This window comes from Papaver somniferum, chromosome 6 (assembly GCF_003573695.1).
Source record: "Papaver somniferum cultivar HN1 chromosome 6, ASM357369v1, whole genome shotgun sequence".
Taxonomy (NCBI): domain Eukaryota; kingdom Viridiplantae; phylum Streptophyta; class Magnoliopsida; order Ranunculales; family Papaveraceae; genus Papaver; species Papaver somniferum.
In genome coordinates this window covers 11,117,867-11,179,597 of record NC_039363.1, presented here as the reverse complement: position 1 = coordinate 11,179,597, position 61,731 = coordinate 11,117,867, and the positions used below count along the sequence as shown (strand labels likewise).

Below are 61,731 nucleotides of genomic sequence, written 5' to 3'. Positions count from 1 at the left end.
TTTTTTTTGTAATTATTATTATTATTTTTTGTATTTCTTTTCATTGGACTGGACTTTGGACAATTTATTTTAATTTTAAACCCTACGGAAGGGTTATATAAAAAAAATTAAATATAAACTGTTTGCAGGGAAGGACGACGATTACAATATCGTCTCGGCCCCTCGGGTTCGCACACTGACACCGGAGTCAGTGGCCCGAGTCGACTACAGCGGTTCTTCGCCCGTCTGGTACGGGAGGTAAACTTCTAAACACCCGCGAATCTCCTGTCAGCGGGTTTACTGTCTGCCTTAAGGTGATTATATGTTGAGGACTGAACCGGCTGCTTTAATTTCCTAGTAAAGGGCAAGAACTGGCCATATAAGATAAGGGTTCGGATTTCATCATCGTTCCCTTCTTGCTCGCCTTAGGAAAACGAAACCTAACGCGAACCCAAGCTTAAAATTTGATTAGAACGAGACCGATAGGGTAACGAGCTTGGTAGGAAAATCTTTCGAAAAATATTGGTTACTCTTTTAAGCATACTTCAAAGTTCTTGATGGTTTCTGTAAGTTGAATGCGTGACTGCGCCGCCTTGTAATACCGGTGAGGCTTTGGGTATCAAAGCTCCACTGAGCTTCCCTCGCCTCGATTCAACTTACATTAGCTCGGATTGATTCCAGAGGGGTGTGCTCAAATTGTAACGAATTCCTTTTCGAAGGAATAGAAGCTGGTCTAGAAAACAATCTAAGTGGAGCCATCATGCTTTTTGTTTTCTAGATTCTATAGGTTTGATTTGGTCGAGTCATCCTTGTTTGTGATTGTGTAGAATTCCCTTGCAATTAAGAATGTCGAACTGGTATGATAGAAGCCAATACAATGAGTATCGACCTGAATTTGAATATGGACATCATCCTTTTTATGACCATAGTGTGAATAGTGGTTGGGAACGCCAAACTTTTGAAAGTTATAGTCCATACCATGGTGAGCCCAATTACTATCCACATGTGCACAGGTCATACGAGCAAAATAATCCTCTTATTTCTTTAGAAGAGTCTCTCAAGAGTTTTAATGAGTCAACACAGAAGTTATTTTTGAAAGGGACTTATAATATTCCGCTTCCAGAAGAGTTCGTAGAGCAGTCAACTAAGATGTCTCTGGAAGAGTCCCTCAAGAAATTTACTGAGAGTACAAATAGGATTGTGGAAAAACTTGCTCAGGATAGTCTTAAATGCCAATATAGTGTATCCAATAATACCCTTGAGAATGAAGATAGTTATTCACATAATCAAGATAACGAGGTTAGAATTGGTAACACTACTTGTTTTGATGAGGTTCGATCTTTTTCATGTTATTACATTGATGATTATGATGAGGATAGTGTTGATGAAGAAATATATAGGCATAGTAATGAGGAATCTGTTACTCCCAATGAGATTTATAATGATAATATTATTTCTAATTCAAATCCAAATAATTTTAATAATTATTCACCTATTCAAAAGGACGAGGATTTAACTAGAGATACCACCGTTTTAGACGAGGATTACGAAGACGATAATGGTTTAGAGGAACGAGTTTATTGTGAGAATATTGTATTAGAGTCTAGCGATTTAGAAACATTAGTCTTAGACGAAGAACATGAACTCGTAGATATTTTAAATATGAGTGAGGATGCATCACCTGAGCATAATTTACAAGTAGCAATTGACCATTTTCAGGATTTTGATGATCTAGAAATTAGGGAAATTGTAGCTAGTCTATCTAGAGACACCCAAAATTCTAAGTTTGGGGGTGGTTATCATCCATGTGCTTTCACTCTTATAAAGGTCCCTCACTTAGGACTTGACATACGTGCCTCAACCATTTTACAAGATTATCTTCATACACGTTTTCCGGAACCTAATGATGTCCAGAAAGAAGCTCAGTTGTTAAAAACCCATCATATGGTTGATGTGGTTAACCTAGGCTATGATACCAAGATTGACTTTGTTTTCCCACCAAAAACTTTTCTTCCAATTGTGGGAACATATGATTTTCAAATGTGTCACTTATTAAGTTATGAGACTAAGCCTAAGTACTTTAGGTTAATAGAATCGACACATTTTCTTAACAATGACAACTAGTCTAATTATGGTCAGTTATGTAAGTCAAATCTTATTGACTTAGAGGATCCTCAGTTATTTAGATTATTATTGTGCGCTTCTAAGATCATATTTGAGTTTTTCAAGACTCTAGGACCTAATGATTCGGATCCCACTTATGAAGAAACGCAGCCTATGAAAATTTTCTATTTAGACCCTTTCATAGAACCTGAACCTGAACCACAATTAGATATAAATTTCTTAATCAGGAAACTAAGTAAGGGCTTGCTAGTCTTGTTCATTTTCTTGGTTCATTGCAGTTTCCTTTGGTCAGCTCTATTTAGTTTTGAAGACCCACAGTTATTTCGACTGTTACTTTATGGTTCGAGTTGACTAATCCTTTCCTAAGTCTGGCTGAAGAATTTAAACTTAGCACTTCTTGGGAGGTATCCCATGCTCATGCAACACGGTAATATCTTTCCTTAACTCTTTTGCTTCAAATGGTAACCGTTTCTCCTTGTTCATTTTTTTAATATTATCTTTAGAACATTGAGGACAATGTTAGATTTAAGTTTGGGGGTATGGGAGAAACTTTTTAGTTGCAATTATTAAACTCCAGAGCCTAGAAATTTATGCATATTAAGGTTTGCACTAACCAATCTAAGTGGATGGGAACATCTTGGTTATAGGAGTTGAGGAACCAATCTGATTAGATGGAAACATCTAAAGAGTCTATTCATAAAAGCACAGAGCTCAGGTGTTAGAATTAAAAAAACATGGTAGTTTCGCCATATCTCGTGATGGAAACATCGAAAGAATCCTGATCACTTCCTTTTCTTTTTACCTTTTTATCATTACTAGGGTGAAGTAGAGTGACTGAGATATATCAAAAAAAAAAAATTGAGACCAGACCATCAGACCAACCGGAATAAATTCAATAAAGTCAACCACTGGAACCCTTGTATATGCCAGTTGTGTTGACCTAGAGTTAGGATTATCGACTACTGGTTCCCTTATATATGCCAGTGTGTTGATATTAGTCCAAGACCAGTATCTCAGTCCATTAGGATAGGTTCACCTTAGTCAACATCATCTATTTTTCTCTTTATCCATCTTCTTAATCTTTCCATGTGATTGGTTGACTCCGGTTATGATGTCCAGAAACTATCTGAGTAGAGGTCTGTCACTTTATATGAATTTTAGTATGCTTGAGTGCAAACTCGTGTACAACAATTGGAATTTCGCATCAGGGTACTTCCTCTTGTAGTCAATGAGAGTATGACAACCAAGGAGATTCTTTAGTGCCTTCCAAGGTTCTGCGTAGATAGATAGGGTCTGGAGTGAAGGTTTTGTGGGTACACGTCTGGTAAACCCTCCCGAGATTAACTCGGCCACTAGGGACACCTATTGAGTTAGGATTTTATTTTCCATATTAGTTTTGCTCGAGGACTAGCAAATAATAAGTTTGGGGGTGTTGATAGACACATTTATGTGTCTAATATGTCTCAATTGTACGTATTGTTAGTGCTCGATTTTGTATTTATTTTGTTATTTTATGTCTTTGTAGGTATTTATAGAGAAATAAGCTCTTGCGGCGAAATTGGCTCGAAAAGTGGTGTTTTACACTCCAAGATAAAGTACTAAAGGCCCCCCAGAAAAGTACTAAAGGCACCCCAGAAAAAGTTGGAAAAACCCCAGAAAATTACTAAAGGCACCCCATGGGAATGTGTTATTCGGACTCCAGCAACGGATAAGGGGTGTCCTTCTTCTAAAATTCAAATTTCATTTTTGGCGGGAAAATTTCCTTCTTCACTGGCAGATTTTTGATCGAAGTTTTGAACGTGTTCTAGGGAGATTCAATGGATGATTTTTGGTAGGAAGTTGTGATATGGCCTAGCAAACACGTTGTGGGCTTTTGGTTCGATCAGATTTAACTAGAATCGGCTAGGAAATCCACGAGTTGCAAACAGGGAAAACACGTACAGGGAGAAGATATCCATGGGTTCTGGAAGAATTTATACGTGTTCTGATGATGTGTAATGACTTGAACAACTTGTTGGAGCGTGACAAAGATAAACAGGGATAGTTTTCACGTAATTGACAGCTGCAGATACGTGATCGAGATAAAAAAAAGGAAAGAAAAATATATCGTTTACTGCTGAGTAATGGGAGAATATTTGGAGTGATTGAGCAAGATTTTATGAGGATGTTGGGTATAAAAAGGATTCTCGAGAGTCAGAGAAGGGGGTCGAGAGTTTGGGGTTGAGAGGAGAGCTCAGGAAGCAGAAATCACGAGTTGCAGAAACTCGGTTTCTGCTGCTGCTGCTGAAGAACGCGAAGAACATGAAAAACGGACGTCCAGGAATAATCGTTCTTCAACAGTGACAACGACAGGTCAGCGTGGGTCATAGGTGTGGGTCTTAGAACCACAACGACAATATCACTTCTCTTTTATCGTTCTTTTGTGACGCTTCCTGTGGGTCGCACATTAGCTGTTTACACCATTTTCTCTTCTTCTCTTCATTGTAAACACCATTTGAGAAATAAATAAATATTTTGAGCGTGTTTTTATCATGATGAGCTGAACCCAACACTGGGACGACGGAGGAGGGTGAATTTCATACACGGGTAAATTTATTTTATTCTTTTTTATGACTTTTGCATTAATTTAAAATTGAAATATGATTTGAATTAATTGGTTGTTATTTAATTTGATGATGTATGCTTAGCTTAGGTGTTTTGATACATCATGCTTAGGACTTACAATCGATGTTTTGAGATTCTATCTTGGTAAAATCAGAGTCCATGTTAATTTTATTGAGTTTTAAATTGTCAAAGAATATATGAATGGACCCTGTATAGTGAATTCGGCCAAATCCTTAGTCCCAGTACCTCTCGCCCATTGTTAATATTTTTGTATATATAATTTTATTAAATCTAAAATTCCATTTCCTTCACAATTCTGAAAAGAATCTTTTTACCACTATCACTACAACAACTTTGAAAATATCAGATACTTCATCAAAGTATACAATTAATACCTAAGGTACATCAGTAGCTGGAAATTTATTTGAGAAAAAAATATATATATCATATTGGGCCTCAGATTGGGGTAGTCTGTGATATCAGTGTAAAACCAAGGATGAACCAGTGGCACGACGAGTGCACTATACCCAACTAGTTTGTAATGGAAAGACTTCAATTGCTTGTATTTATTTAAAACACTATTTGAAATACGTATTATATATTCTTCTCAATCTTCTTTTACTTTTACAATTTATCATTAAATAAGTAATGACGGAAACAAATTTATAAATATGCCTTTTGAACAAGTATCAATTGTTTAATTTACCATGGAGTAATAAACTTACTTCTTTGTTACTATAAGGAGGCTCATTACATATATAACTTGAACTAGTGCCTACAGATAGCCCATGCTCCTCAAATGCGACTTTTAATCGTTTATAGGGTTTCCTACAAGCGTAGTGAAGCGGAAATAAAAATGGAACATTCACCCGCACTTATCACATGGAGATACGTCATTTGAATGAGATGAAGCGTCATCTCAAACTTATGTTGTGTGATAAGAGGAATACTGGTTAAAGCCAAAGTTGCACCATCATGGTACATTACGTAGGTTACTTTGGATAACAACCAATATAGTTTCATTATGGTACATCATGTTAGTGGGTGGCTGGTCGAGAGCAATACTTCACCATCATGGCGCGTCCCTCGAGTTGGCCGTCGGGCTACAACTGAATAATGCACCACCATGGTGCATTATTGAAGGATGCATGGAAACAACCATGAATAGTGAAGCAAGCATGTCAAAGTCCTCCCAAAATTTAAGTTATAAAAATGCTAATAAGACATATATAGGAAGGGGTAGTTGGTTGAAGGTGCATATAACGGAGATGCACTAGTAAGCTTCATAGATGAGCCTATTCGGGAGAGCTTCATGATGCTTAGGAATCATCTTTGCGGCATTGTTAAATTAAGGATGCATACTTTTGTGCACCATTTGCAAAAGATCCATTGGCCTATGCGGACTAGGATACGCTTTTCCCTTGTCCTTGCAACACGAGTTATCTTTAGTTACCTGTCTCGGCGATTGATAAACTACACTTTGTTCTTGATACCTTGAAGGTATGAAGAAGGGTACTATGCATCCGCAATGAGTTGCAACATTAATGGTCCAGCACCTTGTCGCTCATATCATCTAATTGCGAGGTGATTGTAACATTCTGGTACGTAACTGATATATATCATCTGGCTCAGCATTGCGATGCATGAGATGATTATGCCATATTGATGAGGTCATTGCATTCCATGGATGCTCATACTTCCTATCCATCCGTTCGATGTAAGCATGCACCAATTGCGCATTGTGCATAGCCAGGAAAGGAAGCTAATTCTTATGCAAGTTATAGAATCTTGCATAATCCATTTGCATCACAAGGATGATGCAAGGCAAGAATAACATGAGCCTGACTGATGCACCCTTGGCACGAGCAAGATCATTGCATGCATTCAGCTTATTTCAAAGCGGAGGAAGCAGAAATAGCCTTGCAATGATCTATGTAGTCCAGGTCATGCTTTGTGCATGCACAAGAACATGAAGTTAGTAATGCATGAAAAGATGCATCTGCGGTAGCCTTTATGGCCTTGAACCCTTTGTAGAACAAGAGAAAGTTGGAACAGTGAGAAGCTGCATATGGATGTGTTCCCAAGGCACCAAGACTTATTTGCATGCTTACAAAGGCAAATCGATGTGCATTTGCCTGGTGAAAAGTGAATCTTTAATGCCCATCTCTAGCCTCAGAGTGACACATTGGGGGGTAATGGCATGCACGACGGGAGTGTGCTTTCCAGATTCGTTATACTAGTTTTTCGCATTATTATATGGTTTCTATAGATTGTTTATGTACAATAAAATCGACGTGCATTTGCCTGGTGAAAAGTGAAGCTTTAAGGACCGTCTCTAGCCTCAGAGTGACGCATTAGGGAGCCATGGCATCCACGACGGGAGTGTGATTTTCCGATACGTTATACTTGTTTTTCGTATTATTATATGGTTTCTATAGATTGTTTATGGATAATAAAATAATATTAATATATAAGAGAGAACGGATTTTAGGGACATATCTATGAAAGGTCTAAAGGTAAAAATTAGTTGCTATTAAAAAAGTCAGGTCGTGGATTTATAAGGTAACGACAATTGGTATGATTTTCATCCATGTAGATCATGCCGACTTTAAAAGGGTTATATAGTCTTTATAATTTTCTTAGACACCCTTTATCAATAGATTCCAACAGTGAAAGTCCAAATTATCCTCCAAATCAAATGAGCATCTCAAATTACCTCAATTGAGAATTTAAACGAGTAGGGCCCATGATAACCCTAAAATCTCGACCTTTTCATATAAAGGAAATTATTGAAGTTTTTTAGCCTAGTTTAATTGGGGATCCAAAAAATAATTAGGGGCCTCACACTACATGACAAAAAGGGTCATGAAATAGCAATTCGTGGTTATCTCTTATCCCATTTTTTAAATGCATAAACTACCCTTAAATCATTAGTGTTAATTAAGTTAATTAAGTTATCAATTAGTTTAGTTAGATTAAAATCAGATTTAGGGATAAATTTTTGATAAAAGTAAAATCATGTTTTTGTGTTGTGGAGGAGGAGGAGTTGAGTTTTGGGTGGAAAAGTTAGGGTTATTTGAAATGAGTGATTCTAGTGGAGGAAATGATGTTGGTGAAGCTTCAAATAAGAAACATGATTGTGTTTATGGTGAGATTATCTTGAATTCCCATTTGGATTGGATGTATGATGAAGAAATTTTAGTAGAGGAAGCTCACAAATGAAGATCCCATTGCTCAAGATGAAATAACTAACCCTCAAAATGAAGAACCCGAAGCTCAAAACAATCAGCTAAACATTTTATATCCTTCGATTTGTTTGTTTGTTGCTCCAAGTGGTCGAATCATCCACACCATGGAACTAATCATTGTAAGGGTCGTCAGAGTCGGGCGGTGTATACCCAAACAACTCACTGAGGTCGTCAGTTTATTGACACTACCAATAACGACTCAAACCTGCAACTTTTTCATGTTATGAAAAATCATTACGGTAGTGTGCTAAACATTGACGACCCTTTTTAGCTCCCAAAGTTAGAGTCGTTATGTTGTTTTGTTTACACATAGACGACTCTAAAACCAAAACTCTCTGTAAAAAATAACACTTAGGGTCGTCATATATGCAATCATATGAAATGACGATCCTAGCTAGCAATTACTAATTTATTTTAGAGTCGTTAGGTTCAATAGTTATATATAGTAACGACCCTTGCACTGGATTCTCATAATATTTGATTTCATAGAATCATTTCATTGAATCGTAAAAGGCATACATCTTGCATATCGTTGCATTGAAGGAAATGAAATACAATAGATAATAACAGTGCACTTATACACTTAACCATAAATGGCGTAAATATACATAGTGCCTTCCAAGATAAAATAGCAATGTCGAACTCAAACTTTTTCCTACGAAGCACCTCATATCGCGCATACGCCTTCCCCAACTGAAAACACAAAACAAAAACTTAATTAGTATTGTTTAAAGCTTTTGATAAGTTTTAACTCTTGTTTAAATACTTACTCTTATAACATCCAACAAATTGGACATGGATTCCCTTACGACCTTGAATTCTCTTTTGAAAGCATCACATTCCAATTTTATCTCCTCGAACCGTTCCTTGACGAGTTTCAAAGACCTTGAGTTACTATTTCCGTCTAACGCCACAAAAACGATGAATACACGGTTCCACCAAGCATCCGATGTTTGATCAATGTCTTTTCCTTGATCTTCAAAGTGGTTTGTGACTGTCAACCAAGCTATCACAGTGACATAATTCTCCTCGGCAGTGTAGGGAATACTCATGGTGTTTCCTCTTCTTTTTCCTCTTAGATGATAAATAAATGAGAAGAAGAAGATATGGTTGAGAATTATGGTTTGGGTGAGGAATATGTGAGATATGAGTCTCTATTTATAGAATTTAACAACCCAACTGCCAAGTTTTTGAATTTTTTTCCGTTGGGCGACTCAACCATATTTGGTGAATTCAAAATTCACATTAACTGCTAAGAGGGTCCACTACACCAAATTCAGGGAATAACAACCTAGAGCAGCAACATCTCTATCACAATTGCCAAAGTTTAACAACAACTTAGTTCTGTTTCGAAATTAGCAACAACAAAGGAGCAGTTGCGATTAGCAACTACTTGGAGTGTAGGCATGCGAGTCACATGCTTAGCAGGGAACACTTTTAACCCCTTGACTAGTTGACTTCTTGAATGCATAAGGGCGCGATTTATCCCTCAAAAAATCGGGTACAGGACAACTGCTTTCTTTCTATACACATATTTTTCTTTACTCTCTCCTTTATCTTCTCTTTTTCACCGTCTCTCTCCATCATCTTCTTATGGATCTGAAGAAAAATCTGCTGCCATTAATCTCTTCTGATGTTAAACTCGACCAAGTATAGCTGCAAGTTAGGTAATTTATTACTGCAGGGTTTCAATAGTTAGAGTTTATCTTTCAATAGTTAGGGTTTATTATGTTAGATTGACAGTTAGGTTTGGGTATTTTTTTTTAATGACTTTCACTTAAATTGCTGCAAGAGGAAGCACCGTTGTGAAGGAACTTGCTAAGGATAATTAACCTAGGTATGGTTTATCTTTCTATTCTAGTTTTATGTTTTGAGTTTAATTTTTAGTCACTAGCTTGTATCTGAGATTTGGTTGTTAATTTATTTTGATTTTTTATGAGTTAGATGTTTCTTATTTTTTATTTTGAATGGTATTTGAGTTAGATTTGATTTTTATTTGGCTGTAACCTAGAATTTAAACCTAAAAACTCAGATTCTCTGCATAAAGTTTGATTTTCTTGGTTAGTTCTGTCAAAATTACAAATTGTTAGCAGTTTAATGTGAGTTTTAGTTTTGTGAAAACTTATTAAGTTATAACTTAACTAAAAATCAGATTAAACTGCAGATTTAATTTGTAACTTGACAAAATGTTTGTATGGGTAGACATGAAGTAGATTCAGTAATTTTTCATTTGATGTGATCTATATGTACTGATAGATATGATTGCTGAGTTTTATAAAGATGTTGCATATAGATATTATCTAAATTTTAACATAGATGTTGTCTTTAGAAATCACAAAATATCATTGATACCTGATAAGAAGTGGATGAAATGTGACAATAAATCAGAGAAGTACATAGAAGGTGTTAGGTCGTTCATACAGTTTGCTAAGAAAAAAGGTGGTGCAAATGCGTTGTTCTCATGCCCTTGTGGTCGATGTAAGAACAGTAAAGGATTAGTGACGCTTACTGAGACTTCACTTCATTTGCTGAAGTATGGTATTTATCAGTCGTATACAACATGGAGCTTTCATGGGGAAATCTCAGAAGTAGAAACACATGCACATAGGGATAACTCTAGTGAGGAAAATATTGGTGACAATGTAGCTGAGAATGTATCAAACGTAGGAGATAATGTAGGAGTTGTTGCTGAGGATGTTGATCCTGTTGTAGGTGTAGATGAAAATGTTGGGCTAGATAGTAGGTCTCATGTTGATGCTTGAACCAGCAGAAGCAAGAAAAATAAACTTTTATATGACCGTGCTAGAGCACCGTTATACCCTTCATGTCCTAAAGGTAAGACAAATTGTATGCTGCCGTAAAGCTGAATAACATTAAGACTCAGTATGGGTTTTCAGACAATGGTTGTACTGCGCTCTTAGAACTGATTAAGGAGTTGATTCCTGAAGAAAACACACTGCCTTCTAAGTACGCAAATATAAAAAACCTGATCCAAGAGCTAGGAATGGACTATATTACTTATAATGCCTGCGTAAATGATTGCATATTATATTGGAAGGATCATGCATTATTAGTGAAGTGTCATGTTTGTCAAGAACCTAAGTATAAGAAGGTCTTTAATGATGAGAGGAAACTGACCCGGTTGCTCAGAAGATGTTAAGGTATTTTTCTGTGATTAAAAGTCTGCAAAGGTTTTATACCGAACCATGGATAGAGGCAATGACTTGGCATTCTAGATCCAAGTCAGATATAAACATTACGCGTCATCCTGTCGATTCTTCAGCCTGGCTATGTGCAGATAGGTTCTCTCCTGAGTTTGCTAATGAACCGAGGAATGTTACACTTTCCATATCAATTGACGGGTTCAATCCGAATGGATGTTTCAGTGCCGCTCACAGTTGTTGGCCGGTGATTATGCAACCTTTAAATTTTTCTCCTTCCTTGTGTATGAAGCGCGAATTTTCATTACTGGTGTTGTTGATATCAGGACGTAGAGCACCTGGTAAGGACATAGATATTTATTTACAACCTCTTATAGATGAGTTGAAGAAGTTATGGAATGAAGGTGTATTAACATGTGATTCATTCACTAAAACTGAGTTTGTAATGAAAGCAAGATTACTATGGCTATACATGATTTTTATGCGTAGGGGACTTTGTCTGGATGTGTAACCCATGGCTACTATGCATGTCCTACTTGTGGTGAACAAACAGATGCCGATTATTTTCCATTCAGTAAAAAATTTGTTATATGGGATACCGTAGATGGCTGCCGTCAAAGCACAAGTATCAAAATGATAAAAAGAATTTTAATGGAGTGGTGGATCATCGTCCAACACCGTGTCCACTAACAGGTCTGCAAATACAAGAGATTGTTCGTAATATCAGCTGTAATAAGGGTAAGGGGAAACATCCCTCGGCAGCAAGTCTGAAGCGTAAAAGGAAAGCTGAAGGGGAAAATGAAGACGCTGCCAATGTAGAAGATGAGGTCACTGACCACTCATTGTTTTCACGGAAGTCTATTCTTCATGATTTGCCGAATTGGGGTTCAAACGCGATCCGATATATTACTGATGTTATGCATATAAAGACTAACATTACAGAGCATATACTTAACACTTTGATGGGAAATAGCAAGTCTAAAGATGGTACTGCTGCGCGTTAAGATATGGAAGCAATGGGGGTTAAAAAGAAGTTTTGGATGAAAAAGGATGATGTTACTATTAAAACTTCTGTGGAAAATGGTACTTTTTCCCTGACTAAGAAGGAGAAAGTTGATTTATGTACTATTGTGAAGAACTTAAGGGTTCCCTCCAGATTCTCTTCCAATCTTTGCGACTGTGTCAACGTGAATCCTCCCGAGTTAAAGAACTTTAAGTCTCACGATTACCATGTTGTTATGCAACATATGTTACCATTGCTGATTCATACTGCAACTTCACTACCTAAGGAGCTGCGAGTTTCTCTTCTCCGGATCAGTATCTTTTTCAATGTTCTGTATGCGAAGGTTATCAACCGACAACATCTGTTGAAAGATAAAGATAGTATGATTGAAGCAATGCGTGTGTTTGAAAAACATTTTCCTCCTTCGTCCTTCTTTATCAATATTCACCTGATGGTTCATCTAGCAGATGAAGCTTTGATCAGCGGTCCGGTCAGATTCAGGTGGATGTATCCCTTTGAGAGGTAACAACCACAACTGACTCTGTTTTTTTATTTTTTTAATGATTTGAATGTTTTTGTAACTGAGCTTTATCTTTTCTTACTGATATTTGTAGGTTAATGAAAGGTTTCAAGGAACTAGTGCGCAATAAAAGGTACATTGACGGGTGCATTGCAAGAGGATATACACTACGAGAAGCTGACTTGTATTATATGGAGGAGTTGTCCAAAGATGGTGATAGTACTCACAGGCATACTCGACAAGCCTTTTTAGATGATGACGATGAGTTTGCTGATGAGATGCCTTTAAGTAATGCTAAAAATATTATTTAACCCAAGTTCAGTTTGAACAAGCTCGCAAGTGGATGCTCTTTAAGTATGTCGGATTGGATGAGTGGCAAAGGTACAATTTATACTTTCACCTCTGATCTGTTGTTTTTTGGATGAAGTAAATCATAGAACGGAAAACAACAACTTATAATCATGTTTCTTGAATTCAACCAGAGTTTGTATACGCGTAAAAAAATAGTAAGATGAGCATGTATTGCGACTTAATTGCACTGGATTACTTGAATAGTAGGTGGCCACAATCGAGACTAAGAGACCGATTTCTTGAATTATGTTTGATTGTAGGAAGTACGATTCATATGTTGACAGCGCCAGGTCTAATGATCAGACAAATAGTTCGTCAAATGATACCTTAAAGATTTGGATGGCTTGGTTAAGCGACAAGGTAATATACTAGCTTCCATTCTGGTTTATAGTAAAACAAATTGTGGTCTTGGTTAAGTAACTGACTCACACATTACAACTTGCAGTTGTCAAAAGCTAATGATGTGGATTCAGTACTTTGGCGACTAGTGCAGGGACCTCTCTTTAAGTGCAGTCATATAAGAGATACCAAGTCAATGGATTCGATTTATGTTCACAAGACTATGAGGGGAAGGTTATATCACAGAACAGTGGTGTGTCAATGAGAGCTATTACAATGCATAGAGCCAAGTCCACAGACATAAATTTCAAGGAAGCAGAAATAACCTATTATGGAATTGTCAGGCAGATTATAAATTTGAATTATGTGAAATTTGAAGAAATAGTTTTCTATTATGATTGGGTCAGGGTTGAAGATAAGATTAATGGATGAAAAGTTGATCCAAATTCACATGTGATAAAGGTTAACTTGTCGAAGATGAAAAGCATTGGTATAATTGTGGATGAGCCTTTTATTCTTGCATCTGAAGCGACACAAGTGTTCTACTGAAAGGATATTTCTGAAGCTGGCTGGTCTATTGTGTTGCATTCTCGACAAGGATTAACTAGTTGTGTTGATGATATAGAAGTTCCTATTATCTATCAGTCATCTCTCACTGACAATGAGAGTTTAGAAAACCTTATATTTGTCGAGTCTGTAGTTTAGAATAGCATGTATGCCATCATCTCTATGTGTTACTTATTGTGTCTATCTTATAGTCCGTGACTTCCCTTTTTATTATAAATTTTGTTTTATCAGTTGCATAATCTTGACAGATTCTTATTATTTGAGAAATTTGATTGATGTGTTTGTGGAAAGTGACAAAGGGTGTTATCGATTTATTTTGCTTCACATGGATGTTTGTTGCATGTTTTTTATAGGTCATTATGGCAGCAATTGAGGTGGATGAAAATGGACTTCCCATTTCAGACAACAGAACAACATTCTGCTACTTCAAGGGCGCGTTGATTCGTACCCATGTCCCTATTTCATTCAAAACCTGGAAGCATGTGACTCAGACTTTCAAAGAGGATATCTGGACTGAACTACAGGTACAAATACTTGGAAGAATCTGATTTATGTTCACATATCATTTACCATTGCTCAGTTAGTAAGACATTTCTCTGTTTTTTCAGAAATCATATCACTTACCTGAGAGTTGTAAGGTATCTATGATTAAGGGGATGTCTGCTCCATGGAGGAGACGTAAGTATGAGTTACGAAGAGACTATCTTGATAAACATCCTACTCTCGTAAAAGAAGAGGAATGGATTACTTTCTTCAAGAATGAAGAGGAAGTAAAAGCAAAAGATCGTAGAACTGGAAACAAGAGGAAAAGGTCACAGTATGATTACTCTCATACCTATGGTCGTAAACCTCATTCTTTGGTTAGAGCTGAACTGGTAAGTAATTATTTCATATGTTCTCTCAATTCTGAATATCAATATTTATGTACAATATGACTACTCTCATACTTCTGTCGATTGATTAATGTTAAACAAATCGTGGTAATTGAAAACATAGGAGCGCGAGAATCCTGAAGTGGAGGTCACTACCTCTGATGTGTGGATTAAAGTTCATACTCAAGAGGGTGGGAAAATTCTACCTAGTGCACAGCCTTACTTTGTGAGTCAGATTGAATTTCATATATAACATGTCTTTCTGAAATATGTACATGTCATCTTTATATTTTACTCAGCGTTATTCTCGACGTTGCAGGAGGGTCTTCAGAAGGCGCAAGAAGAGATATAGGAGAAACAAGCTCCGGGTATTTCTGTAGCAGAACTAGATGCATTGACTAAATCTTTTAGAAAGGATTCTAGGGGACGGGTTCGTGTTGTTGGTCCTGTTTCTCGTACACAATTTATATATTCTGGTCCCGCACGTGCTAATGTTCAATAAATGAAGTCTAAGGATGGAGGTATTAAGCATCAGGTGGAAGATCTAAGTGGCAAAATAAGGGTTCTGCTCCAAAGCTTTGGAGCGTTATGCCACGTTGTGCAGTACATCCAATCTGCAATGACACCATCATTTGTTGGCTCGAACATCATGGACAATTCATCTTATAGAGATGATTCTGTTGCTAATACAAATTCACTTGGACAACCACCTTCACCTGCTCAGCCCATATCACCATCTCGATCAGCAGCAGGTCCTTACATGCCAAAGTGTTCATTGTTCAACATGGATGGTGAAATCATTGCTGTCGGTAAACTTAAGACCATAAAAGGGGAAATGGATCACGACTCACCTATACCACCTCATCTTGGGAAAGTGTTGTTGGATGACATTGTCATGCCATTTGAGAAGACCATAAAAGCTAACAGGCTTGTTGAAACCTTCAGAGATGTTGGAGTTGGAGGATATGTGGTGCATCCAAGGATGTGCATCAAATTTGATTAGTTGATCGCTCTAATGTTTTGGACATATGTTATCTTAGCCATCATCTATCGCGTTTATAAACGACAAACATATATGGCTTTTACGACAAACATGTATTTGTTTGACTTAATATCTTTACTGCAGTCTTTTGGAGGGATGGATACTCAGCACCATAAGATAACCACCAACTTACAGGATCACCATGTTGAGCTGCAATACGTGCTGATAGTGATGCAAATTGACCTTGCATCATTCGCATTCTTCTTGCCTACAAAGAAAAGTACAATTGTTACTAGAAATTCAAATTACTTAAGTATACATATTTGGAGATAGTATTAGCAATTTTGTACCTCTAGCATGCATTGTGCTTGTTCTTGCGGGCCACTAACCATTTTTGATATAACTCCAGTAAGACAAATTTGCGGCTCAGAAATTTCATTATTGATGAGATTAGTTGCTGGGTTAAAGATGTAATAAGGATTGAGAAAATACGATGCAGCATGAAGAGGAGAACTCAACTGACTTTTCCATCGTTTCTTTATTACACCCACGATAGAAGCATTTTGATTTGATCTCAAACCCATTTGTATAGTTTCCACACATGTAGCAAGTGCATGGAACAAATAGCCCATGGTGGGTTTGTCTGAGTCCAAGAAACGAATCATTTTCAATAAAGGACCAACCATTATGCATGCATTTTGACACGTCGTCCAGAACATCTCATTTGAAATAATATTCTTCACTTGTCTAGCTTGTTTAGTTTTTTCCTCATCCGATTTCAGAAATTCCTTGTCCAGAAATAGGCTCTCGATAGCATTACGTTGATCTATGATGCTTTTGATTGCAATAAAATTTGTTGAAAACCTTGTTAATCCAGGGCGCAATAGATTGCGTCCTGCTGAATGTTGTCTAAATCTAGCAAGAACCCAACCATGATTGTAAATAAATTTGCTAATTTGTCTTGCTTCTCCGATCACATCTTTAACAAAGGAGAATTTTTCAATATCTTCCAACATCACGTCCAATATGTGAGCAACACAAGGAACCTAGAAAAATGTGCCATATTCTGATGCCAATCTCTTACCAATTCAAATAAAAATAGAAAGAAGTTAATGATTAATATATTCCCAATATATATATATATATGTATAAAATAAAATGAAGTTATTCTTAGTTACCTGCAGCTTTGAATTGAGATCCTTGATCTGTTACTAATTGAAAAATATTTCTCGGACCGACATCATCTATAACGGGCTTGAACAAAGTAATTACATACTCTATTGTCAACCGATTATGTTCTATATCGACACTTTTCAAAAACGTAATTCCACTACCACTGTAAACTAGAAAGTTTACAATCGTACGGTTGTTTTTGCTTTTCCAACCATCAGACATGAGTGTACAACCGTATTCTCTCCAGTAATGTCGTTGGACAGACACCACATCTTTTTAAATCCTTTGTTTTTCTGAAATTAATATGGGATTCGACAACTTATAAGCTGATGGAACTCTCTACAATTGGCCGAAATTTGCAACTGCACTGAATGCCTCGTGGTACTGAGATGAGTTAGCCACATTGAAGGGAATATCATTGGCATAAAAAAACGTCCAACAGAAGAATCGACTTTTTCCTGACATGTTTTTCTTTTGCCAAATTTTTCCATCGAAGGTTGAGAATCCCTAGAAGGGTTATACTGTCCTCCCATATCCACAAACATCCTAGGTGGTTGTGATGGCCACATAGTAGACCTAGGTATTTGTACAGAGGCCCGAGGACCGTGCGATGTACCCTCTCCGGCATGAATATTCTTATTTTTTCGTCCAAAAAGGTTTTTTAAGAACCCAGTCTTTTTCTTTTGTGTGACTGGTACTTGTTCTTCTTCTGCAAGAAAATATGGTTCTTCTTCATTTATACCACACACAGGTTTCCATGGCTCATTATGATACACTTGTTCTGAATCTTCGTTATCATATTCTGCTCTTCTTTGCCTTTTTGCTTTTATCTTTTCTTCCGGTGCAACTTTAGCAAGATTTTTCACTTCAGGCAGCACATGCATGCACGGGGCAACTGTACCACTTTGTTGTACTAAATGCAGTTTTATGCGTGAAATACCAGAGGATATTTCCTTTTCACAAAAATTACACTTCAATTTTTTACCATCAGGCATTACAGTGCAATATGCATGAAAAACATCTCGTTTGGCAGTTTGCGTGGATGTCGATCCTTCCATCGTATCTGTAACGAGAAAATGCTACTTGGAAATCAGTGACATATATTAAATTTCGCTAGTACTATTCTTGGCCTATATTTTATTTTGTCCACAAATAGAAAATTGTAGATGTCTATTTTGTAGTTAGGTAATCATTATATTCTTAAGACAATAGAAAATTTGGTTGCCTAAGTGTAGGAACATAGGCTAGCTAGACCTTTTGATCATGAAGACAATTAGCTTTTTCTTTTCTTTTTATACTTTTAACTTTTGACCACTTTTGAGGATGAATACGAATTACTTATTGAGCACGAAGACAATTCATTAAACTATTAATTTTTTCTTATTCACTAGTATTATTTTTGGCCTCTATTTAATTTGTGTCCACAAATAGAAAAAACTAGATGTCTATTTTGTAGCCAGAAAATCAATATATTCTTGAAACAATAAGAAATTTGGTTGCATGCATAAAGGAACATAGACTAGCCGGATCTTTTAATCATGAAGACAATTTTTTTTTTAATTATTCTTTTAACTTTTGACTCTTTTGAGTACAAATTAGTTATTGAGCAGACTTCCTTAAAATGGTTACACTCATATAAAGTAAATAAAATTTAACCAAATTTACCTATATTAGTTATTGTTTAATATTTTTTAACTAACATTGAAATTAAAATGCGTCTAATTGGATTTCACAACTTTTAACATGCATGTATGAAATTATATTTAACTAGCATCAACACTAACACCATGATAATTATTTCATCATGCTAGTTAATTAATTTCATCATTATGAAAGTTAAAACATTAACTTAAAGCTCATGCATATTTTTGCTTCATTAATCATGTTCTTTGTACTTGACAGTGGTTGGACTTAATTAATTAAACTTCATTATTGATTTACGTGATTCACGGTTGGATGATCAAAAATAAAAAATTGATATAATGTTATAGGTGTAATAAAAAAAAGACTTTTCTTTCTTCTTCTTTTTTGTATATAATTAAGCAGGACGCAAATATTAAACCAAAAATTAAAAAATATAAATCAAAATTGAATATCAATTTAATTTTTTTCTTTTTTGCATAGATTTTATTGACTGGATTTAATTGTGTCTTTATTTTTACTTCCTCTAATCTTGATTTCAGTTTTTGTTATTTCCTTGAAACTCTATTATAAAGTTATGGCAACATCCTAAATTACAATATATATATGTACAACATGAAGAAACTGATGAAAACATTACCCAAAAAAAAAAGGCAACTACTAACTTAAATGTTGATATAAGAGAGTACCTGTATAGTTAAAATTTATAGTTCAAAGACAACATTCGATGTCCGCATCATCATCCGGTATGATGAAGAAAAAAATCAAATTTGCTGTAAATAAACTACATAGAAACAAACAATAAATTTAGTGGTAAATACTTATTTTAATAATATATTAAAATTACCTCTTAAACTGGTAGTTGAAAGTTGAAACTTGGAAACTTCAAAACACAGAGGGAGGAAGAATTTCTCTGCGGAAGAAGCAGAGTTATAACAAATTTGTGTACTACAACAATATGTCTTCTTGTGTTTTTAAAGGGTGAAGATAAAGAAGAGAAGGGAAAAAAATAGTGTGATCATGATTTTGTTTTTTAAAAGAAGGGAAATGAAAGAAAAAAGTGACGTGAGTACGTGACATATTATTGGTTGTATCCCCCAACGTGAGGGACCAACTTGAATCTTCAATTCATTAACCAACGTTCTATGCTTTAGTAACTAAAGTTTAGTTCTACTTTAGTGAAGAACTAAAGTTTAGTTCTTCACTTCTTTGTGAAAACTTAAAATGAAACAAAAAAGGGACAAGTAGACAAGTAGAGGGACAAGTAGACCTAGTCACCTAGATAATTCATTTGATGGAAATTCTCCACTCTAATAAAGGGACAAGTAGACCTAGTCACATAGCTAATTATTGCCGACAAAATTTTAGTGGTTATAATTTACCGACACGAATTTTATCAAACTTTTATAAATTGTAGAGTGAAAAGCATTCTAAAATACCTATGTAAAGAATATAAACATGACTATCGAATTATACACATTTCTTATACTAACAATAATCAAATAAAATGGTAGTATTATAATTTCTTAATGATATAGGTCATCTATTAGTTGGAAAACATTTAAAAATTAATAGGTCATCTATTTAGGGACGTAAGGAGTATTAAAAAATAAAAATACCTAGTAACAACGTTTTCTAGAGCCGTTAAAACTTTTTCACGTACGTTATAACCGTTACATAGGAATTTCAGATCATAATTTTTTTTATTTTCTATCTAACCGTTACAACGCCCGTTATTTTCAAAAAACGTCCAAAAAACGTGTTTTTTTCCTATATAACGGTCCAAAAAGCGTTTTTTGGACCAAAACGTGCTCACACCTGTGAAAACTCATTATAACGGTCACGCCTAGTGTCCGTGACCTGAACCGTGACCCGTTTTTCAAACCTTGGAAAAATCACATGCCATGGATTTTTTTAAGCACATTCCAGGGATTATATTACACATCCAAGATAACACTGACTGTGAGATTTTGATTGTTCATTAATTGTATTGTATTGTAAATAAACAGTGGCTTTGCTACAGCCGGGATAGTAGGGACTTGTCCAATCTTAGGACATGATCGAAGATCTGAATTTTTTTTAAACAAAGAACCAACCATATATTAAATAGAAATATTTCTTACATCATGACTTATGTAAGGAATTAACATTGCTGGTGGGAGTAACCACCATTCCCCACATAAATTGTACTTATGAGCTGCCTTAGCTATTGCATCCGTAGCCTTATTACAAGCTCTGTACACAAAGGTACAAGACCACACAGGATTAATGTTACATATATCTACATATTTTCTCATTAAAGACAAACTCTGCCAGTGACAAAGAGTAGTTTGCTGCTGTAAGAAAGAACAGATTGCAAGATTGTCAGTCTCAAAAACAACATGAGACCAACCATTTGTTGCTGCCAGTTGCATAGCCTCCAACATAACCCAGCTTATGCTTGTAGGACATTGCTAGCTCTCCTTAATGCTCCCCTTCCCATGACGTATGCTCATGCAAAGTTCCGAACTATAATTCCAATACCAGCCAATAGGGAACTAGAATTGTAAGAAGCATCAACATTAATTTTCAAAAACTGCATAGGTGGAGGTTTCCAATTATGATGTAAGACATTATAAATATGAGGATGATTATAATTAGAAGGAGGGTTTCCTAAATGATGTTGTGCAATGTATGAGTTAACTTGATAGAAGACAGAGTTATGATTTGGGGTGATGTTGCTAAAAACAGCTCTACACCTGAGTTTCCAAATGAGATGAATAATGCACATGGTTAAGTGAATAATCTGAGGAGTCTTATGGATGTTGAAGAAGGAGTCTTTTAACTACCAAGTCTGAATCCAAGATAAGAAAGTAGAGTGCTGCAGAATAGAGAGAAACTGGTGAGGGAAGTAATACTGCCATATTTCCTTAGAGAAAGGGCAATGAAGCAACATATGATCCAGGTCTTCTATCTGATTTAAATTGCAAAGCACACAGTTAAAATCGGCATTATGCATATGATTGAAGATTCTTGCTTTAACTAGAAAAACATTGTGGATTACTTTTCATAGAAAAATCTGAACCTTGTAAGGAACTTTTAACTTCCAGAAAGTTAACCAAAACTGTTGAGATAATCCCATAGAGTTGTCTTTGACTAAATCCTTGTCACAAAGCATTTTGTAAGTTGAGGCTGTTGTAAAAATACCATAACTTATAAAAGGCCATATTAATTTATCTTCTTGATCTAACTGAATAGGAATAGTTAATATGGAGTTCACCTGATCAAGTGTAAAAAGTTGATGAACAAATGGCACATTCCATTGCTCAGTATTGGTATCAATAAGCTCAGAAACCCACTGATAGTTACAAGTATTTAGATCACTCCAGTCTTGTAATGCAGAGTTCAAAGAAGGAATCCAGTTAGAGGTCCAGATGTTGATACTTGAACCATTACCTACTTTCCATTTAGCATTTTTCAATACAATCTCTAGCCCAATAGAGATACTCTGCCATATCCAACTCGAATTAGAATTTTCAGGTGGTGGAAAAAATTGCAAGTTATTATGAGGAAAATGTTCGCCTTTCAACAATTACGCACACAAGGCATCTTGGTTGTGTAATAATTTTCATGCCAGTTTTGCAAGAAATGCTAAGTTGTAATTACTTAAATTTTTAAGGCATAATCCACCAAATATTTTAGGTAAACATACCTAACTCCAAGAGATGAACTTTTGAGAATGAGGATTGTTGTAATTGTTCCACCAATAATTCCGCTGAATTCTATCCATTTGTTGGATGGTAGTTTCAGATAATTTAAATACCTGCATCTGGTACATGCCCATGGTGCTGAGAAAAAAATTCACTTGCGTAGTTCTTCCAACTTGATTAACAATTTTACTCTGCCAACCCTGTAACTTATTATACATGTTATCAGTTATACCTTGACAGTTCTTATGTCTAGATTTGTGCAGCAGAAGAGGTATACCCAAATATTTGTCAACTAGTCCCATAACTTTCATACCAAGAATACTAGTTATACAAGACTTATGAGCATTAGAAGTATGTTTACCAAAAAACAAAGTTGATTTCTGCATATTTATAACCTGACCTGAAGCTTTCCCAAAAATGTGAAGCAAATGTTGAAGATGTCTCATCTGAGAAGAATCGGCTTGAAAAAATAACAAACAATCATCTTCAAAAAACAGATGATTGATTGAAGGACAGTGACGATTAATTTTAATTCCTGTAAGATGACCAGAATCAATATTAAGCTACAGAAGATGAGAGAAAGCTTCCATGATGAAAACAAACAAATATGGAGACAGTGGGTCTCCTTGACGAATACCCCGAGTCGGAGAAAAAGTCGAAGAAGGACTACCATTAATCAAAATAGAGATATTTGAAGTAGAAATGCATTGCTCAATTAAAGTAATACAGTCAGCATGGAAACCCAGTTGGCGAAAAATAGAAAGCAAGAACGACCATTCTACCCTGTCGAAAGCTTTCGACATATCTAACTTTAATCCAACTAAAGCCTTGTTAATCTTCTTAGTTTTCATACTATGCAATATCTCATGAGCAATAATAATATTGTCATGGATATGTCTTCCAGAGACAAAAGCAGTTTGAGTAGGGGATATAAGGTCAGGGAGAAGAGGTTTAAGTCGGTTAGCCAAAAATTTTGAAATAATTTTATAGCTAACATTACACAGACTGATTGGTCTGTAATCAACTGGGGGATTTCGGATTTTGAATTTTAGGAACTAGTACTTGATAGGTATGATTGATGGCTTTAAGCATATGTTTATGAGTGAAAAAGTGTTGAACCATGGAAATTACCTCTGAGCCGACAATATCCCATCATTGTTGATAAAAAGCCGCCTGAAACCCATCATTACCCGGAGAAGCCCAAGACCTGATTTGAAACATAACATCTTTAATTTCTTGAGCATCAAGAATCTGGATAATACTGTTATTCTGAATTTCTGAAACATAAGGTGTAAAAAGCTGCAGAATCTCATTATTAGTCTGAGGTTTAGAAGAAGTAGAGATACTTGCAAAATGATTCAAAAAAATAGCTTCAATATCACTTTTGTTGTCATACCAATTTCCCAAAGGACCCTGAATAGCATTAATATTTGATTTTTTTTATTATAATTAGCTAATGAATGGAAATAAGATGTGTTTCTATCATCCTCAATAAATTTATCACCTGCTTTTTGCATGAAGAACTCCTTCTGAACTGAAAGCCATTGCTGCAAGGATGAACTTAATCGTTTAACCTGAGGATGAGAAGAAGGAAAATTATTGTCATAGCAACGTTGAAGCTGATTTTGAATGTTTTGAAGATTACTTTCGATGTTGCCAAAGGACATTCTTTTCCACAATTGCAGCTGAGTTCTAGTAAATTTTAGCTTACTAGAAAACTGAAAGGATGGAGACCCCGAATATTTTTGATGCCAACTTCGATAAATAGTATCAATACATGAATCCAGATGAAACCAACACTTGTAGAGCTTAAAAGGAGAACTTTTACTAGCAGTAGGAACCGTATGGAGCAAAATTGGGCAGTGATCTGAAGCAATAGGAATTAAGTGTTGAAGATGAGCAGTTGTATAATGATTGATCCATCGACTATTCACTAAAGCCCTATCTAGACGAGCAGAGACATGTTCATCTCCACTACGATGATTCGACCAAGTAGTGTCAGCTCTTGAGTAACCTAAGTCAATGAGACCAAATTGTTGAACATAATTCCTAACATGTCTAGCATGATGAGGATGAGTGACTCTTGAACTATGGGTTTCTGAATCATGCATAGTGAAATTTAAATCCCCCAAAAGAACCCAAGGAAGATCAACATATGAATGCATATCAATCAAATACTGCCACTGATTAGAATTCTCTATAGCCTCATGAGCATCATACATAAAAGTTATCAAATCCATATTATTATCATGGGCATGGACAATAACATGTATAGAGTCAGAGGTTGTGTGCATGATTTCAATGTCTACTCCATTTTTCCAGGCAAGAGAGATACCACCAGAAAGGTCCAAAGAAGGATCAAACCAATAGTTAGGATACCTAGTCCGAGAGAGATAAAATTTCATGTTATTACTTTGAGCTTTGGTTTCATGTTATTACTTCGTCCTATATCTTGATTATGTTAGTTATCCAAATTACAGAGTTTTCCAATATAAAATCTGTAGCCGATCATCTTAAACATCTTTCAATAAAATATTTTCCTCAAAAGAATAGTATATGTACAGCAGCCATAATTAGACTGCAGTGCCACTGTAGTTCGACTTGTTAACACGAGGAAAAATTACATGCCATGGATGTTTTTTTCTTTTTTCTTGAAGCACGTGCCATGGATTATATTAATCATCCAAGATAACATTTTGATTGTTCATTAATTGTAGTGTAAATAAAGAATCTGTAGCAGATCATCTTAAACAACTTTCAATAAAATATATTTGCCTCAAAAGAACTACTACATGTAGTACAATACATATACTACTATAGATATCTGGTGGAATCAGTCGGATCTTACACAACACACTTTCAACCAGTTCAGTCGGATATCCGTAGAAACTCTAATCACCCACTATTCAATAGAATTAATGGAGATAGCCGGAGCCGGTGGAGAAGTTTCCAGTTATGATCGAAACAAAGCGTTGAAGGCCTTCGACGAAACGAAAGCCGGCGTCAAAGGGCTAGTTGATGCAGGAATAGAAAAGATTCCTAGAATATTTGTCCGAACACTTGATGAGCTCGCAGAGGACTTACCATTCAAAATTGAGGAGGATAAGAACATTGATATTCCTCTGATAGACCTGCAAGGAATTTCAACTGATCAGCGACGCAAGAAGATGATTGATGAGGTTAGACTAGCATCGGAGACTTGGGGTTTCTTTCAATTGGTGAATCATGGAATCCCTTTAAGTGTAACGAATGAGATGATCCAAGGCGTACGACGGTTTCATGAGGAAGATGTAGAGCTCAAGAAACAGTTGTACAGCAAAGACCTCAGTCGAAAAGTGCAGTTTGATAGCAATTTCGATCTTTACAGATCGAGATCTGCTAACTGGAGGGATACCCTTCGCTGTCTTTTTTTAACTCATGATCCTATCAATCCAGAGGAATTGCCAGACACCTGCAGGTAATCTTCACTACTATATTATACACAGTACATATAACACTAGTGATCTACTTCAACCTCAATAATATTTTTATGTTTCTAATCTTCTTACAGGGATATAATAGTCGATTACAGAAAGCATATTATGAATCTAGGAGATACTCTGACTGAGTTATTTTCAGAGGCTCTGGGGCTAAACAAAGACCACCTTAAAGACATGGACTTTTCTCAATGGTGTACACTTAATTGTCATAATTATACAGCATGCCCAGAGCCTGAACTGACCCTAGGTACAACTCAGCATTCAGACCCAAGTTTCTTCACTAATCTTCTGCAGGACTGTTTTGGTGGACTTCAAATTCTTAATCAGAACTGATGGGTTGCTGTCAAGCCTATCCCCGGTGCCCTAATAGTAAATATCGGCGATTTTCTTCAGGTAATTAATTTGTCTCAAATTCCTATGAGGTTACTCGTATAAGAATCTCAATATTTGAGCACCTGAATAAGAACCTAGGTAACAGTTTCTTTTTCTTTTGAGCAGCTTATCAGTAATGGCAAGCTTAGAAGTGCCGAGCATCGAGTGCTTGCTAATCGCGCTGGACCAAGGGTATCAGTGGCATGTTTTTTCAGAGGAAGTACTGCAAGGTCATATGGTCCTATAGAGGAGCTGTCTGATGAAAACTCCTCTATATACAAGCATACCACAGTTAAAGCTTATACTGAACATTACAACTCTAAAGGACTTAGCGGGGTTTCGGCCTTAAACCACTTCAAGCTGTGAAGTGACCGGGGAGTTTCTTGAAATCGGGGAGGACAAACTATTATTGATGGCAGACTGAATACCTTTGTTAATGTTTACTATTGTTTGCTTGTAATAACTAATCACCAAGCAGCAAGGAATAAAATCAGGCATTGGAGAAACAGGATGCGTCTCTTTCTTTTTGAACTGTTTTACTTAGTTTCGGGGTATAAGTTAACATTGATGCAGAGTAATTTTGGCAGTAACTTCGTAGTCTCCATGGATTAGTTCTAATGGGAATTTCAAACAACCATATAATATTGAGACATTCAAGTGCCACGGAAAACTAGGATCAGTTTACCTGACTATTTCTAAGCCTCATTCCATAGATATTAGTGCAGTATTAGAAGCTTATGACGAGGTTGGCAGATGCTTAATGGTTAATTATGACTATCCAGCATGCCTGAACCTGAACTTTTGGTCTAAGCATTCAGAGTCACTTTTCTAAACTATTCTTCTTCAGAATCATAGTGCTCCACATGAAAATTACTGGATTAGTTACTATCAAACCATCCCTATAGCCATAAAAGTGAAAGCCAGTGAACTTACTGAGGTAAATGTCTCCTTAAAAATCTAAATTAGTTATTGTGAATCACAAACTAGTCTGAACCTACATTATCAGTGAATTTCATTACTGCAGCTAAGAATACTAATCATTTCTAGAAAAATATTTACCAGATGACAGACAAACAGATCGATACTCTATGCAAGGCAGGGTAATGGACACCAATAAACATACAACTTTCAAACAAACAATCTCAATCAGGGTTGGAATGAGGAAAGAAGGAAAGTGAAAACACGGGTTTCAATTTAGAAACTGGTGATGAAAACTGGAATCTTCCTAATCAACCTAGGTAGTAGCATAAAGCATGTTTGTACGGTCACTAACTCAAGGACTCGGCATTATAGTCTTCTATTATCATGGCTGTAATGAAGTGATCCACCCTGGAAACATTGCAGGCTCACAAACAATTTATTTGTTTTTATGTACTGATGCCAGTCAATGTAATTTCACTTGTAACATTCATCTTTCAATTCAAAATTAAAATTCTTACAGTAAATATCTCATGAAAGAATTTTTCATTCTCTAACAAAGCAATGGGTTTCTATGGGAAGTTAGCAATTTACTGGAGAGATATTGATAAGCATGGAACAAGAATGAGAAAGCAGAACCTTGTTTAGCTTTCCACATACATACAGCTAAAGATCCCCAAATTAAACTTGTGCATAGAGACCTTCCCTGGCCAATACCTGAATAATCAATAAGCACGATAGAAATTGTAAGTTTACATGAATGTATATATTTTCCGAGACTTCCCATACTAGTAAGGAGTATAAGTAACAAATAAGAAGTTAATATAACAAGAATATTGACAATGCTAAAGTAGAATACTGAACAACTTCCCTCAAAAAAATTTTTCCTCATAAATCATCAAAATTTACTACCAAAAGCAGCCAAATGACATTACAAACCAATCAACCAACTTGAGACCCTGACCAATTACACAGAATACATTATAGAAAACGAAAGTAATTTTGATCAGGTCATTCTAAGTTATGCAGAAAGGGATGAGTGGAGTCAAATGTAAGAAATCGCCCTGATAACTAAGTCCCTTTCTTGGTCAATCTATTAAAAATTAACTTCACAGCAGCAATGTTTGAATTCAATAAGCCTCAAACTGATCCCTTATGCTTCTCCATCTTGCGGTGACACACCAAGGTAATTTACTTGCCATAAAAGCATGAATAGCTGCATTTGTTCTGGCGAAATAAAAACCATTTTCAATTACTGACTGTTAGGCCCACTCCAAAGAAAACATAATAGCCAGAATTTGAGCTATGAAGTTAGTAGCAAAATCCAAAACCCCTGCTGCTACAGCTCTTAAACAAGGCAAAAGCGATTTCTGGGAATAAAACCAAAAGCTGAGGCTGCTGCAGCATCATCGCAAATGAAATAAAGCCTTCAACGGGATGATCCCAAGAACATTAAATTGCTCTCATAAATTTCATTCTCCTGCTAATTATCCCAAAGAATTGCAGAATTTGACCACCATAAAGCTCAGACCACCTATCACCTTTCAATCTCAACCCACAATCTTTCGTTAAAAGACAAATTCTAATTTTCAGCTTCCTCCTGTCAATACCAGACTCCTCAAAAACAGCTCTATTTATGAGAACCACAACTCCACCAACCTTTGTACCAAAGGCAGCAGCAACCCAAATTTCTTCAAATATCAATATAGTCCTTTGAACTTCAAACTTTGTGAATACATGATGAGATTATAGTCATGTAACAAGTGAGTCTAATAATGTCTCCAAAATAAAAAACAATGGGAGAAGAATGAGGAAACGAACACGATTAATCTCCTCTATTTCTGTCGACAGAATGTATGTCTCCCTTCATCACATATAGAGCGTATGAGTCAGAAAACTACCTTGAAGAAGCAGATTAGCAAATAAACATCCTCATTCCACTCCTTCACGAACTTGTTTAACCAATGCCACAAACATAGCCAACTCAATGGTCGAATAAAGAACAGAACATGCAACAATTTGACACCAGATATCCGGAGGTGTGGAAAGAGCAGCCATGAAAAGAGAAAAAAGCATTATATAACGGCGATTGTTTGTAAAGCTTTCCACAGAGAGAGCCTTCTGTTCTAGCAAAGAGATCAAAAGGACAGGCACCTGGGAACAGACCGACGAAATCAACGAAATTCGAAGAGTCAACATAATATAGTCATAAATCTTAGGCTCAAACTTGATCATGAGCAAATTGGTTGATGTTGCACCCATGGAATATAAAAAGTGCCAAATATTAGGAACCACATAAGAAAAAGTAAGGCACAGGAAGAAAGCGAATGAAAAACCACTTAAGCGAAAGACCCTATTGTATTTCATCCTTTGCTCCTCATAACAGCTTGGTATCAAAAAGCTCCACAACTGGTAACTAAGCAACGGAAACACGAAATAAGCACACGCTATCGAAGACGTCGCAAGATACGTCGACAATGCCTCCGTCAATTGTATACAAACAAAATGAGAATCTGAATTCAAAGTCAGAAACGGCTTAGCTAATAGAAAAATGAATTCTTCTGAAAACCAGTAACATGTAAACCATGTCATACCAAGACCAAACGATGTCCACATGAAACGAATTCTAACTTCTCCTAGAATCGTTTCCAGAGGTGAATTTGGAACTTTCTTTATCAAATCCCTCTCTTTATCAGTGTTATTCTCGTCATCATCAACTCTATCAGGCTTATTCATGAAATGTCTTGCATTACTTAATAGAAATTTCTGATTTTTGTCATGAGACATACCACATTTCTTAGTTAAGAACGATGTATTGGGTTGAATCAACAAATTTGATCTGTTAATAGCTGGGACTGATAACCTCAAATCTTGAGAACCCTTAATTTTAGGTTTAATGGCTTCTTCTACATGAGAAGAAGAGAATAATATAGGAGTAGAAGAAGGGGAAAGAAGGCACCTGATTTGGGTTTCTTTGAATCCAAAATTGAGAACTGAAGTTGCAGCGATTGCTCCATGTGTCGTGAAACCACTTGAGCTGCTTAGGGGTGATTCCTCTAGGATTTTAGGGTTCACAGCTGGTGTTGATGCAACATCTGAGAATTGAAGTAGATGGTTGATAGTTGTAGATATTGATGATGTGATGAATTGCTTTGGGAAGCCATTGCTGCTGCTTCTCAACCTAAGCATCTTTCAATCTCTGCCTGAATGATGATGCATCACAAATTGCTTCTTAGGAAATTTCTTCTGGGGGTTTGGCGGAGGATGAGAACTGAAAACCCAAATCGTTGCACTGTTCTGCTAAAGCTCGCCCTTATGAAATGAGAAAAGGATTGGTTTTCCATGGCCTGAGTCGGCCCGACACTTACTTGCGTCCAAAGCCCGAGGTTCGAACCTCAGACAAAAATTTAATTTTGGAGAGTCGAGAATGTTGAGACCCCAAAAATGAAACTCGAATGTAATGTTCGAGTTGAAAAAATGCAGAAGTAACAGTGACCCCAAGCTGCTGCAGATATATTAACAGACAGGAAGTCCAACCATGGTCTGTTATAGGCGTAAGCTTTCTGCTAAGCAACAACAATGGTAAAAAAAAAATAACAAATTTGCCAATTCCCTCTTATTCAGATTTCAATCCTATTATTTTGGGCTTGGACAGCAAAAGCAAACAATGATGTTAATAATGGAACCCTCGTTTGGGGCATATAGACTTATTATGCCATCCAATGCAAGATGATAAGGGGTGTTCTAGTGATGCTTAAGTTACTATAATACCCTTATATAGTTTAAATTACATTATTACCCTTCCACTAAATTAATTTCTAATCCTAAAATCCTCCCACTAATTAACCATCCACTAATTAACTACCTTCTCACTAATTAATCCACTAATTAGTTTAAAAACCAAAACCCTTTCTCTCTCCCTCTTCTTCTCCAAAAACAACTACCAAATTCTCAAAATTTGGTTTTTCGATTAAGCTCTCGATTAAACCCATATGACACCTCGTTATAAGCGACGTGCTAGAGGTAAGACGCTGAATCCTGGTGTTGCTTATGTAGCATCTCAATCTAGGGTTTTTGGAAAAGACGGAGATGAAGAGGATAGTGGATTAATTGGTGTTGGAGAGCGAGAAATAGACTTCGATTCCATAAAATTGCACATAGAAAGGTATTTCCCACAAACCCATTACTTGTTTTTTTTTCGTATTTCATTGATTTCATGACATGTAATCGATGATTCCTTGCAATTTTGGTAGTTACAGAGTAGTGTTCGGCTGACATTCATCAGTAGAACTTTTTTTTTCTACAGACGAAGAACAGTTAGGCTGAAAAACATGTTGTGTTTTGAATATCGAATCAGCCGAACCTACATGTTCGGCTTATAAATATTTTTTATGATAATCAGCCGAACTTGAACAATCCATCTTACACTGTTCGGCACATTGTTCGGCTCATTTTGATAAATATCGAATGAGCCGAACTTTACTCTGTGTATGGCTAATAGCTTCCTACAAACTTGTCCATTTATAGGTGACTTATCACATTGTTTAGTAGAGTCATATTTATTTATTTTGAAAAATTAATTAAGGTGTATCATTTGTTTTAGCACCCATCCGGGAAAATTCAAAGAAAAGCTTAAAAGGAGAACAATGGAAGTGACTCCTTCTAATTCAAAAACTCCCAAACCTCGAGGTGGTGGCACCAAAAACTTGCATGCATGGAAAAGGCGAAACGACACGGGTTGATGTTTGCTTGTAGAACAAGAGGATGATAATGATGAAAATAAGGGTATAGTATGAGGTGATGATGAAAATGGTGGTGGAGGGGATGATGAATATGGTGGTGATCGCGTACCTCTAACTTGATTTTTCTTCTCAACATTGATGCATGTCGTTTTAGACCTTTCATGTATTTTTTATGACGTGGAATATAATATGAATGATAAAATGTGGTGTAAAGAGATGATAAAGATTGAAAGAACTCTTCTTAAGGATTTTCTTATATAGAGCTCTCAAAGTTAGGCTTTAGAATACTCCCGAAACCGTTTCTCCTTGAGATAAAAGTCAATTTTGCGTCCAAACATGCCCCATAACAATGTCAGGTTCGGCTAATACCTTGACAACCTTTCCCGACCGAACCTGACAAATGAAATTTACCCAGGTGGTTGTCAGGTTCGGCTGACTCGATTAGATTACTTTTAAGCCGAACTTATCTCTGTAAAAACTTTGAAAATCTTGATTTGTAGGCTCCAGGTTCGGCTAACTCGTGATGATGAGTTATCAGTCGAACTTATCTCTGAACACTCAAGTTTTTAGGTTTTATTTTGGCCATAACTTCTTCGTCCGATATCGGAATGGCCTCATTCTTTTTGCATTGTTTTCGTCTTTTCATTATCTTGAAGATGACGATAATATCTCATTGATTTGAATGAGTTTAAGTTGGACATTGATGTTCTCCATTAGTAGACTTCACTATCGTTTGGGGTTAGGTTCGGCTCATTCACAATACAATTTGAAAGACGATCTTTGAAGTTCGGCTCATTAGCACATCCTCTTTAAGCCGAACCATGGAATTTATTTGGTGCGAAAATAATTCTATGACAGTTCGGCTTATAAAGAATTCAATCGTACAAACCGAACTGTTCTTATTTATCAAGATTCGGCATACAAATTATCTGCCAAACCTAACTTTGGTGCGCAAATTACATACAAAAATCAAAACTTTTGGTGAATTCAAGCTACAAAATGGACATTAAACAATGTCTACAACCATACCTATGTATTATTAGCATTGGGTTCCCCATCCATGTACTCATCTTCGGGATTTGGCTCCAAAAAGTCATCATCTCGAGCTTGAGATAAAAGTTGAGTTTGAGATTGAGTTTGGGTAAAATCATTTTCATAATCCAACAAATAAGCCATCTACGGATCTCCATAGTAATTGATATGTATTTTCTTAGCTTTACGTGATGAAGATTTACCTTCCTCACTCGAATTTGGATCACACATCTATCAACAATCACAAAGATCTCAAAGAAAAAAAAAGTTTTTTTCTTTACTCCTCTTCTTCTTCTTCTAAAATAACCCACTCACTCTCTTAAAAAAGAAAATTATTATCCTAAATTAACACTAAACTAACTACAATCATTAACAACTAATTAATCAAATTAACACTAATTTAACACTAATCAGTCAAGGGTATTTTCGCATTTATGAAAATAGGTCGGATAAGAATACCCTAGAAACACTATTTCCAACCATGTTTTTGTCTTATTATATATGCCCCTAAATTATCTTGTATGCGGGAACGAGAGTTCTAATAATGAGATTTTCTTAAAAAAAAAAAATGCAGAAACTCGAACTTTTTCAACGACTGCGCAACTGGGAACTAATCATCGATTACAAAGCATAAAAGCGTGAGCTATATGCATGTATAATAAACTGAGCATAATGACAAACCATCTGAGCACCACCAATATCACAATACATGCAGTTGACAACCCATTTCCAAATGCTGCAGCAATACTTTCCAAACATATGTATGACAAAGGCAGTACAAAATTGATGATTAAGGTAAACAGAATGAAGGTTCGCCAACACCACAAAGGCACAACTAACTGATTTCTTAAGTCATCTCATCTATTCTTGGCTAGTTTAGGTTTCCTAGAAGAACTCGGTTTCCAAGTAATCACCCTATAAATAAAGGCATTAACCTTTAATTAGGTTATAGGCATCTATATAATATCGGTCTCGCCGTCTAAACCCTTAGGTTGTAGGCATCCATATCCTCACTATGTTATCATCCACAAAATCTGTTAGCTGTACCAGCCATCTCTTAGTTGGTGATGATTTAATAGTTTGTGAGATATTAAGCAGACTTCCTGTGAAATCACTCATGAGGTTCAAGTGTGTATACAAAAGTTGGAAATTCTTAATCGAAAAAGATGAACATTTTATCAAAACTCCTACATATGGATGGGACAGAAACCCACGTTTTTTATCTGCAGCGCTATTAATGCCATCTGAGGATGGACTGGAGGCAGGAGGGGCAATCTTTCAAAGACAAATACCTCAATTAGAACTGAGTATTGAGGAACGCATGCTCGATCTTGTCCACGGTTTGGTTTGTTTTGCGAAACAAGGCACGCGCTGTGTTTGCAAATATAACCCCAGCACTAGAGAATCAACACCTTGAATCAAATCCCTTATCTGCCAACAACAACAAGAAGATCAAAAGCCAGTTGTATTCAAAGATGGCTATACGCGAACATATCTCAATTATGAGTGGTCTTATTTTGGATATAATCCTGCCACCAAAGAACACAAAGTTCTATCATTGTGGTTAGTTTATATACGCAATAAGCATGGAGATACCGTAGGTAATGAAACGATTTGTGAAGTCTTGACTGTCGGTGCTGGCAAACAAAATACATTTAGAATAGTCGACGACGTGCTAATGGTGTCGCCAATGGGCCTTGACAAGTCTGTATATGTGAATGGTTCCATATACTTGTCTCATAGAAAACCTAACATGAATCTGGATTCGATTATCGAATTTAATTGTGCGACTGAAAAGTTCACTGTGATATCTCTTCCTAGTAGCTTCATGGTCATTTTTACGTGTGCCTTAAAATTTACTAATATGGACATATTTGGCCAATAACACTGGTGAACGAAAATATCAGAAGTTCAAATTTTCCTACTAAAAAAGTTCCATGATCTCCTATAAATTCAGTCAGTTTTCAAAGAAAATGGCAAATTACGAAAATAACGAAAATGCCAATGTTGGCATGTCTTCAAGACAGTGAACAAGATTCAGTCATATAAGCACATAAGAGAAAGCATCCATTACCTTCAGATTGGTACACCCCAAAACGATATAAGCACATACAGAGATATTAGCGACGTGTACCTGGATAATTTCATCTATCCCATACTATTTTGGAGTATTCAGAAAAATCACCTCCTACTAACTCATGCTAGTTCTGCATAAACTTTATCATCAGGTGGACAGCATACTTGGGCCACATAAGACTGCTCATACGGTTAAAATCAAATTGTTTACCTGGACATTTTCATCTAAGTTCCAACTCATCCTATTTCGGGGGTACTGTAGACACTGCACAAGATTAGAGTGGCCAAAAGATTTTAGACCTCAAGTGATGGCAATGCCTCCCGATTGTTTAACAGTGTTGGACACCCATAATAGTCAATGTACAGTTACCTGCATATTGGTATACCTCTAAAGCTACTACTAACTGATTATGAAACCAAACAATGTAAATGGGAGGAGGGAGACGAATGTGCTCTAGTGACAAGGTAATATAGGGGATGATCCTGCGTTTTCAAAACTTTGCATAAACTCATGCAATCACTAACAAATAGAAAAGGTATACAAAATCAGATCAAAGATGGATTACACCATAAGAAAAGAAATATACACCTTAAGTAGTCTAATAAGCCATTTTTACTTATTTTTTCAAATGGGTACTCCATTGAAACAGCTGAAGCTGCTGATGATGATGAAATTGATTTGTAATCTACGGAATTAATGAGTCTAGGGTTCTCACATAGATCATACTGAGACTGCCCAAAAATGAGTCTAGGGTTGTTATTTTTGTTACTAAGACTAAGGTGATTTTTGATGAAACTAGGTTTAGAAAGTAGATTACACAAGGGCTTGCACACACATCTACTTGCTAAGATTGAATTAACTGGTAATCTTAGAAAAATATCTACCTGAATCTCCTCCGGAAGCTTCCACATTAAAGACGTTTCTTCAAATTTCTTCACTGTTCAAGGGATCTTTTGAAATGAAGAGACGCCGGCTGAACTTGGGTTTGGATTCATTTCTAAGGTAGGCCTCCTTGGTTCCAGACTTCCGGTACTCCTCATGGTACTCCTCTGAGGAGGCAAATGTGTCGCTCTTTTTTTACTTTTCTTTTGGGGTTTCCCAGAGGTGCACAAATTTACACTCCCTGCCTGAATAATGTTTTTTAAATTGTTTTCCTAAATTGTCAATATTAACAAAAGTTTTTCATAAATTTTCTTTTTAACTATGCGTCTGTGACTTATACGTGTGTGTTGGGATGGTATTTAGAATTCTCATGTTTTTATTAGGGCTGCACAAGAACCGGTCTAAACGACCTGGACCGGAGTAGAACCGGTGATACCGGATCGGTACCGGACCGGAACCGGCTTTACCGGGACAGACACCGGTTTTGAAATTTGAGAACCGGTCTAGACCGGTACAGACACCGGTTCTTAGAGAGAACCGGACTTGAACCGGACCATATGTACCGGTTATTATTAGCCGTCAAGATCTGTATAGAGTTTTAATCCTAGCCGTCCAAGACATAATATGTCGAGAAAAAGAAAACAGAAGAAGCATTCAGCATTCTTCATTTTTTCTTCTTCTTTTCTTTTTCTCACTTTCTCAGCGAAGGCGGCAGGCTGCATGCTCGATTTTTTTGATCTTCTCTTAGGGTTTGAATCATTTAGATTGAAAATCACTATCAGTGTATCACCACCATCTCTATCAGGTCAGTATTGTTCGAATTGTTTGATTGTATATTGATTTAGGGTTTGATTTTAGATTGATTTAGGGTTTTTACTTGTTTACAGAATTGTGATTTGATCTGTATGTTCAGTGGCGTGAAGAAGTGAAGGTATATCGTTCTTTCTATTCTTCCTCTATGATTTGATCTTATTTCAATCAAAGTTAAATGTTCAGTTCCATAAATTGACACTGCTGTGTGTGTTGGGTTAGAACTTAGAATTACATGGAAGATAAAGATTGCTCTTTTATGGCTATAAATACGGTGAGTTGCAATTGTAGTTGTTATTTGATAAAAATTGCTCTTTTATGCTTAAATTCTTATGGGATGTCATTTATTTGATAAAAATTTCTCAATTGTGTTAGGTTAATGCTTGTATTCTGGGTAACTGGGTTTATAGAATTTGAAATATCAAGAAAATTTTATAAAAGGGTAAAGAATCTTGGGTGGATTTGAGAGTGGTCAGTGGTGTGTTAAGAACTAGATTAGTACACTGATGCTGAGAAGGAGCGTATAGTGTAATTTCTGAATGTTAATGTTAGTTGGTACACAGGGATAGTTCTATTATAAGAGTATAGTGTAATTTGAGAGTGGTCAGTGGTGTTTTAGAAATTGTGTTAGATTTTACACAGGGATAGTTCTATTATAAGAATGTTAATGTTAGTTGGTACTTGGGAACTAGTCTTACACTCTTAGTCTCTTACTGTGTTATGTATTGGACCTATTGGTAGTGATATGAACCATGCTACTTGTAAATTTTCTAACTTGCTTCCCATTTTTCTCATTTTTCTTATTGGGAACTAGTCTTACACTCTTACTGTGTTACCATTCCTAAAAGCTTGAAGTTTATTTATGGAAATGAATGCAGGCTAGGATTGGAAATTGCAAGTGCAGGCTTTGCAACCATCCATTTTCGTTTGCAATGATCACATTTCATTTCTTGTCGACTTGCCGTAGACAGACTTATGGTTGTGGAAATGTTGTTTTTTGCTCTTTAGCAAACTGAACTTATTTTGGATTGTTGTTTTGAAGTTATGGAAATGTTGAGCTTAAGTATGTATGCAACCTGAACTTATTTTGGATACATTGATCATATGGAAATGTTGTATAACTTATACTTAGTATTAATTTGTAACATTTTCCGGGTAAAAAAACCGGTACCGGTCTTGTACCGGACCGGTACCGGCGTTACAGGTACAACACCAGGTACAAGTACAGGTACCGGTACTCAAAAAGAGGTACCGGTCAACACCAAGTACAGACACCGGTTCCATAAGAGAACCGGTCCGCACCGGAGTATGTGCAGCCTTAGTTTTTATTTTACCTTCAACCTCCATCACCGTCACTACCAGGCTACTACCGTGTATCTTATTTCTGACTCAAAAGTTGTTTAATAAACCGTAACAAACCATACAGGTTTGAGACAGATTCTGCTGTTTTCAATGGAAGATGCTATACTGACCGGGGTTGGGTACCGGGAGAAATTCCGTGTCTCACAGCCCCTGGGACCCACCACAGAGAATTATAGGGGGTGTTGTTTACCCCCTGTGGGGCCCGAAAAAATGTAAGACACGGTAGTCTCCCGGGATTTTGAGTCCCGGTAGATGTATCATTATTTGTTTCCAACCCAAATGAAGTCCAAAAGAAGCTTGATTAATTATCCTAGGCAAGACTATTGCAGCCGCATCTTGGTTTGATCTGATGGTACTTCCTAAATATTGATGTGTAAGGGCGAGTATCATGGTAGAATCCAAGATATTCCAAGCTTGGAAAAAGTGTGGAATGTCAAGTCTAATGGCTTTCAAGTTAGGGTTGTTAGAGCATAGCTCGGTTGAACTCATCAAGCGTTGGTATGTCAAGTTTGGTTGTCATATTTTAGTGTGTCAAAACTCATTTAAAGTCGCTTGATTATATACTAGAGTCAACTTCATTTAGGTTAGATTACAAAGTCTAGGAATGCTGAAACATACAAGTATTACTCTGAAAGTACCAGAAGAATGTGAAGAAGTAATGAACTACAACGATGACATCATCCTTCCACTTGAGGTTAGTAATATTGACTCGAACTGTTCATTCCTAATGTATCTTTTAAGTCATGCTATATTGAAAACATAACTGCGAAGCTGTATATACTGTACATATTGTATAATACTCTAGTGATGTGACATGGTCATAATTGTATGATCATAGTATTAGGGAATTATACTACGAAGTATAACGCTTATCTTTTGAACTTCGTAGATATGACATCAACATAATCTTGTATATATTGTTATGATTACGTGAATGGGTTCGGCTATTCATTGCAAATATTTGGATGACCAATATGTGTGAGATGGTAGAACCGATCTTAACCTTGGTTATGTATCTTGGTATAACTAATCACAATGCCTGAATTATGATTTGGTACGACTGGTTTTTATTAATTGGTGTAACCGATCCTAATTAATCACCATGTGATGGTGTGATCGATCTTTGTAATTGGTGTGATCGATCTTTGTAATTGGTGTGACCGATCCTAGTAATTGGTGTGACCGATCACGAGTGTTGTTTAATCGATCCTTGTAATTGGTAACCTGTCCTGGTAACTGGTGTAACCGCTCTTGGTAACCGGTGTGACCGATCACAAGCAATACCATGGGAATATGAAACCGATCCTTGTAACTGGAGTAACCGACCCTAGTGACTAGTGTGACTGACCACAAGTATTTCCATAATAAGGTATAAGTGATCCTAGTGATTGGTAGAACCGATTGAACTCATCTATGTGATTTGGTATTTGATCAATTACATAGTTATCTTGGAATACAGGTCAACCAATTCTAAACTTGTTTTGGAAGTGTGGTATAACTGATTCCAAGAATGTGAATCCATGTGAATATGAATAAGGATTTACAGTGAAGAGATGTCAACATACTTTGAACACGAACAATAACTCTTATCATTTATTGTTCAAAGATATTCCTTAGTACTCAAGGAGATCCTTTGCCGAGATAAATTAAGAATCTTTTAATTAAGGTTTTTGGTTTATACGCTTTAATTACCGGAAATTAAATGCATATCTATAGAGAATAAAAATTAGTAATGAACATTTTCTAATTGGAGATTTTCTATTGAGAGATTTTGGAAATATTGGATAAGCATTTATTGGAATTAATAAAACCGAATTTTTCCATTCATTGCATATCTTGAGAATATTTTCGGCTTTTGAAATTCCTTGATGTCAAAATATCATTGTTCTATAAATACGTAAGTTTGCATTTCTATCAAATTATCCTAACAACCAGGCAAACTTCATTTCTTCTTGTTTCTGGTAGATCCGTCTAATCGGAGAGGAAAGTATCCTAATTAGGTGAAATCTCTTACGACCGTTCGTTTAAAAACTTTTGTGGAATCAACAAGCTCTACGAGTACCGTTGGTGGGAAACTGGATAATTGCAGTGTTATTAGTTTTATTGATTTGATTGACTAAAGGTTGTTGAAACTTTGATTGCACCTAGTTTGTTTATTCTTGAGAATCTCTCTTCTGATATAAGATTCACTCAAACTAGATCAAAGTATCGATGGGATCTTTAGAACTGTTGTTAGATCTAAAGATATCTTGTGATAATCCATTGTTAACAGACTCCGTTCTGTGTGTGATTGATCACAAGAGATTCAAGTGGTGTTGTGCAAGTTATTATTGAAGGTTAAATAAGATTTTAAGACAATTAAGATTTCTTATTGGTTTTGTATCTTTGTGTGTGCAAAAACCTTGATCGATTGGGATCCAACTAGAATCGAATTTGTACGATTGATTAGTTGCGTGAGATCGGCATCGCTTTATAGTTTCTCTTTGAGATCTCTACTGATTGATTGGGAATCTAAACTTGACTACTTTGATATTTATTAGATAGATTGATCTAACCAGGCAAAGGAGTTTATTAGATTAAACGGAACAGTGTATGACTTAAGATATCTTTATCTTAAAGAATCGATATAGTTGTTACCAAACAGATTCATTGTTCCTTTGATGTGTGGAATACGATCTAAAGAAATTGTACCAGTGCGTAACTCATCGAATTCAGAAGTGCATGGATACTTAGGAAACTGAGTGAACTAGGGGTAGTTGCTTGGCCTCAAGTATACGAAGTTGGTGTAAATTTTGTATAGCGGCTTAATTCTGAGAGTATTCAATTCTGGACTAGGTCCCGGAGTTTTTCTGAATTTGCACTTTTCCTCGTTAACAAAATATTTCTGTGTGATTTACTTTTGTTTTCCACCATTATATTTTTTTATATAATTAAAAATAAATTGCACTTTACGTTAAAACCGATATACTTGATAGTGATCCTATAAAGTTTGGTTAAGTCCGAACCTATTATCAAGTTGTTGATGGTGGTTTTTACTTCAGGGTTAAAATTGTAAAACCTCACATTTAATGTGTCGTCACTCTGCAAAGAAACGGAGCCATGTAAAGTGATGAGTGTTCAATTTATCCACTTGCGTATTTATTGAGCAACTTAATATGTTCACATGAAATTTATCCAGACTAATGCATGTAAGCAACAATCCGTCATGGATTAGTAAGTGCAAAGTCTTACCCAAAATCAGAAAGAATAAAGGAGCCGCGGAGAACGAGCAACAATGAGAGGAAGCGTGGCCATGCCATAGGCCAGTCAGCGCCATTTGGCCACGCCCCATGCTACCCAACCGGCCCTTACTCCTTTGTCGACCAATCAGGTCGCTCTAAACCTGTCACACTCCCAGGAGTTGTAGCTGGGCGCATACTTGCCGGCACTATTCCCTATCGGCCAATCAGGTCGCATTAAACCTGCCACGCGAACCAAAAGGGTATCCACGCCCATGCTTGGCCGGCCCCCTACTTTCATTGACCAATCAGGTTGCTCTAAACCTGCCATAGCCTTAAAAGAGGTGGAAATTGTGTCAAGAGGTCGCCATACTAAGTTGGCTTTCCAGAACCGTGCCAACATGCTAACGGCATGCCAAACATGCCAAAACAAGCATGTCAGGCCCACATGCCAAACGCACATTCCAAACGCGCCACTTACCGCGAGAACATGCCAAAACTTTCCAACCCACTCTCCGTGCGTGACCAGCTTCACAACGGACTTCAATTTGGATAGCCTTGGCGGTGGAAGAAACCCTAATTTCTAATCGTGGCACAAAACTATGCCACCTCGGGCCCGCAACATGCCACAAGCCGTACGGACTTAGGAAACCCTAAAAAAGGCGCCACACCATAGCCACCCGTGGAAATATTTGATCAGGTGGTCGTTTCTACATGGTGGCCTGCCTATGGCTCCTCCGGCATGACTTTGGCATCGTTTGTATAAAATACCATGCGACGGCCACCTACCGCATGTTGCATGCCATATACGCTAATTAGGATTTCGACATGCCAAACCATAATTTAGGTAAAGTTTCCGCGCCAACCGAGCCAAACAATGTTCCACATAACATGGGGATCAATGTGGCCATTGAAACTGATGTTCCCACACCACGTTTGAGTATAAACACCAACGTGCCAAAAATTTCAGTGGTCACGGCTATGTCAGGCGCCACTTACACCATCGAGCCGCTGGAATGCACAAACTATGCCATCCATTCCACCGTGCCACTGGCATGCACGAACTATGCCAGCCATGCTGCAATGCCGCTGGCATGCACTAAAAGCGCCATTGTGCCACTATCAGGCGCCAACAGAAGGTAACCATGATGAATGACTACCCTTTCTCATGAGATGTAATCTCAGCCATCCAAGTTTGCCACCGAACTGACAGACTTGTGGCAACTTTTAGGCGACCATCCACCTAAGTCTAGTGGCCACGGCTACGCCAGGCGTCACTTGCACCATCGTGTCACTGGCATGCACAAACTATGTCTGCCATTCCACCACGCCACTGGCATGCATGAACTATGCGGGCCATTCCGCAATGCCACCGGAGTGCGCTAAAGGGGCCACCGTACCATTATCAGGCGCCAACAGAAGGTAGCCATAATCAACAACTACCGTTCCTCATGAGATGCGATCTCAACCACCCAAGTTCGCCACCGAGCTGGATGGCTTGTGACAAGTTTTAGGCGACCAGCCGCCTAAATCTAGTGGTCATGGATACGCCAGGCGCCACTTGCACCACGCCACTGGCATGCACGAGCCATGCAATCCATGCCGCATCGCCAATGCCGTACACCAAAACGCCACTGCGCCATTATCAGGCGCCAACACAAGGTATCCATAATTAACGGCTACCCTTCCTCATGAGATGCGATCTCAGCCATTGAAGTTCGCCACCAAACTGACAGACTTGTGGCAAGTTTTAGGCGACCATCCAAGACGAGCCTAACAGCATCACATGTTATTTTTATGCGGAAAGACTCTTCATTTTAAATTGCTACACGTAGCAAAGTGCTACACATTTTCCACGAAAACACTCGACACATCAAACATGTCACAAACTGGGGGATACTCATCAGGGTATTGGTCTGGAGGTTTACAGCGTGTTGTGTGCAATATGCCAATTATAAGAAAGTGTCATAAAGTGGGGCAGTTAGTAATGGCAAGAAATAATGGTGTAAACGGATCCTTCATTATGGAAGCATAATTCCTGACGTTACACGTTACTCCACTCTTCCACCACTCAATCGTTTCCACTTCCTACGAGACCAGGGTACATTTTATTACGACTTATATAAATATGTTTCAGTTATTTCCACCAGACAACAAGTTTTGGTCGGAGAACAACATAGTATCCAAAAATCACCTGGTAGCTTTCCATTCTGCTGGCCAGTTCTACTTTCTGATACAAGTCATAAGCAACCACACCTTCAAGATCAACGCTTCTGGTATCAACACTTTCTTCGCTTCCCTTCCTAAGACCAACCCTTCTCATTCACTTTGTGACCGAAGCAAGCATGGAACGACCATTTCTTGGTTTAGGCCAGGATTGTACAGACTGATCTCTCGAATCAAAAGTACTCCCATGCAGTGCATCGTTTAGGGTTTAGACTCGTTTCTCATCTATACACAAGAATTTACCAAAAACAGCAGAAACCGTTTTTCGCCCACAAACAATTGGCGACCACGGTGGGAGATTAATCTCTCGGTTGCAATATCAATTTACAATTTCCAAATTCATTTTTCAATCCTGATCTCAAGATGGCAGAACTCAGGTCCGGATCAGCAACAAACCCTGAAAAAACTAGCGTTGAAATCATACTCGGTATTAACGTTCCTTCCAGTGGCATTAATATGCCACCTGTCAATACCAGCGGTGCGAAACATATTTCTTCAGGCGTTACGCCTTCGATCACCAGAGCCAGAGCCGCTTCCGCCACCCCCATTGTTTCTTAGTGTGACACGCCCAGTCGTCACCAGAGCTGTTGTCACTCCACCATCAGAACGAGAGACCGGAGGAGCCAGAGGAAGCCAACCCCCTATTACCATGGCTGATTTGATGGAAATACAAGAAGTTTTTGCTAAATCTCAAACGGACATGGCCACAACTCAAAAGGAGCGAAACAATGAACATCCGAATGATTAGTCAAGGGATTCAGAATCCGGGCGTTAGATTGTCATAAACCAAATGTGACCAAACATCGATTGGTGGAGTTGTGCATTAATGCTTTCTGAGGACTCTGTTCACGAAACCATGTAATCTATGATGGAGCATGCGTCTAGGATTTTTTTATTTCTCCAAGGTGCAGCGGAGATATATATTTTCAAGCTCTCATCCTTGTTGCGTTGGCGCTTCGAACTTTGCTCCAGGAGCCGCTTCAAATTTTCGCTCCAGAACCGCTCTTTTTCAACGTTTCTCTCAGGAGCCGCTTCAACGTCTCACCTCCAGAAGCTGCTCCTCTTCAAAGTTTCGCTCCAGAAGCCGCTCCGCTTCCACGTTTCACTCCAGGAGCCGCTTCAACGTTCTCCCCAGAAGACGCTCCGTTTCAACGTTTCGCTCCAGGAGCCGCTTCAACGTCTCACCTCCAGAAGCCGCTCCTCTTCAACGTTTCGCTCTAAAAGACGCTTTAACGTTCTTTCCAGAAGCCGCCAATCCTTCCTACCAAGGTTCTTTCCCGTAGCCGCCACTCCTCCCTGTCAAGGATGTGATCGCAGCCAGCCAAAGCTCTTTTGATCACAGATGCTGCCAAGAATCGCTGATGCTCGTTTGAGCTTCACCATAGAAAAAACCACTACAAAGAATATTCCGTCCATGTGATGTTCCAAGCATCCCATCCAGGAGAGTACGATAACTTGTATCAAATCAAAGAGGCGTGGATTCAAGGTGGTACAACCAAAGTAAGCTACACTTGGGGACTGAAGCCTCCTTCAGGTTTAGAAGTTTAAACGCAGTCACCGCCTTAGCAGCGAATCAATGGAAGCACATCTTCCACGAGGAAATAATCTCAGGATAATTACACATAGGGACTTTTGTCATGCTTCTTACTCACGGGAGAGCCTGATACACCTAAAGCCCAGTCATGCGCGAAGGACATGCCTAGCGAAGACAGAGTTAAGTAACTATCCTTAAACTAATGTTTTATATCTATTAGGCATATCAAATAAGTTTTAAATCTCTTAGTATTGAGATGTGTAAATTCCTCATCACTCACTATTGTGTTTCTAGGCATGCTTCCTCAACACATCCTTTCCTCTTAGTGTTGAGACGTGTAAATTCCTCAACACTCACTACTGTGTTGCTAGGCATGCTTCCTCAACACATCCTTTCCTCTTAGAGTTGAGACGTGTAAATTCCTCAACACTCACTATTATGTTGCTAGGCATGCTTCCTCAACACATCCTTCCTCTTAGTGTTGAGACGTGTAAGTTCCTCAACACTCACTACTGTGTTGCCAGGCATGCTGCCTCAACACACATTTCCTCTTCGTGTCGAGACGTATAAATTCCACAACACTCACTACTTTGTTTTCAGGAATGTTGCCTCAACACACTCTCCTCTTGGTGTTGAGACGTGCAAATTCCTCAACACCACTATTGTGTTGTCAGACATACTGCGTCAATACATTTTTCCTCTTAGTGTTGAGAGTGTAAATTCCTCAACACTCACTATTGTGTTGCTAGGCATGCTTCCTCAACACATCCTTCCTCTTAGTGTTGAGATGTGTAAATTCCTCAATTCTCACCGCTGTGTTGCTAGGCATGCTACCTAAACACATCCTTTATCTTAGTGTTGAGACGTGTAAATTCCTTAACACTCACAACTGTGTTGCTAGGCATGCTTCCTCAACACATCCTTCCTCTTAGTGTTGAGACGTGTAAATTTCTTAACACTCACTACCGTGTTGCTAGGCATGCTTCCTCAACACATCCTTTCTATTTGTGTTGAGACGTGTAAATTCCTCAACACTCACTACTGTGTTTCTAGGCATGCTTCCTCAGCACATCCTTTCTCTTAGTGTTGAGACGTGTAAATTCCTTAACACTCACTACTGTGTTTCTAGGCATGCCTCTTCAATACACCTTTCCTCTTAGTGTTGAGACGTGTAAATTTCTCAACACTCACTACTGTGTTGTTAGACATGCTTCCTCAACACACCTTTCCTCTTAGTGTTGAGACGTATAAATTCCTCAACACTCACTACTGTGTTGCTACGCATGCTTTCTCAACACATCCTTCCTCTTAGTGTTGAGACGTGTAAATTCCTCAACACTCACTACTGTGTTGCCAGGCATGCTGCCACAACACACCTTTCCTCTTAGTGTTCAGACGTGTAAATTCCTCAACACTCACTATTGTGTTGCTAGGCATGCTTCCTCAATACATCTTTCCTCTTAGTGTTAGGACGTGTAAATTCTTCAACACTCATTACTGTGTTTCCAGGCATGCTGCCACAACACACCTTTCCTCTTAGTGTTAAGACGTGTAAATTCCTCAACACTCACTACTATGTTGTCATGCATGCTGCCTCAACACACTCTCCTCTTGGTGTGGACACGTGAAAATTCCTCAACACCACTATTTTGTTGACAAGCATACTGCCACAACACATTTTTCCTCTTTGTGCTGAGACATGTAAATTCCTCAACACTCACTACTATGTTTCTAGGCATGCTGCCACAACACATCTTTCCTCTTAGTGTTGTGACGTGTAAATTCCTCAACACTCACTACTTGTTGCTAGGCATGCTTCCTCAAAACATCCTTCCTCTTAGTGTTGAGACGTGTAAATTCCTCAATACTCACTACTGTGTTGCTAGGCATGCTGCCTCAACACACCTTTTCCTCTTAGTGTTGAGACGTGTAAATTCCTCAACACTCACCACTGTGTTTCCTGGCAAACTGCTTCAACACATTTTTCCTCTTAGTGTTGACACATTCAAACTCCTCAACACTCACCATCCGTGTTGCCAGGAAAATTGCCTCAACACATATTTTTCCTTAGTGTTGAGATGTGGAAATTTCCTCAACACTCATCATCCGTGTTGCCAGGAAAACTGCCTGCCTCAACACATATTTTTCCTTAGTGTTGAGACGTGGAAATTTCCTCAACACTCATCATTGTGTTTCCAGGCAAACTGCCCCAACACATATCTTTTCCTTAGTGTTGAGATTGAAAATTCCTCAACACTCACCACTATGTTGTTAAGCATATTTCCTCAACACATGTTTCCTCCTAGTGTTGAGAAGTACAAACTCCTCAACACTCACTATTGTTGTCATAGTGTTGACGGTTTCACCACCTTAACACTCATCTTTGTGTTAAGGATTACTGCGCCAACATTCCATGGAAGTAGCACCCTGTGGCCAAGCCAGAAGTATGCCAAGACAAGGATCATAGACTACTCATGCCTCCTTACAAATGTTAGTCGAATTTTCCTGGAAATCTGTTAATGTCTTCCCTTTCGATTTTTTCCTCACATGTCACCGTCTCATGCTTACTCTGCAACAATGCTACTGTTAAGTGTTAAGCAGGGTACTTAATGTTGATGGTGGTTTTTAGTTCAGGGGTAAAATTATAAAACCTCACATTTAATGTGTCGTCAATCTGCAAAGAAACGGATCCATGTAAAGTTATGAGTGTTCAACTTCTCCACTTGCGTATTTATTGAGCAACTCAATATGTTCACATGAAATTTATCTAGATTAATGCATGTAAGCAACAATCCGCCATGGATTAGTAGGTACAAAGTCCTATCCAAAATCAGAAAGAATAAAGGAGCCACGGAGAAGGAGCAACAATGAGAGGAAGCGTGGCCATGCAATAGGACAGCCGGCGCCACTTGGCCACGCCCCATTCTACCCAACTGGCCCTTACTCCTTTGTCGACCAATCAGGTCGCTCTAAACCTGCCACACTCCCAGGAGTTGTGGATGGGCCCATACTTTCCGGCCCTATTCCCCATCGGCCAATCAGGTTGCATTAAACCTGCCACGCGCACCAAAAGGTTAGCCACGCCAATGCTTGGCCGGCCCCCTACTTTCATTGACCAATCAGGTTGCTCTAAACCCGCCACAGCCTTAAAAGAGGTGGAAATTGTGTCAAGAGGTCGCCATACTAAGTTGGCTTCCAAAACCGTGCCAACATGCTAACGGCATGCCAAACATGTCAAAACAAGCATGCCAGGCGCACATGCCAAACAACATTCCAAACGCACATGCCAAACGCGCCACTTACCGCGACAGCATACCAAAACTTGCCAACCCACTCTCCGTGCGTGACCAGCATGCCAAAACAAGCCGTACGGACTTAGGAAACCCTAAAAAAGGCGACACACCATAGCCACCGTGGAAATATTTTATCATGTGGTCGTTTCTACATAGTGGCATGCCTATGTCTCCTACGGCATGACTCTGGTATCGTTTGTATAAAATTCCATGCCACGTCCACCTACCACATGTTGCATGCCATATATGCTAATTAGGGTTTCGACATGCCAAACCCTAATTTAGGAAAAGTTGTCGTGCCAACTGAGCCAAACAATGTTACACAGAACATGGGGACCAATGTGTCCATTTATACTGATGTTGCCACACCACGTTTGAGTCTAACACCAACATGCAAAAATTTCAGTGGCCATGGATACGCCAGGCGCCACTTACACCATCGTGCTGCTGGCATGCACAAACTATGTCAGCCATTCCACCGTGCCACTGGCATGCTCGAACTATGCCATCCATACCGCAATGCCGCTGGCATGCACTAAAAGCGCCATTGTGCCACTATAAGGCGCCAACAGAAGGTAGACATGATCAATGACTACCCTTTCTCATGAGATGCAATCTCAGCCATCCAAGTTTGCCACCGAACTGACAGACTTGTGACAACTTTAAGCAACCAGCCACCTAAGTCTAGTGCCCACGGCTACGCCAGGAGCCACTTGCACCATCGTGTCGCTGGCATGCACAAACTATGCCATCCATTCCACCATGCCACTGGCATGCACGAACTATGCCATCCATGTCGCAATGCCATTGGCGTGCGTTAAAGGCGCCACCGTACCATTATCAGGCGACAACAGAACGTAGCCATAATCAACGGCTACCCTTCCTCATGAGATGCGATCTCAGCCACCCAAGTTCGCCACCGAGATGGAAGTCTTGTGGAAAGTTTTAGGCGACCAGCCGCCTAAATCTAGTGGAAATGGCTACGTCAGGAGCCACTTGCACCACCGTTCCACTAGCATGCACGATCCATGCCATCCATGCCGCATCGCCACTGCCGTACACCAAAACGCCACTGCGCCATTATCAGGCGCCAACACAAGGTAGTCATAATCAACGACTACCCTTCCTATGAGATGCGATCTTAGCCATTGATGTTCGCCACCGAATTGACAGACTTGTGGAAAGTTTTAGACGACCAGCCAAGACGAGCCTAATAGCATCACATTCTATTTTAATGCCGCAAGACTCTTGATTTTAACTTTCCACACGTAGCAAAGTGCTACACGTTTTCCGTGAAAACACTCGAGACATCAAACATGTCACAAACTGGGGATACTCATTAGGGTATTGGTCTGGCGGTTTACAGTGTGCGGCGTGCAATACGCCCGTTACAAGAAAGTGTCATAAAGCGGGGCAGTTAGTAATGGTAAGAAGTAATGGTGTAAACAGATCCTTCATTATGGAAGCATAATTCCTGACGTTAGATGTTACTCCACTCTTCCACCACTCAATCGTTTCCACTTCCTACGAGACCAGGGTACGTTTTATTACGACTTGTATAAATATGTATTTCCACCAGAAAACAAGTTTTGGTCGGACAACAAGATAGTATCCAGAAATCACCTGGTAGCTTTCCATTCTGCTGGCCAGTTCTGCTTTCTGATACAAGTCATAAGCAACCACCCCTTCAGGATCAACGATTCTGGTCTCAACACTTTCTTCACTTCCCTCCCTAAGACCAACCCTTCTCATTCACTTTGTGACTGAAGCAAGCATGGAATTGCCATTTCTTGGTTTAGGCCAGGATTGTACAGATTGATCTCTCGAATCAAAATTACTCCCGTGCATTGCATTTTTTAGGGTTTAGACTCGTTTCTCATCCATACAAATGAATTTACCAAAAACAACAGAAACCGTTTTCACCCACAAACACAAGTATCATGCTTTGGTTGTCGTATTATATCGATCTCTTATCCATAGACAATTACACAAAGTGTGAATACCGAAGTTGTTGTATTGTATCGACTTTGTCCATAGACGATCACACTTGGTAAGAGTACTTATAGGTTGAAACACAATGATTGTGGTGTATTTGGGTACCCTCGTCTTTTCATGGGTCATCCACACTTTTTCCAATCCAAGTTCCATGGTTTCATGGAAGATACGTTGGATCCAAAAAAAAATGGCAATCTGAATCGCGTTAGACGCTATTCCGAATCGCGATCAATCTTGTGGTTAGATTTATTTGGTGGTTTCTTTTGGACCAGCGATTTTGTGGGCCAAGATTGAACGTGATTCTCAATAGCGTTTTGGAATTTATTTTAGCTTCCACCATTAAACTTGAACTTCCATGGCCAATTCCAAGTGCTTAGGTGTCATGGAATTTGGAGATGGAATTCTTCCATAATAAGACTTGCTCTAATACTTCTTCGTAAGAATTAGTTTAGATTGATTGTTCAAGTTACTCTCATAGTTACAGGACTTAGTCTTATTTATATATTAAACTTTTACATCTAATAGAGAAGAACGAAAAAAGAGAAAATTATAGGAGGTTAAAGAATCGTTTTCTATTATATAGCTGTAATAAGTTGTCACACATATTATAAAGCATTATGCCACTATTGGTTGCACAAGATCATATGACTATAAGACTGAGTGTAACATCCCCCTCAAACTGAAGACCAGACTGGAGGTAGAAGTTTCTCTTTGAGCACCCCAAACTGAGACTTAGACAGACCCTTCGTAAATAAGTCAGCAAACAGATTGAGAGTGTGAACATAAGACACCTTCAAAAACCCAATTTAACAAAGTCTCGAATAATATGATAATCAAACTCAATATGTTTTGTATGATCATGAAAAATATGATTTGTCGTGAGACTCCCAACACCTAGATTGTCACAAAAGAGTGTATAAGGAAGTGACAGATTAACAGATAATTGTGCAAACAAGTAAGACAAACTAAAAAATTCAGTAGTTCTATTGGCAAGTCCCCCGTATTCAGCTTCAGTAGAAGAACGAGAGAAACCTTTTGCTACTAATCTAGCTTTATATATTTCAACAGTGCCATCAGATTTGAGTTTAGTTTTGTAGACCCACTTACAACCTAAAACATTCACAGAAGGATTAGAGGTACATGTATAAAAGTATTATTCTCATGTAGAGCATTATACTCATTCTTCTTAGCTTGAATCCATACAAGATGCTTAATGGTTTCTTTGTAAGATTTTAGTTCAACAAGTGGTTGAAATAAAGTAGCAAGAACAGTGGGAATATGAAGTTTAAGAGAGGCATTATCTATAAAGTCTTTAGATAAAAGTTTAGGAACATGAATACCTGATTTAGATCTAGTATGCATTCCAGAAAAAAATGAAGATTCAGATGTAGTGGTTGAAATAGAACTAGAAGTAGTGTTAGTTGGAGAAGTGATGACATGAACAAAATGTATATCTGTCATAGGAACTGGATAAGAAGTAATATCACAATAAACCATTGGAGGCATAGCATATGAAATAAGAGAAGTAACTTGCACAACCTCAGCAGGATAACTAGATTTAGAAGTAGCATAAGGAAACTTTGTTTCATCAAATACCACATAAGTAGTCACATAAACCCTGTGAGTATGCAAATCCATGCATCTGTAACCTTTATAATATATATTGTAGCCAAGAAAAACACATGCATTAGATTTTAGGACTGAGCTTGTCTTTTCTATAAGGGACCAAATTTGGATAACAGACACCCATAAAATCTGATTAAAGAATAATATAGTTTTGAATGGTATAACATTTCATATGGAGACTTATAATCAAGTACTTGGTAGTCTATTAATAAGAAAACAAATGCTGGAAAGGAATTAAAACAGAATTTCTTTGGAAGGGAAGCATTAAGAATAAAGTATTTCCATTTCAATGACATGTATGTGTTTTCTCTCTGCATCCATATTGTTGATGTAAATATGGACAAGAGACTTTCAAATCAATTCAACTATAGCCAATAAATTCTTTAAAATGTCCTCTTGTGAGTTCAAGTGCTCCATCACACTGAAAATGCTTGATCTTAGTATCAAATAAGTTTTCACAGGATATTTGAACAATTTGAGACAATGAACACTATATAATTTGTTTTTCATAGGATAAATCCAAGAAAACTTAGTACAATCATCTACAAATATGATATAATACTTGTAGCCTATATGAGACTGCACATGAGCAGTCGAGTGATGAAGTAGATACAAACCCAGTGATATGGAAACACAAACACTTATTTTTACCTAATTGAAAAGGACCACAAACAGAAGCATTGTCCTTAGAAGAAAGCTTGATATCACCAGCATCATCAAGATTATGGAGAATCTTCTTTGCATGATGACCTAATCTAGAATACCAGATAGTTGGAGATGCAACCATAGATGTGAAAGCAGCATGTGTAGCATCTGAATGTTGACAAGACATTATTGGATATATAGGCTATTTTGCATCTTTACTCTAGACAGAATAAGGTTTTTCCCCAGTGACATTATTTCATATCCCCATGGATAGAACAAAAAAACACAATTATTATCTTGAGTAAATTTAGCAACAAATACTAAATTGTGCTTCAGATGAGGAACATAAAGAACCTTTGTAAGATCAAAATGACTAGAAGGTGTAGATAAAGTAGAAGATCCTATTAAAAAATCGGAAATAACTTACCATCACCAATCATCACGTGCTTTGTACCAGTAGGAGCAGAAGTATGCTGTAAAATATGTGAGTCATTTGTCATGTGGCATGAAACATCTGAGTCAGGGATCCAAACAGGAGTATTCTGTAGACACAATATATAAAGTGGGACGTTAAACTGTTTTAGGTTACCTTTGAAGATTTTCATATTTTGGACACTATATAAATTAGGTTGTCAAATTGTTTTGAAGATTTTGGGTTGAATTACAGATATTTAAGTCCCCTGACAGATTTTGGGTCATGTGACATATTTAGGATCACGGGGTAAATTTGAAGTTCGTTTTGTAATTAATAGTCAACGAGGTAAATTGCACTTTTAGAGTCATGATGTGAGTGTAAATCACATATCACTGGAGTCAAGAAGCAAAATTCCGGTCAAGTGGTAGATTTTGTTACGGCATAACAGATTTTGGTCCACATATAGTTTACAATTAAAATTATATGACCAATTTTAGACAACAACACAAGTTTTAGCGTTCGTGACCAATTTTCGTGTCACGCGACAATTTTCATGAAAAATCTAATTCATAAATATTACATTACTTAGCTCATTTATTTATATGGTTCTCATCTGGTTACCAAAATTGAGATGTGCAAATTGTTGGCTCACATATTGTCGTCGAGTAAGTATAGACTAAATATTCCATTCTTGTTAAGTTATTTTGATGTTTGTGTTTCATTCAAACAACTAAAGTTAAAAAAAAATAAATTAAGTTGATATTTTGGAGTAAACTTAGCTACATGTTATAGTAACAATGTTACTGATCCAACTATGAGAAATATTTATCACCTTTAGGAGAATGGTACTAATTAGAAGTATTTTACATTTTACACCATGTTTTATTAGAGTTATAATCTCATGAGTCGATGAAGTATCTATGTGATTATTAGGATAATTCTAATGTAATTTATTTTTTTTTGAATAATTTCTAATAAGTTTGTTGGTAGCCAAACAAACAGTTTTTTTTTTCGTTTCTTTTTTGAAGCAACATACAGTTAAGTGCTTGTCTCTAGGTGGTGTTTACAATTTTTTGGTTTCAGCCTAAAATGTCTGCCACATTGTTTGACGATCTGGGAGTAAAGGAAAAACCTAAAAAGTTATAACAAAAACTAATTTCCTTTTTAACTTCCTCCATTATCGCTTGTTTTTGTCAAGTTATGGAAGTTTGAATCCCACCAAGATAGTCCAAAAGATTCTAGCAATCTCCTTTGATGCTGAAATTTTAGAAATTATGCTGCTTAGTCCACTTGGATGTCTGCAACAATCCTATTGCTTCTGATTCTTCTAGTGTTGTTATTGTGCAAGGTCCTACTCTTCCTTGTTCGAAATCACCTGCATCATCTCTAGAGATTATAACATAACAAGATGGTTTATCAAAGGAAATCCAAGTTGCATCAACATTAATTTGTGTTGGTATTTATTTGGTAATTTTAATTCCTCGATAGGATTTTGTAAAGTTTCCTGCCTACTGTTTTTATTAGTTTTGTTTCAAGTTTCAACTATGATTTTGCCAAAATTGCTTATGTCTCTGAATTTCATTTGCTAATTGGAAAGTTGTTTTGTGTATTCCTTGGAACATTATATTACATATTTCTTTCCATATGAACCACATTTTTGTTATAATAACTTCTAAGGATATCATGCTACTGGGTTCTTCTATCCAAGAATTACAAATATCTAGAAACAATATAGAATTATCGAATTCGACTTCAATTGGGTTTAGGGCTAATGCCCAAGCAGATTTAACATAATGACAGGTGGGAAAAAAGGTGCTTTATGGTTTTATCTGCTACACATCCAAAAGGGCATCTAGGAGATGCATCCTTCATTATTTTAAAAAGTTTAAAGTTTGTCAAAACAACTTCTTGCAAACATTTCCAAGTAAAAATATGAATTCCTTGGGATACATTCAATTTTCATGAGTCTTTCCAGAATTTGTCAGCCATGTCTAAGTTATTGGAATTAACTCTGTTTTCGTGAAGTTTTGCATACATTGTTTTAACTAAAATTCCTCAAATTTAGTTAATAGTCACCGTAATCTGTCTGATTTAGGATTATCATTCATATCACGAAAAATTGTAATGTTGCAAATTCTTTTAGCTATGATATTGAGAAACATGGAAAAAAACAAAGTCGGTTGTTGGTGTTATTACGGTGTTGTAAGAGATAACTACCTAATTCTGGTATCCGGTTATCTTCCGAAATTTTTATGTTATTACCGTCTCCTACCTCCCATATAGAGTTTTGTTCAACGAGTTTAATGGTTTTGCCAATGCATTTCCAAAGCCAGGAGCTACTAGGTGATATTTTAGTTCTAAATGCAGTTTTCTTCCGGAAATATTTTGGTTTCAATTGAGATGCCCATAAAGAGTTTGGTTTCTATAGGTAAAACAAAACATCCCATCTGAAAGGTAGTTATACGGGCTAAAACAGATTTATTTTAGACCATTTTACTGAACTGGGGGTATGACTTTTCACAATGGAATTACTAATTCACCGGAGGTATGATAATTATATTTATTTCACAATGGAATTACTGATTCACTCGTACAACTGTCATATCTGCAAGTATTATACTATCTCGGTTTCTATAAAAGAGTTTCTATCATTTTTTTTCATAAGTCAAATTGAGAATTCAATAGTAACTTTTCTGGGAAACGGAGGGAGGAGTTGTTTGTCTCAAATTGTATTTTTCAGACTTTTGGAAAAACAGTGGAGGAGAGAATAGTTGCCTGTCTCAAATTGTATTTTTCAGACTTTCAGTGGAGGAAGATTTTGGGTGTCGGAATCCGGTGTTATACAACAGGGGTTTGCTGCTGCTGCCGAGAGAATATTTGGGAAGATAACCGGTGTTAAATAGTAAAAGTTTTGAAGTACATAATATCTTCCGTGATTGTGCACGCAATATAGAGGACTCTGCTGACATTACACATCCTGCTCCAATAGTCGACTTGTAAGGAGTCTTAACCTGATATTTGGCCGGAGTGCCAGCAGAAATATGGAAATTGAAATGCTACAATGTTATTGCAAAAAGAAATAGTAAAAATCCAGTATTCACACCAAACACAACAACAATGCAAAATAAACTTGAGCTGTAGCTTCCAGCAAAACTGTACTATCCATAGTCAAAAGTCAGGACTTGCAATATTAAAACTGGGAAGTCGCATCATGGCTTGTAATGGCTTGTAAATTTGTAGGCGCAAACCAAAAAAGATTTGGGCTAAAGATATCCTAGCCGCTAATTTCGGCCTTGGACAGATCTCTAGAAAACTCTGCAGAAACTTGAAACACTTTTCAACTTCCGGCCAGGAGGGTAATTAGGATATTACTCCAATGTCCAATAAATCAGAAGAAAAATCTTGCACAACTTTCTTATTTTTGTCGAAAACAAATTACAAATAGCGAAGATAAACAAGTCTCAAACTTGGCATGGTTAAACTAGTCAATGTACAGAAAATACCTCATACACCTACATATTAGCTACTGCCAAATCCAAGAAAACGATTGACATGCTGGGCCACAGATTTGGCCAAGTTATCAGCTTCTTCTTGTGTTGATGCCTCTGCATATACACGTATGACGTCCTCAGTACCTGATGGCCTTATAAATGATCTTCCCATAGTGTACTTAGCAACTTCACAGTTTATTGCTTCTTGAAGACCTGTAGGTTTCACTACCTCAGTTTCTGCATTTGCTGTAATAACCGCAGTTCTGTCCATGACTTTAACCTTAAGCTGCCTACTAGGTAGATCCTGATACAGCTCACTCCACCTCTGGATTGACCATCCCATATGCCGTAAGATGACCTCCACCAAAAGAACCCCACTCAAAGCATCTCCAACTGCCTGATTGATCAATTCACTAATTGCCAACAGCCTCTTAACAGAAAGTTGCAGTTCTGAACCTTCAGATGTAGAAGCAAGCTCTTTATTCCTTGTTTCCAACCAAGATAAGAAACTTGCAGAGAACAAGATTGTTCCATGTCCATTTGCTTCAAAATATATTCCAATATCATAATCGTAAGCCTTCTCATGCAAATATTTCACACCTGTTGGGGTAAGTGCAACTTCTAGACCCAACTTCTTAAGGTAATCTGTGGATGCTCCATTCGCGTAGGCTGTCTGAACAACGCCAAGGTGTACCTGACGACCATCTTCCCTGTTTAAAACAGTCAATTGCTGCTTGATGAATAAAGCGAAAAGTGATAGTATCTTATCTCCGTCAACAAGTTCAATCTTGTTGTTACTTCCAGGTAGCACGTAGAAATAAACAAACCGATCAGCATCTCCATCTAAACTTGCACACCTCTTTCCCACATCAATCTGATCAAATCCAGACGGAACAATCTTCTCCTTCTGCACAAAATCAGCACCAACTCCATGGTTTAGAACACCTTCTCCTTCCTTACCCGAATTGCGGACCTGAATTTCCAAACCGCTCAAAGTTTTTTTGACCACTTCAAGTTTTTCTCCGCCTACTCCATTAGCTCCATCTGCAATCAACTCATCCATCTCAGATGCGGTCATTTCCTCGGGTATATAATTCATTAGGCACCTAAAAGAGTTGGAGATTTGTTTGAAATAGTCACTTTCTAATGCACTTTTGCCCATATTTCGATAACGAACCATCCAATGGAGTTGTGGTGTAGTAAGAATTCCCATATCGGTAGCCACGGCGCCAATTACAGAATTAATTCCTTGTCTTGCAGCTTCAAGAAGAGATTCACCACTTGGTCTTGTGTCTCTTCCCAAAAGAACTTCAGCAGAATAATCTCCTCCAAATGAAATGTTCTCTTTCTCTGCAAACTCCGCGATCAACTTAACAAGATTTAGCGGATCGGGAGCATTAGCAAGTAAATCAGCAAAAGGTTCCCATTCTTGTGTCAACATACCACCACTTGGATCAGCAATTTTAACACCATTATCTGAAATCTGATTATGTGAAGCAGTAATCATAATTCCAATAACAGATTTAGTTTTTAATGATCTTAGAGCTGCTAATATCCCAACTCTAAATACAGTTGATGATAAAATTGATGCATCTGCTCTAAATCCAGCAGTTCCATATAATATCTTTACACCTTGTGGAATTGGATATTTTGATGCACATTCTAATAGCATTCCTTTTTGATGTTCATCCATCGTACACAGAGAAAGAGGAGCTGAAATTTTGATGATCAAAGTGATATTTGTTGCACAGTTCAGACTCTTGTCTCTCTAGATTTGGAGATAAGCTCTTGCCCCATGTTATTAAGTACCCAAGAAATGTTTAGGATTTGGGCACTAAACAAAATCAATCTTGCAGAATTATCCTTCCTGATTAATCAATCAATTAATAATCTAACCAGCACATCTTATTTTAGGTTTCAATTAACAGAAAGAAGAGAATAATGTAGAAGTAGAAGAAGAAGAAGAAAGAGGGCACCTGATTTGGGTCTCTTTGAATCCACTTTTCTCTTGAGAAATTGAGATCTGAACTTGGGTTTTGAATGGGATTTGATGTGAGGATTTTTTTTTTCGATGATTCTTGTGTAGTGAAACCAACCAATTGGATTTAGGATTCTGAAATTGTGGGGGTTAAACTTTAGGGTTCGTAGAAGATTGTTGTTGATGCAGTTAGTAGTATGTGAGAAGCGAGAGAGATCTCTCAAAACTTATTAGTGAGTTTTGCGTTTCCGGAAAAATGTGACTGGGTGGACTCGAAGAACTAGTTCCCTGCCGGTGAAGTTGGTAAATATATCAGCAGATTCAGCACCACATTTTTTTTTAATGAGAATTGTCAAGTTGGCATGGGTATAAATAAAGTTCTTAATTTGAGGTTACTTTTTTTTTTATAGGAAAAGCTTAGGCCTAGAAAGGCACTAAGAAATATTACAAATGAGATGGGAGGCGGCAGCTGTGGAAGTATCACACAACCTGCCTGTGTTGTTATTACAAAGTAGAGCTAATTCAAAAGTTTCCATGTTTTGACTACGAGTAACAATGCTAAGGTTTAATAGAACAAAAGATATGAGATTTATGACCATATTTCTACTAGTGTCTTCTTGACTATTTCTTCTTTCATAGTAGTTGCGATGAAATATTCCTTGACAGCTTCATTGTAGAGGAACTTGAAACGGTCTAGAATATCCATTGATTCGGCAGATATTGCGATGTTTGTGTGCTGCATCTCTTTGGCCCACTGGAAAGCTAGATCTGCGCCTCCTGTGAGTCCTCCTTCTCCATAGTGTCCTGGATATCCTCTAAAGCCAATGGTGTTTCCTGCAAAATCTGTCATAGTTAAAGCAGTGTGATAAACAGAGTCCTCAGAATCTTGTATAGTGTAGATACTGATATGTTTCCCAAATCCTGTGTCTGTATTCCAAGTATAATGAGCATTAACTTGTTGTATATCAGTGGCAGCTTCCTCTGGTAACAGAGGAAAGTTGTTCATGATATGATTTGGCATTGCATAAATTCTATTATGGGTGCACAAGTATTGCTTTATTCTGAGAGTGATCACTCCTACATTAGGTTGAATTTGTTTAAATATAAGATCACATCTAGCTTTCCAGATGTACCAACAAGTGGTGGCATAGATGCTGCAATCAACATTTCCTATATGAAACCAGGAATTCATCCAGTCGATAAAGATTGTATTGTTATCAAAGAGAGCATGGGAGGTGCCAAGAATTTCCTGCCAAACTAATGTAGCAGTAGTGCAATTTAGGAAGATGTGAGACATGGTTTCTTCTTCCCCACTATTGCATACAGTGCATATAGGATTGATATAATGAAGTATGCTAGCTGTTTTGGCATTTGTGGGGAGAATTCCATGTGCACACTTCCAGATGAATATTTTAATGACTGGTGCCACCTCCATGTTCCAAATGGCCCCCCCAATTATCATTTGGGATATCATTTCTGTAGATATAATCAATTTTTTCCTTGTAAAGATCCTTGACAGAGAAAACTCCCGTGTTATTGAAGTTCCATACTATTTTGTCTTCTTCATTTGGATGTGTTTGAAGAGACACAATAGCAGCAGCTTCAGGCATGCTAAAAATGTTTGAGATTAGAATTTCATCCCAGTTTCCATCTGGAAGAATCAAAGATTCTAGCTTATCTATATAATGACGGCAGTGGTGGGGTTTTTGAAGTCTTGCTGTAGAATTTGGAATCCATAAGTCTTCCCATATTTGTATCCTTCTGCCATTTCCAATTCTCCAGGAGCAGTGTTGTTGTATGTTGCTTATACCTTCCAGAATTCCTTTCCATATCCAAGAGTCCCCATCCTTGGATTTAGTGTCCATGCTGAGAATATTTCTGCCTAGAAGATATCTGGCATCCATAAGCTTATACCATAGAGAATATTTGTCCTGCTCAAGTCTCCATCCAATTTTTGTTATCATTGAGCTGTTAAATAACTCCATATTCATGAATCCTAGACTCCCAGATCTTTTGTCTTGCAAACTGCTGTCCACGCCTTTGGGTAATAACCAGAAGGATTTTCTATATTCTTACCCCAGAAGAAGTCTCTATGAAGATTATTAACGTCTTTGCAAGTTTTCTTAGGAACCTTGAAGCAATTCATTTGGTAAATGCAGGCTGAGGAGGTTACAGATTTGATGATTACTTCTGTGCCAACAAGATTAAGAGGAGTATGTTTCCAACCAGTTAGCATTAGCTTCAATTTTTCTACTCCAGGTTTGAAAGAGTTGATTTTGCTTCTATGAGTGAAGAGTGGTGATCCTAAGTATTTATCATCCAACTGAAGGACTTGGACTCCCATAGAGTGGCTAATTTGAAGAATTAGCTCAGCATTAGTGTTTTTGCTGAAGAAGACTCCAGATTTATGAAAGTTGATGAGCTGTCCAGAATATATTCCAAATGTCTGCAAAAGTTGCATGATGTTTTGTGCTTCTATAGTGTTTTCTTTGCAGATGATCATGCAGTCATCTGCAAATAGGAGGTGACTGATAGAGGGTACTGTTTTGAAGATCTTTATCCCATGAATAAGGCATATCTCCTCAGCATGCAATAAGGTTCTTGAGAGGGATTCCATACAGATCAGAAAAAGATAAGGAGATAGAGGATCACCTTGTCTTATGCCTCTAGAGGGTTTGAAAAATTTACCTGGAGATCCATTGATGAGAACAGTTGAAGTTGTGGTAGAAATACATTGATAGATCTTGTTGCACCATAGATCATCAAAGCCAATTTTATTCATAATTGTTATTAAGAAGTCCCAATCCACTCTGTCAAAAGCCTTTTCCATATCAATTTTTATTCCCATAGAACCTGAGTTTCCTTTTTTTCCTCTTTTTGATCTCATAGTGGGTATAATTTCATGAGCAATAATTATATTATCAGAAATTTGCCTCCCAGAGATGAAAGCAGATTGGTAAGGGGATATGATTTTGTTGATTAAAGTTTCTTTATTTGGGCTAGAAGTTTTGAAATGATTTTGTAGGTAGTGTTACAGAGACTGATAGGTCTGAAGTGGCTAGGGGAGGTAGGGTTATCTATCTTGGGAATGGGGGCTATGAAGGTAGCATTCATCTCTTTTAGCAAGTGACTAGAGAGGAAGAAGTGTTGAACCATTGAAACAATATCATTACCTATAATATCCCAGTTGATTTTAAAGAAGTTTGGTGGAAATCCATATGGACCTGGAGCTTTGTCATTTGCCATACTGAATAAGATAACTTTGATTTCTTCAGGTTCTGGCTTTCTGTTGAGGGTGATATTCTCTTCAGCAGATATGGTTGAGGGGATGAGGTTAATTATTTCAGAAAAGGAGTTGGTAATTTTAGTTGTAGCCATATGTG

General features: G+C 37.5%; 4 protein-coding genes and 1 long non-coding RNA gene across 6 annotated transcripts; 1 reads left to right on the top strand and 4 right to left on the bottom strand.

The window, feature by feature from the left end:
- Window positions 1–15,819: 15,819 nt before the first annotated feature.
- On the bottom strand, window positions 15,820–19,494 carry LOC113285429. 2 transcript variants are annotated; one of them, XM_026534313.1, is made up of 4 exons: window positions 19,412–19,494; window positions 16,929–17,986; window positions 16,101–16,829; window positions 15,820–16,018 (listed from the first exon to the last, which is right to left on the bottom strand). In XM_026534313.1, the coding sequence occupies exons 3-4, from the start codon at window positions 16,764–16,766 to the stop codon at window positions 15,851–15,853; spliced, it is 834 nt and encodes a 277-aa protein (XP_026390098.1). In that variant the 5' UTR covers window positions 16,767–16,829; window positions 16,929–17,986; window positions 19,412–19,494; the 3' UTR covers window positions 15,820–15,850. The 2 variants fall into 2 exon arrangements, with proteins under 2 accessions (XP_026390098.1, XP_026390097.1); XM_026534312.1 differs by having other exon boundaries at window positions 19,254–19,466.
- Window positions 19,495–24,979: 5,485 nt separating this feature from the next.
- Window positions 24,980–26,610, top strand: LOC113286911 (1-aminocyclopropane-1-carboxylate oxidase homolog 1-like). The gene is made up of 3 exons (XM_026535557.1): window positions 24,980–25,710; window positions 25,804–26,125; window positions 26,231–26,610. Exons 1-2 carry the CDS (start codon window positions 25,172–25,174, stop codon window positions 26,063–26,065), a joined length of 801 nt encoding a protein of 266 aa, XP_026391342.1. The 5' UTR covers window positions 24,980–25,171; the 3' UTR covers window positions 26,066–26,125; window positions 26,231–26,610.
- Window positions 26,611–27,881: 1,271 nt separating this feature from the next.
- Window positions 27,882–30,303, bottom strand: LOC113286910 (uncharacterized tatC-like protein ymf16). The gene has a single exon (XM_026535556.1). The coding sequence runs from the start codon at window positions 30,209–30,211 to the stop codon at window positions 28,955–28,957; it is 1,257 nt and encodes a 418-aa protein (XP_026391341.1). The 5' UTR covers window positions 30,212–30,303; the 3' UTR covers window positions 27,882–28,954.
- A 3,423-nt stretch (window positions 30,304–33,726) lies between these two features.
- LOC113286912 lies at window positions 33,727–35,963 on the bottom strand. The gene is made up of 2 exons (XR_003329572.1): window positions 35,758–35,963; window positions 33,727–34,227 (listed from the first exon to the last, which is right to left on the bottom strand). It is a non-coding gene; the product is annotated as an uncharacterized LOC113286912 (long non-coding RNA).
- Window positions 35,964–56,213: 20,250 nt separating this feature from the next.
- LOC113286909 (phosphoacetylglucosamine mutase-like) lies at window positions 56,214–58,669 on the bottom strand. The gene is made up of 2 exons (XM_026535555.1): window positions 58,347–58,669; window positions 56,214–58,237 (listed from the first exon to the last, which is right to left on the bottom strand). The coding sequence occupies exon 2, from the start codon at window positions 58,061–58,063 to the stop codon at window positions 56,399–56,401; it is 1,665 nt and encodes a 554-aa protein (XP_026391340.1). The 5' UTR covers window positions 58,064–58,237; window positions 58,347–58,669; the 3' UTR covers window positions 56,214–56,398.
- Between the last annotated feature and the right edge of the window lie 3,062 nt (window positions 58,670–61,731).

Excerpts from the sequence above, each read along its gene's own strand:
- LOC113285429 (XM_026534313.1), bottom strand. The coding sequence starts at position 16,766 with ATGTTGGAAGATATTGAAAAATTCTCCTTTGTTAAAGATGTGATCGGA. Across the intron at positions 16,019-16,100 it reads AAGCACAATGCATGCTAGAG|GCAAGAAGAATGCGAATGAT; the intron begins GTACAAAATTGC and ends TTTTCTTTGTAG.
- LOC113286911 (XM_026535557.1), top strand. The coding sequence starts at position 25,172 with ATGGAGATAGCCGGAGCCGGTGGAGAAGTTTCCAGTTATGATCGAAAC. Across the intron at positions 25,711-25,803 it reads GAATTGCCAGACACCTGCAG|GGATATAATAGTCGATTACA; the intron begins GTAATCTTCACT and ends ATCTTCTTACAG.
- LOC113286910 (XM_026535556.1), bottom strand. The coding sequence starts at position 30,211 with ATGCTTAGGTTGAGAAGCAGCAGCAATGGCTTCCCAAAGCAATTCATC.
- LOC113286909 (XM_026535555.1), bottom strand. The coding sequence starts at position 58,063 with ATGGATGAACATCAAAAAGGAATGCTATTAGAATGTGCATCAAAATAT.